We start from the raw sequence: 72089 nt of genomic DNA, 5'->3' as shown, positions 1-72089 counted from the left end.
GTTTAGAAGGACCTGGCTTCCTACCAACTTTCTTCCCCTGGTATAGAAAAAAGCATAAAAAACAAACATTTAAAAACCACAAAAAAATTAATGAGAAGAGGAAGTTCACACCAACATGAACACAGAAGTTCACACTACACTAACCTTGGCAGGAGCTTCAAAGTCTGATTCATCGCAACCAATTCTGTACGACTCTTCTTAGCATTGCACTACATAAAATGAGATGCATAAAAAGGGAAGAGTTCAGATTCAATAAACAAAGAAGTTCACAGTGGAAGAATTATGTAAAAATGAACAAACAAAATAACCTTGCCAGCAGCAACACCATCTTCAGTGGAATCTGGGACATATGTCTCATCGACATCAATCTTACGTTTACGGTGACCCAGACGTGATTTCCCAGGAGATGAAACTCGTTTCGAAGCAACGGTGGACCGGACAATAGCAAGAACACGAGGGCTGCGCCGCACAGGATTTGTAGCCTGGATGTAGCGAGATTTAAAAAAAATAACAAAAGAGAAGTTCACAAATGGTACAAAATATGTAAAAGTGGACAAAAAAGGTATTTAACAGAATAAACAAATAAGAACATAAAAGAAAATAACCTTGTCAGCAGCAGCATCATCTTGAGTGGCAGCCGGGGGGTATGTCTGCTGCACAGGATTTCTGGCCTGGGAAGCAGCAGCAGCAGCTTTCGCCAAAGGTGATTTCTCTTTAACCTTCCTGCAAACAACCCTTTCTTTCCTCACTTTAGGAGGAGTAATTTCAGCAGCACATTCATCACGTGTGCTTTCAGCAGCCTCGCCGTCACGTGGAACATCATTGACAACGGCATTACCCTTAGCGTACTTTGCTTTCGCGAGGTATTTCCGGTAATATGTAGTCAATTTCTCCCGGTGCTGAGCTAATTTAGCAGACTTGTCTCTCCTTTTCCTTCGCAAGTCTGTTCTTCAACCATATAATCCTGAGTAACTACTTGAGTTCCAACAACAGATTGAGATTGGGTTTCTTCCATCACAGGTGTAGCTTCAACTGTTTCAGATTCAAGAACTTGCTGCAGAGGAGTATAATCAAAGACAGGGCTGCCCATGTTACCCTTCTCCACGGCAGGAGTCCTATCAAATACAGGGATATCTAAGAACCGCGGTACACTGACAGAAGAATATGCAGCAAAATCCTGGTTCAGCAAATCCAGAGATTCTCTTATAGTCTGGTCAGCTGCATAACACAAAACAAAAACACAAAAAAGGACATGTAAACAAAAAGATTGTATGGATAGAAGAAAAAGGAAGTTCACTAGAAAATGTTTGTGAGGTTCACATATGTATGTTGCTAACCTGAATCATCAGCATCATCCGTCACATTAGAAGGTAGATTCCCCAACCCGAAAAACACAAGCATCACCACAATCATCAACATGATCAAAAACCTTGCCTGAAGAAATACAAAAAACAAAAAAGTTCATTATAAACACATAAAAAAACACATGTTCAGACTTGTACTTCCTATGTGCAGCAAAAATGTTAATTTCATGATTCACTTGAGAAAACAGCCTCTACATAAAAAAGAAAGATTATAAATACGGAGAATGAACATAATTAATATAGTGAGTTCATTTAAATGACAAGTAATTCATAACATGTGCTATATAGAAAACACATAAATAGATAGAACAATAAATAGTGACCACATGGAATTATAACACAGAAAAAAAGCCTACAGAAGCAAACCCTAGAACAAAAATAACTGGTCCAATCATAGGACAGAACAAACAAACATTAAAAATAACATGTTTGTTTCATTGTTGACAACGCAAAAAAGCATGAATTTACAAAACCGAAAACAAACCTCCACCACCAGTCGGAGAATCCTTATCCATCACCTAGAAAAATAGAAAGAGGAACGGACTCCCAACCCAAAAATTGAAGACGAGCAGCCCGTCTGGGACGAAGTAGAACCACCGCGAGAAGAATCAGAGAAGCGGCCGGAGTTCCAACCGCCGGCCGAACGGGGAAATATCGCCAGCAAACACCGAAGATGGCGAGGACGAGGAAACTGCAGCGGACCTAGGGTTTAGAACAAAGGGGAAATGGTGGATTTCGAGTAGAAAAAAGGAATAAGAACACGGGACGGGGGAGAGGAAACCATGGGGGGGCAGCAGTTACCTAGAGCGCCGCCGCCATTGCGGAGAAGATGGAGCAGTTTAGGATGGTCCGTCTGCGAGTGGGAAGTGGGGAGAAAGAAGACGAAGGCACAGACAAGCGGAGTAAAAAGAGGAGTTGGGAAATAACTGCAAGAAAAATTATAATAAAAAAAAAGAGGCAACAATAAAAAAACACACTAAACGTTACCTCTGTCAGTCAGATAGAAACGACAGGAAGTTCACATGAAACTGCGACTGCGATTCACTTTATGTAAAAAAAAGGAAAACATATATGGTGGGGCGGGTCAAACCCGCACCGACCCCACAACCATTACGAAGTGCACTTGAAAAACGATCGAGAGTTCACTCAACTTGAAAAAAAGTATTTGACTATGTTTTAAAACCATTTATTGATTTCCTAATATGGCGGATGGGAGTTCCCCAACACATTACGAAGTGCACTTCTCAAAACGCAAGAAGTTCACTCATTTAAAAAAGGTATTTTATTCAGTTTTAAACATTTGTTAAAAACCTTTTATTCATTTCCTAGTATGGGGGGGGTCCCCCCCCAACCCCCCCCCCTAACATAAAACACTATACTTTAAAAAGTATGTACAAGCATAAAAAATAATTAAAAACTGGTTAATTCATACGTTGAGTTAACAAAAATAAAAAATACCAGAAGTAAACTGACAGTAGTTCACTTAATAAAGTAACAGCATTTCATTTTCAGATAAAAAATGATAAAAACATACGTAGGAATGAAAAAACAAAAATAAAACAAATTGGTTTGTACATTAATGAGAAGTTCACGACTTACTAACGAGAAATACATACATGCTCAATGTAGATTTACATGAAAAACAGAGGCCCCAACTTATCCGTATCATGAAAAATCAAACGAGCAACCGAGAAATTTCATGCATCTCAGTAGTTCACATCATAAAAGTAAAGAAGTTCATTAGTTATAACAACAAAAACATTCACTGGTGGGTATGAAAAAACAAATCAGATGCCAAAAATTATCTGGATTATGTTGCTACATCAAGTGTAAGCATGAAGGCCACCCGCGTCATCACTGCATCAAGTCAGAAAAACATAACTACAGGAGCATGAGCAAAAAACGAACTAAGCAGTAACATAGATCTGTGAAGAAATCGTATATAAGGATCAAGCGTAACCTATCAATCAACAAAACTATGGAGGAGACATACCCAAAAACCATTACCGTAGAGAACAACACACGAGAGGAGTAAGGGCGGAGCCATGAACGTCGAAAATTTAACGAAGAAGGACGCCGGACTCGTGTGACAGCCATCGGAAAACAAATCTGCAGACTCGAGATAAAAAGAAGATAAGAGCAGTGTACGTCTAGCATGGAATAACTGTGCCGCAGAATATCGACAATCTGCGGTACAGCCGTGGAGAAAAAGTTCGTCGGTGAAGCGTCGGAGGAGAACACAGAGATGAGGAGCCGCCGTCGACGAAGTTCTCAGATACGAATCGAGCGAGGGAGGAGATCGGCAGCGAGCAGGGAGGAGCTTGGGAGCGAGCAGGGAGATGGTGGAGAGCGAGTAGGTAGGGGATGGGTAGCGAGCGGGAGGTGGGACGCGAAACGATTTGTTGACTCGTAGGAAGTTCACATGCGAGCGGGAGCGGGACGCGAAAAACATGTGTGCTGCGGGCGTGCGAGTCAATTTGTTGACTCGTCGGAAGTTCAGACGCGACGATTTGGGAAGTTCAGAAAGGGTTCGAGAATAGCAGACCTATATATATATATATATATATATATATATATATATATATATATATATATATGGAAAATAGTGGGCTACCATGGGTGGTAGCTATGCACCCCCATCCCACCACTCATCATCCCTATAGAGCATTTTAGACCGTAGATAGATTTAACGGCGTTAGCCTCTCCTTTATCTCTCCCTTTTCCCACCTTGCTCGCACCCGCACAACCACTCTGCCCACCGCATGAGAAAAATCCACACAGGTCCAGAGAAATTTGGTCTCCACGGTCCTCCACCACCACCAAATCTGGCCGCCGGTGACATCCCACGCGCCCCTGCGCCCGCAAGACACCGGCGGGGAGCACATGCGGCTTGCGCCCTCCCCGGCGGCTCCTCCTCCACTTGCTCCCGCAGCCCCACCTCCCCAACTGCCACAGATCCCCAAGCCTCACCTACGCCGGATCCCGCAGTCCATGGCGTCGCCCAGCCTGCACCGTCCACGGCTCGGGGCCCTGCCCCGCTCATCCACGGCGCGGAGCCCCTTTTCCTCCACGGGAACGCTCCCAGTATCGATTTTCCATTGTTGACTCCCGTGACCACCGGCGTTTTTGCTCGTACAAAGGAAGACCGTGCGCCGGTGTGCCCCATGCACCGTCTCCAACCTCGAGCCGCGCTGTCGCGCGGCGGATCTCCCTGCTCTGGCTTCGCCCTCTCCGGGCGGTAGTCCTCATCTGCTCTAATCGGGAGGGGCACCAGGCGGGATTAAAGGCAGGCTCGAGCGACTCCAGGCGGCTCCTCGCGCCGGCCGATTTTCCCCGTTCGTCCCGGCCATCGACTTCCACCATGAATTCCTCTGCGCTTGTTCCGCAGGACGATGGAGATTGAGGGCAGCGTCGCGCGCGCCGTGGAGGAGGAGCAAGGCTGGCGGCCGGTCCCTCAGCCAGACGAGTTCTGGGCCGCCGGGGCCACCACACGCAGTGCCTGGGCGCGAGGATGGTTGTGTTGGTGTTCGACGGTACGGGAGCACGCCATTGAGGGGCCACGGCTGGAGGATGCCATCGAGGAATGATGCGAGAAGAGGACGCGGCCGTCCCCAATGACGAGCGTCTAGGGAGATTCAGCAGGAGGGCCGGGGAAGTAGAATTTTGGGCGGAGGCATGCATGAGGTCGTCCGTGTTTTCTTGATCTAGATTTGCTTTACCCTTTTCTTGCTGATCTCAATTTCATTTTCCTCTGTTCCCGGTCCAGATTCCATGTTTATATTTTTGAACATGCTGTTTCCCGATCCAGATCCCATAGTCATTCAAACAAATGGTAGAAATTTTGATCAGGATTTCCATCACCGCGCGATGTTGATTTTGGTTGTTTGATCTAAAAGGTCTAGTTCCATTTCCTCTGGGATTTTCCAAATTCTACTTTTTTAACTCCCCAATTTTTAATTGTGTTGGCTTATTTTTGTGCCCAGATTCTTCTAGTTCCGTTGTCATTCTCCAAATCCAGCTTGATAATTTCATATGTTCATTCGGATTGCGTGATTTGGATCAAATTCAATGGATCGTCTGCCTCTAGGATCATCTGCACCACATCGACCTCGCCGCCCCGCCTCCATGGAGGCATGGACACCAGTCTTCTCCACTACGCCAACCCACACACACGACTTTCTTCTCCACCTCGCCAACTACCGCGTCTGCAACGCCCAACCACCTCGACTTGACTTAGCCGCCGGTAGCGCACCGCTGCAGTGTGCTTTCCCCAGCTGCCCCGTGCCGCCGTACTTCACCGCGGCACAGCACGCATCCGTCATGCGCCTCAGCATTTTACTCCGTCGGCAACTTTTTTTTTGCTGAAATGATGTGGTCAACTATTGCTTTTTAATCCGTCTTCATTTGCGGATTTTTTTGTACGCATTATTTTATTTGAAATTATGCGGCCACGTTTCCTTCATTGGTAACATAATATAGGAACCGGGCATGGGTAGCTTTTTTTCTGGCACGAACTGCACTGCTAACAGATTTTTTTTTTTACCGATAGGAACAATTGAAAAGTGACCGTTCGCCATCGACTTTTGTTGAATTGAACAGGCACCACCGTCCGCGAAAGAATCCTTTCACTTTTTTTCGTTAAAGTGCACGGGACACGGTGGTTCTGAAAACTAGGCACGGCTAATACGAACGGGTCAGGGCAGTAACGGAAATGGATGGAAGGAAACGCCAACACGAATCACTGAACCAAATCGAAGGGTTTTAAGCCCGTGCGTAGCTACCACCCTAGGTAGAAAATCCGCGTCGATATATATATATATATATATAGGATAAATACTACCAAAGTTTTCGTATGTAACCAAACTGCAGCGCATGCTATCATTGTCGTCCACTGCCAAGATCCGTGCTAGAAATAGGCAGTTCTGTTTCCAAATAGATAGAATCTTATTTAGTACTTCGATGCATGCCTGCTAGATTGACTCGCTGTTGGTCTGCAGTGCGTGCCCTCTGCAGAGTGTAGACAGTGGGCTCGTCCGTTTCTGATGGAGCCGTTGGGCTTGTTTTCTACCGCTTGCATGTAGCGCTGGCAGCATCTTCCTGGCAGGCTGACGTTTTGGTCTGCGCTGGCCTCCCCCGCCTCCTGCGCCTACTTCCCCTCATTCTCCATCCCGGTAGCCGCCCCATAGTTTCCTGCATCGCGCAGATCCCTCTCAGGCCAGACCATCCTCCGGCGAATCGCCGGCGAGCCCGGAAAATCCCTACTTCTCCCCACCTTCTTCATCTGAAGGCCTCCTGCCCGCCTCATTCCTCGCCGGCGTCCACTCCATATCGCGTGCACGCTGCCGAGGTCCTCTTCTCAGCAGGCGCTAGCCCCGATCCTGATTCCCCGGCTCCCCGCCACCGGTGTCCCACTCCCACCTCCTACCTCGCGTCCTCGCGCGCGGCAGGCCCTGCTCTTCCTAGCGCCCCTTCTCCAACCTTCTGCTCGCCACGGGCGGACCTACGCGCCCTTCCACGACCTCATGTGCGCCGTCGACGAGCCACCGCTCCCTTCCCCCACCTCCCGTGCGCCACCCCACTTTCCCCTCGCTACCCACGGGTCCGGCCGCGGCCGCTCCCATCCCGAGCTCATGCACGCCGGCGGCGGTCCCCGCTCATCCCCATCAACGCGAGGGCACCGGCGCGACCCGGTCCTCCCCATCTACTCGAGGGCGCAACGCCGTCGCCCCCAGCTCCTCCCCCTCCGGCGCAAGGAGATAAGCATCTCCGGCGGGCTGGTCCGGTAGAAGATGAAGTGCCTATGTTCCTCCGCAAGCGGATCAACACCAAGCCCTCGCACGGGCCCATCCACTACCGCGCCCCATCATGCATCTTCTGGCGCACGGTCCGTAGCATGATCCCGCACAAGGCCGCCCGCGGCGAGGCCGCCCTTGCCAGGCTCAAGGCGTTCGTCTCCCTGGGCTCCTGCCGTGCCACGCCTCCTCCACCTCCTGTCCGTCGTGCTTTTCCATCGTCTCCATGACCTGCTGCTCAATGCTTCGTTGCTTCCCACGATTGCTTAATTAATCTTGCATGGGTGGAGAATTCAGGCTTGTTGACGCACTAGATCCAATGTCTGGTTCTCCATTTTCCGTTTCTTTTTATCTCTTTCTTCAGTTTGTTGACCAACTATTTTTTACTGTCATTTGCAGACTTGTTGGCACTGATGTTCATTTTCTTGCTCGAATCGATAATCACTAATTGAATTGACATTGGTTTTTCAGTTTTCTGTAGGATGGCATTGTAAGAAAAATTAGTTGCATCAATTAATTTTAGCCCATGAGAAAGGTGTTGTTATGTGCCGCAGTCCACTTGGCTTCTTCACAGATTGTAATCCCATCTTCTCAGATTGTGATCCATCACGACTTCGAGGATTCGATTTGTAGTTTATGTTACAGTCTTTGAAATCTCATGGATGATCTTGATATCTCGTTTATTAATTTTGTTTCACATGTATGACTGAAAATATGTTACTGTACTTGGAAATTGGAATGCTTCTCTACTTGGAAATAAAACCAGTTTGTTGGTTTTTGTTGTCAGCATTCGTGTTGGTTTTTGTTGTCTGTAGCCTGTCAAAGTAGTTCATAATTCGTGAACCAGATGGTGTTTTACTGTGGTAATTACCTCTGTTCAGATAGTAGACTGGATGGGCAGCCTGTTCCTAGACTGCTGGTGGGTTGTGCTAGTTGAACGATGTGCTAGTGGAGTGGATGAGCTGGCTGTTCCTGGACTGCTGGTGGGTTTGTGCTAGTTGAACGATGTGTCTCCTGGAAACACTCTGATCTTCTCCTGCATCGGTGAAGAGCAAGAAGGCTTTTTTTTTGTTTCTTTGACTGGAATCATGTTCGTCTTGTGCTAGTGGTAGCTAGTAGTCAGTCAGTGCAAAAGAGAGAAGAGATACAGCTAGGGACTAATGATTTTTGTAAGGATTATTTTGCAATTGCAACAAGCCCCTCCATCCCGAAATGTAAAACGTGTAAGAGCATCTCCAGTCGCGTCCCCCAAACCGCGCCGGATGTCTTGTAGATCAATTTCAAACACCAAAATAGTGCATCTAGGTGCTGGATGTCCTGTCATCGGGGGGTACGACATTATCCTAGGGTAGGTGCTTGTAGACCATTCTCGGACAAAAGATATGGTGTCTAGGTACTGAATGATTTCTCAGCGGGATACATCACAAATTCAAGTAAGGTGTTGCTTTACGTGCAGTACTTTTTACCGGTAGATCCTATATCCGATAGGCATGGCAAATAGCGTTGAGATATATTCGAGTTACCCATAGCCTTACAAAGAAGGAGCAACCTGGGAGTAGGCGTTCGTACAACATTTCTGAAGACACAAAATACTAAGCACCGAATGCTTTGTCGGTGGGGTACGATATAATCCTAAGTTAGGTACCGGCATACGGTTGTTTGGTTCTTCGATAGATCCTATAATAGGTACCGATAGCCTTAAGTTTGTACCATGTGCCGCATTATAATAGGTACCGATAATCCTAAGATAGGTACCGGTGTACGACGGTCTATTTCACCGATAAAGCCTGGAGCCGGTGGGCCTGGCGAGGTGCGTTGGAAAAATTCCGAGGTACCAATATAATTATAATGAAGGTGCGGCTTCCATCGGTGTAGGTACTTGTAGATTAATTCAATCACCAAAATAGTGCGTCTAGGTGCCGAATGACCTATCAGTGGGGGGTACGACATTATCTTAGGGTAGGTGCTTATAGAGCAAATCTCGGACAAAAACGTATGGCGTCGAGGTACTGTATGATGTCCTAAGTACTGAAAGTTTTGTCGGTGGGGTACGACATAATCTTGAGGTAGGTGACTATAGAGTAACCCCCTGCCAGAACATATGGCATCTAGGTAATCTTGGATATTTATACAACATTACAGGAAAGGAGCAACATGGGAGTAGGTGATCATACAACATTTTTTAAGACACTGATTGCTAAGCACCGAATGTCTTTGTCTGCGGGGTAGGACATAATCTTTAGGTAGGTCCCAAAGTATGTCTGCTCGGTTTCATCGATAGATCCTATAATAGATACCGATAGCCTTAGTTTGAACCATGTGCCACATTATAATAGGTACCGATAATCCTAAGGTAGGTACCGGTGTACGGCAAGTCTGTTTCATCGATAGAGCCTAGAGCTGGTGGCACTGGCGAGGTGTGTTAGAAAACATCCGAGGTACCGATAGAATTATAATGAAAGTGCGGCTCCCATAGGTGTAGGTACTTGTAGATCAATTCAAACACCAAAATAGACATTGTCCGAGAGTAGGTGCTTAGAAATTTTGACAAAAGAGACCACCTGCCTCAAAGAATTGACAAAAAGGACCACCTATGAATTAAATTGACAAAAAAGACCACCTTCTCAGTGGCGGCAGCGCCCCCAGCTGACACGTGGAAACGTGCCGCCGGAGTAGATGGCGGCAGGGCTAGCCGTCAGCAGGTGTGGCGGCACGTTTGCCAGCCAGCGCCATCCGTCAGCCACCGTTAAATGGTGTGGGACCTGCCGCCCCCGGTCGTGGTGGCAAGGCCACGTGAAGCGTGCCGCCTCTAGCCTTGGCGGCAGGATCCTCCTCCACGTCGCGTCGCGTCTCTTGCTAGTTTCCTCTGGTCGCGTCCTGTGCATGTAGTGTGTGATACTGTGATGCCTAATTAAAGTTGGGAGCTAGCTGTTAGCATGCCTCACGATCTCACGTCGAGTGCACAAGCTTCACTGTGCATGGCAGTGTTTACATGGGTGGGCTCCACATTTGGTACCTGCTAGTACTACTCTTTGCATAGCTAGCTCCACACTTAATTATACGAATATAGCAATAGTATCTACTAGAATATCTAACAAAACAAGTGATTTAATAAAAAAATGGTATTTTACAACAAAAAACAACAGTTTTAGCACTAACATTCTTTTAGCGGTCCGATACAGTGTCCGGCGCCCCGAGACCGTCCCCGATACACAGGGGACGCTCTGGACACGCCAGACACAACGAAAAGCGAGGCGGGGAGTGGCAGGGCTGACGCGTCAGCGACACATTCAAGTTTGTACCTAACCGTCGCCTACCTCGCGGCGGAAGTTACTCGCGCGCAGTGACACACGACCGAAGCATCGCAGCTTTGTCTTAATAGCGATGGAGGGGCAGGCGAGACGTCTCGTCGGTGCTGCGCAACCTCCACGCGTCGCCGGCGTTCGCACGCCTCTCCGCGTTCCCGCGCTTTCTTCCCGCCGCTTCTCGCCTCTTTCCGCGCTTTCTTCCCGACGCCGGCGTCTTTAAAAGCTCCCGGCTCAATGGTAGCCACCACAGCCACCGGCACCCCTTTCTCCGCCACAAGCCCTCGTCGCTCCACTGCTGTCTCCTCCACCACCACTGCGCAATGATGAACCGCCCCGGTGATGGCCAGCTCCCTCCACCGCCATCTCCTCCACCACCACCTCCACCACCGGATTCGCAGTTCGACGTCTCCGCCGCCGTCCAGGAAGAGCGGCGGCGGCGCGGGGATTTGGTTTGGCGTGAAGGGCGGCGGCGGCACGGCGGGGAGGACTCGAGCAGCCGGGCCCGTCGGCAGCATGAGGCGGCGGTGGCGGCGGCGGCAGCGGAGACCCCGCAGCCGACGAGAACGCGGCGTGGGAGGAGGAGGCGCTGGCGGACACCATTGCGACGTTCGACGCCGCCACGGCAGAAGAGGCTTGGCGGCGCCGGACGGAGGAGATTGGCCAGCGGTGGGCTGATGAGCGCTGGCGCCAGCGCGAGGAGCGGGATGCGCAATACCGTGAACGGCGGGAGGCGATCGAGCGCTGGCGGCGGGAGGCGATGGAGCACCAGCAGCAGCTGGCGGCGGAGGAGCGTCAGCAGCGGGAGGCGGCGCTGGCGGCAATGGAGGCGGCCTGGAGGAGGCGGGCGGATGCGTTGGCGGCGCGCCTGGAGGCGCGAATGGAGTAGGAGGAGGAGACGGAGGCCGAGGCAGAGGAGGAGGAGACGGAGCAGGAGGACGACGAGTTCGAGTGGTCCGACGATGGCGGGCCGCACCCGGACGAGACGGCCGATCAGCAACGCGCGCTCGTTGAGTCCTTCGAGTCGGAGAAGAAGCTCCAGGATGCCGCCCGTGCCCGCGAAGAGGCGCAGATTCACCGCGCCGTCGAGCTTTCCCTCCAGATGACGCAGCAGGGGAGGGTAGGCGACGACGTGCTGCTGGTGCAGCGGCGTCTGGCCAGCGCCCTACGCATGGAGAGGTGACGCGCGCAGCAGGAGCTGCGGCGGAGGGGAGGCGACGATGGGGCAGGACCGTCGAACGCACCCGGGCGGTCAGTAGGCTAGGGTTTAGATGAAATCTAGCCGTTTTCATTCAAACTTTGTAATATATAATCAAATTTGAACGAAACCCTTTATTTTCGTGCACTAAACATTCATTTGGGGACGGCGTTTGGGGATGCGACTGTGAAGTGACGTCCCCCAAACGCAGCACGAACAAAACCCGTCCCCCAAACACTTAATTCTGCGTCATTTGGAAAATTCGATTTGAGGTAGGCGACTAGAGATGCTCTCATACTCACATATCTTTTTCAGCCTATAGGCTAGCACACAGCAAGTAGAAAGTACTACAAGATCAAAAAAAAAAAAAAAGCAGCAGGCTAGCAGCAGTGGTAGAAGCCACGTGAAGCTGGGGCGTGAAAAAAAGGAAAACGCTTCTATTCGGTCGACCGATCGCGCGCGGGCGATCGGTCGTACCGTTCTCGCACGCGCTTTTCCCCTTTCCCCGCCTGGTTGCTAGCTTTCCCGCGATGGAGTGAGTGATAGAGCCTGCAGCCTTTGGCGGTTTTCTAGTAGGCATGCAGCAGCATGGAACAGCAGCGAGACAAGCCACAGTGCATCTGCATCGAGCAGCAGCGAGACAAGACCACTGCACGCAAGAAAATAAGGCAGGGATGATAGCTATACATGCAAGTATCACCTGCAACGTGATTATTTGCTATGTGCACACACCGACTTCTAAGTTAGTATATTTTTTAGGTATTTTATTTTGATACTAGCTAGCTATCGACAATTTTTTTATTGCGGTGCTAGAAAATGTTAAGGATTAATTCGATTTTTAGTGTTAATATTTAATTAGTTTTTCGATGTTATATAAGTATATTATTTTTCACAAACGGGTGCATAGACTATCTTCCACTGCAAACACACGAGCGACCAAGAGTAATGGGCCCAAGGTCGCCGGATCTAGTGTCGCCAACCCTCCGGTGAGCCAAATTCGTGGTCTTCATGTAGAACCGGTGAGTACATGGTTGCGATGGACGGCATTTTTTCACGATTTTTTTAAACAACTTACGAATCTATTTGCAAAATGACATCGGAAGGGAATTTTCGCTAATGTTGGATTAGCTAATTGAGTTAGTTAAGATAGTTATGGAATATTGTTGTAAATCACTATCTGATTTGTTGTGAATTATTTTAGCACGAGAAATTGTTAATGTAGTTGACTATTGTTGTAAACACCCAATTATTTATGTTGTTGTTTGCTGTTAATTATTGTTGTAAATATGTTGGTGATTTGTTGTAAAGATATATTTGGCATGCGAATATCGTTGCATGTTACAGTTGTAAACACCCCAAAAAATGTTGGTTTTGTTTTTAACTATTGTTGTAAATATACTGGTGATTTGTTGTAAAGATATTCTTGGCATGGGAATTTTGGAGTGTTGTGAATTTACTTTTTTTTGTAGAGAATGTTGACTACTATTCAAAACATTGATTTTCTTTGTTAGTTTTGTTGTTAATAATTGTTGTAAATATATTGGTGATTTGTTGTAAAGAATTTTTGGCTTGGGATTTTCTTTATATTGGAATATTATATTGTTAAAGTCGTTGTCGAGTATTGTTGTAAACACCCATTTGTTTTGTTGGTTTTGTTCTTAATTATTTTTTAAATATACTAGTGATTTGTTGTAAAAATATTTTTGGCGCACTAATTATTTATGCTGAAATTGTTGCTTTTTGTTAAAATTATTGTTGAGTATTGTTGTAAACATTCAACAGATGGTAGGCTAAAGCAAGTATACCCACGCAGAGCAGCAACGAGAAATACGTGCATGCAGGATAGCTGAGGAGAAGGACGTGTGCCTGACACACAGCCTGGCAGCAGAAAAATGAGTCAGACCACGTGCGGTGAGAGGGAATGATTACGGAACACATGATTTTAATTGAACGGCCGGGGCAACAACCGATTTTTTTGACCCGCATCGGCCGACTGACGGCTAGCATGCGCCTGAAAAAAAGACAGCTCCGTGAGCTAGCTTGGTCGGGACCAGAGGATCGGTCCTGCCGCCAAGGCTAGGGGCGGCACGCTACAGGTGGCCTTGCCGCCACGCCCGGGGGTGCCAAATCCCACACCGTTTAACGTGGTCTGACGGCTGGCACTGCCGGGCAAACGTGCCGCCACGCCTGGCGACGGCAAGCCATGCCGCCATCTACTCTGGTGGCACGTTTCCACGTGTCAGCTGGGGGCGCTGCCGCCACTGAGAAGGTGGTCTTTTTTGTCAATTTAATTCGCAGGTGGTCTTTTTTGCCAATTCATTGAGCCAGATGGTCTCTTTTGCCAAAATTTCTAGGTGCTTATAGACCAATTCTCGGACAAAAGACCTTGTTCTGTTATGGTCTTCTCAACACTCGTACCGGACACCATGGCTTCTACTGGCTGAATATTGTAAGAAATAGCTGTGCTTGAAGCCGATGCATCAGTCTTAGCAAAAATGTGACAGCCCTTTGCATCCACAGGAAAGTAATACACTCTCTTGGTGTCGGCCTCGTGACAGTATGCTAGCTACATCGTTTTTATTTGAACCGGCTGTGACAAAAACGGAACATTTTCATGATTATCTTCGGGAATCGGGATGAGGTGTCATATGTACACCTGCATAATTTCAGAGATAATAGGCATTAAATTGCAGCGTTGTAGAATTTCTTTTGCAGAACTATCCTAAGGGGAAAATATAGTACGGATCACAGAGGCGCCATGAGCAACAACAGCAATGGATGCAACTGCGATGGGTGACAGAGACTTTGGGGGAATTGCAGCGGTGATTAATGCAATGGAAGAACTATACTAAATAGCAGGATTATGCCAGAAGATGCATGAATGGGATTAGATCCGGGGACTGACCTTCGGTCGCGGAAAACGGGGCGCCGTCGGCGGCACTATGGAGCTGAGCTTGGTCTCCCATGGTTACCACGCTAGAGCCGCCCACCATCGGAGAGAGATCTTGTAACCCTAAAATCGCTGAGATCGCACGGTACGACCTGAGCAGGAACGGGCCGTACCTGGGCTTGTGGTACCTAGCACAGCCACTACGGTACCAGACCTTGATGTGTTACCTGCATGTCCACTACAGTACCGGCCTGAGGCAAGTCGTCCGTGAGACCGTGACAAGAACAAACCCAAACCCAGACATGTTTGAAAGTAAAACTACCGAAACGGGAAACGACACAGGCTGCTAAGCCCAGAGATCCGCCCGTGGTCTGCCACGCTTTAATTTGAATTTTCTGGGCCCAACTTCTGCACACCATGAACAAAAGTAGGTCAATTTTGAAATCAATACGAATCCTCTTGTCACATTGGTCACCAAAATAGCAATAGATTCAAAAAATTCTGCACAGCACGGGTCCACGTGACAGGTAGAAGGAGAGAGAAATCCCTTTTACTCCTTTTCTATGAGCCACACAAGGAACTAATAGGAGAAAAGAGTACCAATCTCAAAGCAAATGGTCGGTGATGATAGCATGCGCTGGGGTAAGGTTACGTACCAAAACCTCGTCCTATATATATATATATATATATATTGATCTTTTTTTTAAATATAGATGATACGCCTGCGGGACACTCTCATAACGGAGGATCGCATACGAGCAATTCAAGAGAAAATCGCGGGATTCTTTCTTACCGAGGTCATTGCCCCAACTGGAGAGCACTATGCGAAGGTCATAGATATTGAGCAACTTCGTAAAGGCAAATAGATTTAGTAAAGAGATCCGACTAGCTTTATATTGTAAATATGCATGCATTACGTGTACTGTTGACGATGTCTATATATTCACGACGATATTTTGTGGTTTCTTGAATGATATATGCATTGCTGAAACTCTGCCGCGGCAGAGAAACGCCCAGTTTCTCTGCGGCGGCAGAGAAACCCTGCTCGACCCTAAACCTGTGCCGCGGCAGAGAACCTTCAGGCCCGGTTCGTACCACGAACCGGGACCAAAGGCCCTCCACCGCGAGCGCCCTGGCCGCACCACGTGGCGACGCCTTTGGACCCGGTGCAACTTTGAACCGGGACTAAAGGGGGACCCTTCAGTCCCGCCTTGTTGGTCCCGGTTTGCAAACCGGGACTGAAGGCCCAAACAAATCGGGCCTGTTGCCCCGTTTTCCACTAGTGTCAGCGAGCGGTGGTTAGAACTTGATCTGAGGGAATTAGTTTCAGAAGTTTGGATCGTGTTGTGGGTGGCTCTCATCGCGGCGACGTCCTCGATGTAACATAATTATCTCCGGTGTTCCAGGAATCCACGAGCGAGTATAACTAATAGCAATGCAGTAGATTAGAGGTGAGAAATCTTCCATGTGCATGCAACCAATCGATGAGTATTTGTCCAAGACATAAATTTTGGGCAACCAGAGGGTTCCGTTTCTCCCTCGAAGCCGAAAAATGAATCGGTGGTAACCAACTTCACTTAGTTTATCTATTTATCTTCTTGGTATAAGCCTAAAGTTCGTGTAGGCATTTGAATTTATATTAAACCTAAAATATGTCTAAATACATCTATATTAGCATTAAGTAATATAAATTAGAGGGAGTACTATCATTAATTTGCTTATGTAGGTGCTTGGCAGTGTGTTTATGCTCCGATGTGGGCATGTTTTGCGTGAGGATGGACGCTGGATCATAGGTGCAAAACACGGCCGTACATGTTCCTTTTCCGTAAAGACGTGCGTGCTACACTTTTTTGCCTTGTAGCGGCAAGATTTAGCTAGGGAGCTAAAATTGTTTAGTTTAGGCATTTAGCTTAGCTTAAAAAAGATATGTAACATGATGTACTTATACATGCAGCCACTCCATCTTCTAGACTGGGGTCATAATTGAACCCACAACAAACCTCAGATGATGTGACTTCTCCACCCTCTAGGCAATTCAAAACTGGTCCCATTAGCTCGAATTTACTAATGTTAGAAAGGAAGACGAAGGTGCCAAAACAAAGCATTTGTTTCAAGCGCTGTCGTGTCCTTGAGCTTCAAAGTCTCCAAAAGAGCCCTCTTGATCGAGAAGAGTAAGCATTGCCTGGTGAGGAAGAGCGGAAGCATAGGTTTTTGGATCCTCGACCACACCACAACATTGCTCCAAAAATGTGGGCACATGAGACGATATTGGATCATGGGTGCAAGAATGTTTCGTTAACACATAATGGATTGATGGTGCCCCGTACATAGGTACGCCTACTTTCATGTTTCTTTTAATTGACTCAAATTTAGTACTTCCTCGGATTCATATTCTTTGATGCCAATGTAGATGTATCTAGACATATTTTAATTATATATCTATTTTAACATCAAATAATATGCATCAGAAAAAGTATAAAGTTGTACTAAATCTGAATTAATTAAAAAATACTTTATGAGTCCACACTCTCCGCCCTCGTTTTGTCGCGGCATGCGACAATTTGTGCGCAGTGCTATGGATAGGTGTAGGCCGGCCTCCTTTTCCATGGAACTCCCGTACGTGGATGATAGGATCGACGAGCTTGACTCCATCGATCCGGGCAATGAGCAACGTCCTTCTCACTACTCTCGCTGTCGCGGCCACTCCCATCTTTCTGAAACACTGTGCACCGGTGACGCGCGTCACGTACCCTCTCGCTCTCCTACCTAAGCAACGTCGACCATGCCAGATCCAAGGACGACGACGACGCAACCAATGGAGCCAACGGGGGGCAGCACGACACGTTCGCCGGCCGTGCGTACGGCGGCTCAACAAATAGCCTAATTAAGCCGCACAAGAACCAGCAGTTAAGCTGCAGGTACACGCGGGCACACCGGCGGCGAGCGATCACGGCACTGCAACAGTGCTGCGCGCGGATTCACCAACCGCGGAATAGCGTGTGGCTTGATCGCACCCGCGACGCTGTTGCTAACTGAAGCTTGGTGCTGGAAATTATATCCATGGTACCACGAGCTGGCAAGCAAGCAACATACCAGTTTCTATCCATGGAGGTTTGGGCGGTGGAGAGTTTTAACTGCTGCTTTTGCCTCGGGCTGGTCGCTCGCGACGCGCCGCCGGAGACGATCCAGAGTATATGCATGCGTCGCATTCTGCCGCCGCACCGGGCTTGCCGCAATAACAGTGCGGCAGACGCCGGAGTCCAGACGGTGACGTTTTAGTTTTACTGGCAGGAAATTCCAGAGCGATTTTGAGAAGAAATTTCCCAGAGCAATTTCAGTCGAGTGCCGTGCTGTTATTGCTGGATAGAAATCTCGATACCTTCCGGGCTCCAGGGTGATCGAGCTTCTCCATCTTCCGATGGTACGACTCTTTCGAACCGGAGCTGAGTGAGCAGGGGTCCCTATTCAGAATTGGAGACACATATTGTTCATCGACAACTTGGTGCACTGCAATGGTAGACGGCGGCATGCTCTCTTTAGCGGTGATCTTCGATATCTGGGCTTGGCATTTGCTTCACTGTCGGTTAGCGTTCCTTGTGGCTTACTTGGTCTTGGAGCATCTTCAAGCAGAGTGTATTGCTTGGTTTTGTATTTGTTTGTTGTTCCTTTGCTTTGTAACATGATTTCCTCATCATCTTGTACTCTCACCGGCTGTATGGCTTTATTAATTTAAAGCCGAGCGTTTACACCTTCAGTTCAAGAAAAAATCACCCCAGCCTGTTACGAGTTGGAAAAAGAAGCAGAAGAAAACTCTATAACCAGCTATATTTGTACAAACCGAGAGGGGGAGAGGTTTTGGGGGGAAGCCTCGCGTGGTTTAGGCCACGGGGTTCATGTTGTATATATAGGCTCACAGGCCGGTTAGGGTTAGGGTTACAAGGTACGTAATACGTACAAAATACATACGCAACACCTATACAGATATATACAATCTAACACCCCCGCAGTCACAGCGGGAGGTTCTCGGACGCAGAGACTGGACCGAAAGTCGAAGAACAGTTGACTCGGCAATCCCTTCGTCATCACATCAGCAAACTGAAGGGTGGAGGGCACATGTAATACACGAACCTCTCCAAGAGAAACCCTCTCGCGTACAAAGTGTATGTCGATCTCGATGTGCTTTGTACGGCGATGCTGAACTGGGTTTGAAGACATGTAGATGGCAGACACATTGTCACAGTAGACAAGTGTGGCAGAATGAAGAGGGCGATGGAGCTCCTGGAGTAACTGGCGGATCCAACAGCATTTAGCGACAGCATGTGCAACAGCTCGGTACTCAGCTTCAACACTAGAGCGAGAAACAGTAGTCTGACGCTTAGAGGACCATGAGATGAGACTTTCGCCATAGTAAACGCAGTAGCCAGACGTAGAGCGCCGAGAGTCAGGGCAGCCGGCCCAATCAGCATCAGAGTAAGCTGTGAGAGCAGTCGAGGAAGACGCATGCAAGTGTAGACCAAAATCCAGTGTACCCCGTATGTACCGAAGAACTCGCTTGACAAGAGAAAGATGAGGCATCCTAGGGGCATGCATATGAAGACAGACTTGCTGAACAGCATAGGAGATATCTGGACGCGTCAGAGTAAGATACTGAAGAGCTCCAGCCAAGCTTCTATACTCAGTAGCATCAGGAACAGGATCACCCTCGGTGGCTGAGAGTTTAGACTGAGTATCAACTGGTGTAGAAGCAGGATGACAGTCTGACATCCCAGAGCGCTGAAGAAGATCCGCAGCATACTGACGCTGTGAGAGAAAAAGTCCATCCGAGGAGCGACTGACGGCAATACCGAGAAAGAAGTGAAGATCGCCAAGATCAGTCATGGCGAATTCGCTGTGCAGCCTGTCCAGAAGATGCTGAAGGAAGGTGGTCGATGAAGCCGTAATGATGATGTCGTCGACGTATAACAAGAGGTATGCCATATCAACTCCACTCTTCAGAACGAAAATAGAAGTATCCGTCACAGAAGCAGCAAAACCCAAGGGAGGATAGGTAAGTCGCAAACCGCTGGTACCAGGCACGAGAAGCCTGCTTCAATCCGTAGAGAGACTTATGCAGGCGACAGACATGATCTGGATGACGCTCATCAACAAAGCCAGGGGGCTGCTGACAATAGACCTCCTCATCAAGAGTACCATTAAGGAAGGCATTCTTGACGTCGAGCTGACGGATCGGCCAGGAGTGAGAGACAACAATAGTGAGGACAATCCGTATAGTGGCGGGCTTGACGACTGGACTGACCGTCTCATCATAATCAACACCTGGACGCTGAGAGTAGCCACGAGCAACCCAGCGAGCCTTGTGACGAGCGAGACGACCATCAGAGTGGAACTTATGACGGTAAATCCACTTCCCAGTGACAACGTTGGCATGAGGCGGACGGGGAACAAGGGACCAAGTCTTGCTGTCAACGAGAGCTTGGTGCTCAGCAGCCATGGCCTCACGCCATAAGGGATCCTGCATCGCTTGCCGAAACGTAGTAGGAGCGGGAGGCACGTTAGAGACCACGGCCGAGAGGTTCAGCCGAGGTGGTGGGCGAATGACATGCCCTGTCCTGGTCGTGCGTGGCGGAGGCACCGTGGCCGAGGTCGGTGGAGAGGCACGGTCGACCGGCGTGTGCGGCGGAGGCGCCGTGGCCGTGGTCGCTGCAGCTGGTGGAGGCAGGGGACTGCTCAGGTTTCCTGCCGCGGCAGGCGGCTAGCAGGGGCAGCACGGGGCTGCCTGGACTCCAGAGCGTCGGTGAAGAGGAAGTCCAGGCGGCGCGAGGAGTGCAATGTAGTTGCAGCCGGTGGTGTAGCCATCTGAAAGGGAAAAACAGTCTCGTCGAAAATAACATGTCGCGAGATGAGAACTTTTCCAGAGGATGGATCATAACAGCGGTACCCACGATGGTTGGAAGGATAGCCAAGGAACACACACGGAATAGACCGGGGACTGAGTTTGTGTTGTGCGGTGGAGGTGACATTAGGGTAGCACAAGCAACCGAAGACACGAAGAGCATCATACGATGGAGGATGACCATGGAGACGCGTATAGGGAACGGAGGACCCTATAGCTTTACATGGGCGGCGGTTTAGGAGGAAGGTTGCGACCGCAAGAGCTTCTGCCCAGAAGGATGCTGGGAGATGCGCATGAAATAACAACGTGCGCATGGTGTCATTGATAGTGCGGATTGCGCGCTCGGCTTTTCCGTTTTGCTGAGAAGTATAAGGGCAGGAAAGGCGTAGTGAGGTGCCGTGGGTGGATAGAAGATTCTGGACAGTGGAGTTTATGAATTCGGTGCCATTATTAGTTTGAAGAGAGCGTATGGAGATGCCAAATTGTGTGCGTGCATAGGAGAAGAAATTCTCTAGAGTACGAGGAGCACAAGACTTCTGCTTAAGTGGAAACGACCAATAGTAGTGTGAAAAATCATCAACTATGACAAGATAGTAACGAAAGCCAGAATTGCTTATAATTGGTGAGGTCCACAAATCGCAGTGTATCAAATCAAATATGGCACTAGAAGCTGAAGTAGATGAACTAAATGGCAACCGAACATGTTTGCCAAGTTGGCACGCATGACAAATCGAGATACTACGAGGTCTATTACACTTTATTAAAGATAGACGCTGGAGAGCCGACATGGCATCTTGACCAGGATGACCTAGACGCTGGTGCCACAGGTCGGCGGCTATGGTGGCGAGCATGGCGGTGGGTGGCACCCGGCGAGTGGAGGAGCCGGGAAAGGTGTAGAGATCCCCATCACTATTGCAGCGAAGGATCACGCGACGGGTCTTCAGATCCTTCACAGAGAAACCAAAGGCGTCAAACTCAACCGAACAATAATTATCACGGGTGAACTGGCGGATAGAAAGCAAATTTCTGATTAAGTGAGGAACTAGGAGAACATGGTTGAGTGTAAAGATTCGACCAGAGGAAGAGCGAAACAGTGTATGACCAGAAGAGGAGATGGGGACGGCGGAGCCGTTACCCACGGTGACAAAGTGTGGAGTGGAAAGAGGGGTAGTAGTCATGAGGTTACCATCGCTGTTTGTCATGTGAGAGGTGGCGCCGGTATCCATCACCCACGACCCTTGCTGGAGACCGAGGTTGTTGAGAGCGGCGATGAGGCCGGCGTTGTCCCAAGATGGCGCGGTGGAGGTGGGTGCAGCCGACTGGTACATGGGCGCGGAGACGGTGTTGTAGGCCTGGGGGCGTGGGCCGAGGATGCCAGGCGCGTTCGGCATGGCGTAGGGAGCACGCCACTGGCCCTGAGGCGGCGAAAAGCAGACCCACGGGCCCGTCGGTGCTGGAGCGCGAGGTGGTGCAGCAGGGGCGCCGCGGCCACCAGTCTTGGGCTGCTTCGGCTTCCAGGTTTGCTTGGGCTTGGCGGAGCCTTGGCAGCCGGCTCCGGTGCAGGTCGTTGGTGGTGGCGCGGGCGGGCGAGCCTGGGCGACGAAGGCGGTGGACGCCGCGTTGGAGGCGGCGTTGGCCTGCTGCATCTACTCCATCAGGAGCATGCTGCGGACGCGGAGGAACGAGGGCAGGGGCTCCGTCATGGAGATGATGGTGGCGGCAGAGGCGAACCGCGGTCTGAGGCCGCGCAGGGTGTTGAGGACGAGGGCGCGCGCAGAGACAGGTGAGTCGTTGTCCGCGAGGGCGTCGGCGACGAACTTTTGGCGACGATAGTACTCGGTGATGGAGAGGGCGCCCTGCACAAGCTGACGAAACTCGTTATCGAGATAGATGGCCTTGTTCGCTTTGTTGGTGGAGAAGAGCTCGAGGATCGCGAGCCATAGCTGGCGGGCGGTCTGATCGCGAGCGAGGACCATGTCGGCGATGTCCTCGTGGATGTCGGAGTGAAGGATGTTGAGCACGGAGTAGTCGTCCGCGGCCCAAGCGGCGTCGGTGGGGTTGGCGGCGACGGTGCCATCGACATGGCCGATCAGACCTGCACGACCCAGGGCGGCGCGCATGTAGATGGACCACTTGGAGTGGTTGCCGGAGGAGAAGCTGAGGACGAGCGGGGCGACGGAGCGGGGCGCGGGACCCGATGGAGCAGCGCCAGAGGCGGAGACGGGCGCGCCGCTCGTGGCGTTGAGGGAGGCGGCCGGGGTCGTCATGGATGCAGCGGAAGAGAGCCGGCGGCGGCTAGGGTTTAGGTGGGGGGCGGCTAGGGTTTTAGGATCGAAGAAAATCTGATACCATGTAGAAACCGAGAGGGAGAGAGGTTTTGGGGGAAGCCTCGCGTGGTTTAGGCCACGGGGTTCCTGTTGTATATATAGGCTCATAGGCCGGTTAGGGTTAGGGTTACAAGGTACGTAATACGTACAAAATACATACGCAACACCTATACAGATATATACAATCTAACAATATTACTTCGTTTTGCTAATCAATCTAGCCATTTTCAGCCGGTGGGCTGGTAGGCATTTTCAAGGAGGCTGATCGAACCTCGGCTACTGCGTGTGCTCTGAAAATGTTGGGCATCATTGGTGGTGCACTGGTCGACACCGGATCATAGCCGCAAACAGGCAGCCAAACACGGCGTGCCTAAGGGCCGTACGTGCTTCGTTTTCGCAAAGACGTGCGAGCTATGCACTCTCGCCGCGTTCGTTTTGTTGCGGCCGGCAAGATTTGCAAGGCATGGACGATTTGTCCCGGCAGAAGCCAGACCAGCCAGAGGGCTCACTAGGCATTGCCGTGGATAGGATTAAGGCTTAGATAGGATCGACGAGTTTGACTACATCGACCCCGGCTATGAGCAACGTCCTTCTCACTATATGTGGCTGTCGATCTCATCGACACTCCCATCGTTTGGGTGACAGTGTGTGGGTGACGCACGTATGTAACCTCTCACTCTGGTACCTAAGCAACATCGACAATGCAAGATCTAAGGACGACGACCACGCAACCAATGGAGCGAATGGGCAGCGAGACAAGTTGGCCGGCTCGCATCCCCGAGGCGTAATTATTTTGACACGGAAACCCTACCCTCCCCCGCCGCCCCCCTCCCGGGCGGCAGCGGAGGCCCCCTGCCTTCAGCCCCCAGCGGACCTCCTTTCCCCGCCCCTCAGGCCGCCGCTGCTGCCGACTTCGGTGGAGGTGGCAGCGCCCCTTCCGTCGAACGGCGATGGGGAGGAGAGGGCTTCCGCGGCGGCGCATCATGGGAGGCGATGAGGCGCAGGTTGAGGACGCTGGGCGGCACGGATGCTTGGCCGTGCCCTGATGCACTTCGCCGATAGCCATGGAGGAGTGGGTGGAGCGGTGGACCGGAAACCGCAGGACCCCTAAAAGTCCAAAACCTTTTTCTTTTTCGTTTAAATAGAAAATTCTTCCAAACTTCGATTGACATGAAACCAATTTTGTTGGAAAGATAACAACAAATAGAACCCCAACAAAAACGCTATTGAGACCCCTCACAGAATATTTTTAGATGATTTTAAAGAGGGGGTCTCCCACCGTCAAAAAACGGTAAAGACGTCCAAACTCAAAAATGCAATAGAAGATGCATGCGGATTCCGTTTTCGATGAACTTGGGCTTGTTAAAAAGCTAGCAACAAGCTCAAGAACCTCACACTGAGAAATACCAAGAAGCAATAGGGATATGCAAAATATGGAAAGGATTGAGCTCCCTAAGACGGTGTGATCAAGTTAACCAACCGAAAGCCCCTCTTGATAGTGTGGCCATCTATCCTATAACCTGGTCTCCCAACAACCACTTTGAGACCGGTAAAAGAAAAACCTAGCAAGGCTATACCTTTGCCTTGCGCAACCCGCTTGATCTCGATGACAACGCTTCAAGTTCCATCAAGCCGGAGTGCATCACTTGATCATTGTTGTTTCCTGAAGACTCATGGTTTGGTCCCCCATACGTCATTATGGGACAACTTTCTTAAGCACATTTTCACATGTCCATTATCACTAAATGAACGGCAAGCTTCAAGCATGTGATCCTCTTGAGCTGCTCAACTTGAACTTGCCCAACTCAATCTTGATGACGATCACCACTTGATGTCATCCTCTCATGGGCTATATGAGATCTCACTTTTGATGCATTCCCATGGAAACATACCTAACCCACATATACAACACAAAGGCACACATATGATGGGTTAGTTCATAAAGCATAATTGACAAAGCTTACCATACCACATGACTTCATGTGGCACATTCTGTATGCTTCATGTGTTAATCAAACTTGAATCTTTTCTTCACTCTTTGTATTAGTCAACCTTGTATCTTCTCGTGCTCTATCATACTATCTTGAGGCGTATAATGAAATCTTCATTTATTTTCATGCTCTAAATTTTAGTCAATCCTAGCTCAACTTATGAGTCTATCTTGACACCGACTTCCATATCTTGAATTCTTCACTTGGAATCAAGCACTCAAGATCTTGATCATTCATTTCTTAACACATAAGCTAGAACATGGCTAATATTGAGCTTCACATAAGAACTCCATCTTCATTTCTTCTTTTTGATCTTATCACAATAGTATCTTAAAATTGATGATCTTGATGCCAATACTCAAGGTATATCTTTTATCTTCATGGCATCCATACTTGAATTCAACACATGGACTACAAGTATTACCTATGAAATATTCCTTCATATAAACTCAATGAAAACATTAGTCCATAGGGGTTGTCATTAATTACCAAAACCACACATAGGAGCAATGTATTCTTACAATCATGCATAACTTGATCATCAAGAGTGATTGGGAAGAACCAATGGTTGACGATCATCCATTTTATCATTAGGGAACTCAACTTGATCAGGTGTCGTCTGATCGAGATACTGCTTTCCTCGTCATGCATCAAGAAATCCGAGATGTACCAACTTCAAAATGATCTAGTGGGTCATTTATGGTAGAGGAGAAGAAACACCGCCTGAGAACAAGTCAAACTTGCAATTTATTGAATTATTTAATTTGTATGTTTAGATTATTGTCTGAATCCATTTATATGTTTGAACTATGTAGTGTTGATTGAATTATTGTTCAAAACTACGCAAAATCTTATAAATTGTCGAAAAAGAAAATCGTGTTTATGAAGGACAATTGTATTGGAAGCATTGGATTTAACAGCCCATCCTAAATAAAGAAAATGAATTTTGATGTTTCCAATAAAAACACTAAGATGCTACAGGCAGCAAAAAATTTACTATACCGCGAAGTGTTTACGAACTTTGTGGGCTATCGAATGAAATGATCAAGCCCTTGCTGGCGGCTTACAAGAATGTATATATAGACGACCATGAAGATAGATGGTTTTTGTGATTCGCTTCGGTCCGAACATACCGACAAGGTCTCGCTAGCTTTTTTTTAGACTACTCATAGTAGGAGTAACTAAGATAGTAACATAGACTAATCTTATCGAAAAACTCCCAACTGAGTAATCTTAACGATTTGTATCATAATATAATAGATGGTCTAGTTAAGCAGCGCAATTCTCTCTAAAAAAAAGTTAAAAAGCGCAAGATCCAGCCGGCAGGCAGGGTCCAGCAGTTAAGCTGCAGGTTGTCAGGTACACGCGTGGCACACCGCCGACGGCTGCCGGCCTTGTTAGCCAGCTACGCGGCGATGGATCACGGCACTGTAACAGTGCTACGCGCATCGCCAATTCACCAACCGCATCCGTGACACTGTTGCTTGGAATCGCTATGGTTCCACGATTTGGCACGCAACGGACTTGTTTTTGTTTGCATCCAAGGAAGGTTAATCTGGGCCGGTGTATTGCCTCGATCTACATGATGCAGGGAGTAGTACGCGTCGCACTCGCATTCTTGCCGCCGGATCGATCGGGCTTGCAGCAATAACTTTGCGGCAGACAACGGACGGTGATGTGTAGGGGGACGCTGGCTGCTGGTGGGTAAGCTATGCGTGGTGCAGGTTCCCAGAGCATCGTAATAGTTCTGCAAAGGAATTTCCAGCGCAATTTTGGCAACAGTTTTCAGAGAAATTTCTTTCAGTCGAGTGCCACAGATTTACCAGGCCTTAGCTGCGCAGCCTCGACATCTGCTAGCTGCCTTTTATCTAAAAAAAAGTTATTCCGAAAGAATCGTGGCGCCTGAGACTTCCATTACCTATCTATCTGACACCAAAATGCTTGATTTTCTCACTGACAGAACTAATAATGTTTGACACACTGCAGATTGTGTTGCTCATTTTTTCGGTCAAAGTTCGTCTTAAAATACGAGTGCGCCTTGTCGAAGCGGAGGTAGTATACATCATCTCTATCTTCATCTCACCTCTTAGACGAACTCCGGCCAACCTCTTCTCTTTTCATAATTGGGAGATCAGTCGCGATCGCTTAAAGTGGCAATATGAATGAGCCATCCAAACAACAACATAAACAGACTATATGCATGTTATAACAGTTTAGAATGAAGCAAGCCACCTTGACTGAATATAACACGTATAACCGTCATCGGCCACTTGCTCCGAGTATCTATAGGTAACCTCAACTCTACAGGAAGAAGGTAAAACCGCATATATGTATCCAAGAACAAGCCCCATGAATATCCTGCAAAAAACTTGAAGTTGCGACCTTGCTAAAAATTACTCATAATTGAAAATTGGCCAAACTAAATGGTAAACTCCCGCACGATTCGAGCTTTCGTTTTTATTGTCAATCCCATTTAGCCAATTCCTAACCATATTTGTCACATTAGCTAGAGGGAAAATGTTGTAGGTAAAATTAACTACTCTCCAAACTAGACAAGAGAAGGGACACACAAAGATACATTCTGTATAACCGTTCCAAAGATTTTTAACAAAGTTATAATTCGTAAGAAACACCTTCTTCTAAATAAATCACCACATGTGTTTTTTTTAAAGAATCTTGTATGTAAATAATACAATCAACTTACATTGATTTAACCAAAAACAACTATCTGAGTTAAGCGTGGTTGGTTTTTTTTAAGTTACCCTCATTAATCTATGGACCAAAACTAGTCTTCCCCACAAGAGTATTCCTCCCATCTCCCACACCAAGAGACCCTCTATCAAAGTAGTCGTTTTTGACACCCAAGATGCCCTCCAAGAAAGGAGAATTCGTGGGTTTGACTTGTACTTGCGACTTTGTCACAAAGCAACTTAAATATAAGTAAACATTTATTATTTAGATCAAGTACCTTGATATCTAGACCCCCTTGATCATTTGGTACGCATACAAGTTTCCACTTAGTTAGTTGATACCGGAAGGAGCATGACCTATAGAAGTCTCATCTTTTCCATACCCCTTTTGGAATGTAAAAAAAGACAGAATGAACATTGGTATACTAGTAAGAGAAGAATTATTTATCATAAGATGATCTTCATATTAGAGCTTTTTGCCTAGCCATGACACAAGGTTTCGTTCAAAGCGGTCCTTAACTGTCTTCCTTTCTTTATTAAGCAATTTTCAATAATGAATATGTATGTGCCTAAATATTTAATAGGTAATTTGCCTACTTCACACACAAAAATGCTTCTATAGTCACCCTCTGCCTCCTTAGCCTACCAAAGCAAAAAAAAAAATCTCACTCTTGTGAAAGTTTATTTTTAAATCGAACAATTTTTCAAAGAAACCTAAAATTAACTTCATATTTGTGACTTTCGCTAAGTCATGTTTCATTCACATACTAAAATGTGGGGAACTAAACCTCTAATTTGTCCATCTTTCTTTGCCCTAGCAATGAGGATGGATAACATATGTGAGCCTTTCAACATCTGAATAATAGTGTTCAATATCATTGTTGACTCTAATACCTACACTCCGGCCCTAAACAAGCCTTGAGACCCATTCACACCACTGAGTTGTGACCCTTTCTAGTGCAAAGTTTGCTGAAGAAAAGACAACTTAACTTTATCATACGCCCCTTTTAAAGCCAATTTTAAAAAGAATCCCGTCCATTTTTTCTTCCTATAAATTTCATGAATGGTCTCATAGAGAACAATAACCTCTTCCAGAATATCCCCCTATATGAGAGTTGATTGAGTAGGCCACACTACTTTATGTGCAATTGCAGTCGCATGATTAATCCATGCTTTAGTGAAGATTTGGTAGCTAACATTTAGCAAAAAAATAAGCCTATATTGCTCAATTCTACTTCCATCTTGTTTCTTAGGCAAGAGAGTAATGACACCAACATTAAATTTATAAATTGGCATATCCCTATTCTATAATTGGGTGAAAAGTTACATGCAATATGTTTTAAGGACATTCTGAAACTTATGATACAACTCGGCAGGAACCCATCTGGTCTCGGAGTTTTACTATCCTCCATTTCGGAGAAGGCTTCAAACACTTCTTCTTACATAAAAGGATATATGAGAATAATGTTTTCATCCTCCGACAACTTAGGTATATCACGAGTGACTTCTTCTCTTATGCTGGAATCATTTGGTTCTGGTGCTTTTTTTTTGTATTACTCAGAGCTAAACATTTTTAAGTTTTCTTGATCAACTATAGTCCCCTCATCTTTTTTCAAGATGAAAGATAAGTTTATTTTTACGTTACCAACTTACCATTAGCAATTAGGTGGATTTCATCCTTCTTGAGTGTTTTTAACTTTGCCGCATTGAGCCCATTTGGGCTCTTCATCACACCGCAATTTAGTTATGCTAACATAAGCCTGTCCTTTTTATGTCCTTTCGGCTACATAAGAGATGATGTTTTAGCTTTTAAATCAAGTTCACCAGTTAAAAAGATATGCTTCTCTTTCTCCTTTTCATAGATTACACTAAAAGAAAATCCCACCCTTGTAAAACTGTTTTAGATGTCCAATCTTATGTTGTGATCTTTGGGCATGTGATTTTCAAGTTTGAATAACTTTCCATTCATTCTTTATCATATCATAGAAGCCATCTTGGTGCATCCAAGATAGCTCAAAAATGAAGTGGTTCATATTACAAGGTGAGCATATCACTTGAATCGATAAGTAATTGGGTATGTTCTCACCCCTTCGAGTCAAAGCACATACAAATTTATGTTTCCAGTCTATGTTATCTAAACACGATCTAACTTCTGGTAGGTAGGAACCTCTCATATGCTAGCCCAAGTAAATTGTCGACCGAAAAGAGCAATCTCTCTTAGATCAAAACTCTCAATAATCACATTAAAAAAGAAAGGAGCATCGTGCACTAAAGCTAGCATTATTGTCTTCTTTTTATCTTCTAATGATATTGAAGTCTCCTAACAACATAGTACTAACAAAAAAGCAAGTTGTTAAGGTTTAGTATGTACTTTCCGAATCGAAAATTCTAACTAGCTCAGCTACATAGTCTGGTGTGAGCGCATTTTGGGCCGCCCCATAGATGCCTACTAGATTCCACTCACAACCTTAACAAAAAAGCTTAACACGATGAATGTCCAGTCTCCACTCTACGGATTGACATAGTTTTCATGTTAATACCTACCAAAATCCCGTTCGAGCGCCCAATTGAGGGCTTGACAATACCACATGTAGTCTAACCCTCCTAATAAATCAATGAGAAAGGGTGAACAAAAATTAGATCGACCCATCTCTAATAAGATCAGAAAATCTAATTTGTTCTCCTATAGTGTCTAATGAATTGTACAGTGTTTTGTAGAGTTCACTAACCATCACTGTTCCACCGCATTCCTCTCATCTTTTACGTCAGTTTATTGTCTTAATCCTAGCTATGCAATGAACACTAAATCTATCGACATAAATTTTTACAAATGTGTGTTCTTCACACCTTTTGGCATGAGATCCTCATGATCATCGTCTCCCCACTCTTCTTCATCTTATTTTTTTTGCGAAACCCCTCTCTTCTTCATGTAGAAAATGCTCTGGTAGATTAGATTATTTTTAAAGAACTAGACCCCTTGTCTTACCATGAATAATGGCTCAGAGTTAGCCAAGGCTTGTTTCTCGAGCCATGTCATGAACACACACTAGATGAAAGAGTTTTACGAGCGGCATTGCCTTTGACGTTGCTCGATCGAGCTTCTGCCCATTGTCAAAGGTTCCCCATTGCTACAACAGTGGGAGTTCAGGGCCAAGCACTCTTCAACCATGCCCCCCCTCTCAAGCTCCATAAGTGCCGCTCCTCCGACCCCTCATGAACTTGGCCACCCTTCTAAACTCCTCAACCGCCGCCTGCCGAGCTCCGCCGACCCCTCATGAGCTCCCTCCCGCCTTCCGGGCAACGTGGCCCAATTGCATAATTCTGCCAAATTACCTCTAAATAACCATGTAAAAGAAAGTCATCGAAACGAAACAAACCCAACAGCTGTAGCTATGACATGTGGGACCACGACTGGCCGTTGCAAGCTCTCGGCCTGCAAGTGGGACCCACTTGCCGCTGAGTTAAAACGAATTTAAAAGAGTAAGAATTAAAAACTACGCCTACATGGACAATATATACATACAGATTTCCAGGAAGGAAGCAACAAACACACCGCGCTCCCGGCCGTCTAAATCTTCTTCGCTATAAAAACGCGGGACGGCCCACGAAGTCCGGGACCGCCTAAAACGCCAAGAAAAAGTAAAAAGACAACAAAACTAGCCAGGCAACGAGGAGAAGAGAGGAGAGAAGAGAGGAGAGGGCGATGGAGATGGGCGGCGAGGAGATGATGATGACGTCGGGCGCCACGAGCCGGATCGTGCCGGTCTTCCGCTCCGTGCTGTCCCGCCGCGCGCTGCTCCGCCTCGCCGTCGCGCTCCACTCGCTCTTCCTCTGGCTCCTCCTCCTCGTCAGCCGCCGCCGCCGCAGCCCCGACGCGGCCGAGCCCCGCCTCGGCAAGGCCAGGACCCGCCGCAGGGCCGCCGAGGAGGAGGACGTGCGCCGACGCCGGGCCCTCGCGGAGGAGGTGCCCATGGTCGAGGACGACGACGCGGAAGGGAGGAGGTCCGGCACCTTCGTCATCTCCGGCGCCCGGAGGAACGCGCTCTTCTGCCGCGTCTGGAAGCCGGCCGCCGCCGCCGAGATGAGGTGAGAGAGGCCCTGACGTTTTTTTTCTCCTTCTTCCGCGATCAAAATTGGCTTAATTCCGTGGACCGTGGCCGTTTCGGTCGCTGCTGGGGAAATTGGTGGTTTCTTTTTGGTGGTTTGTGTGGATTTCGCTGTCGTGATCGTAATCGCTGGGGGAACGAGGAAACTGATTTTTCCGAGAAAGGGCGCCTTTTTGCGTGATCTGTTCTTCCGTTGAATCAGTCAATCACGTTGTATTTTCGCAATTTTGGATTTTGTTCATTTGGTACTGATCCATTGGAAACTTCGCTTATTTGTCGATTTCCGGCTTTTGCGTGTTGAATGGTTCTCTTGCAGTTTTTTGGGGGTCTTTCACTGATGCCAAAGGGTATTGATTTTCAGTTAAAGTTCCAATTTTGTGCGCCTGCTCAGACGATTCGGTGAGCATTTTAGACATTATAATCCATACTAGCTGCGGTTTCGATCACGCGCCAAGAGTTTGCCTTTACTGGATACCTGATGTTTTACAGACTCTGCTCAGTACACATAAAGAGACTTGCCGTGCGATGCACGTTGGGTACATTTAAGTTTTTTCACAGCTCCATTGTTCTCTGCATTCGGTAGTCATTACCTCTGTCTAGGATGCAATAAAGTTATAAGCTAGTCCTTATCTCCCAACTGTTGTTCCATTCTTATCCCTCGGCTGTCAATGAATAACCTTAACGTACTGGCTCAATGTGACTTAGGAAACCTTAGCTGTCAAGAAAGGGGCCAAGGGATTTTTTTTATTCTTGAATGACTGATCCTAGTTGTTCAACCGAGGTGTCAGATTATTCTTCACATGGCCCAGTATGTAGTTGCTCGAGCGGAATTAGTTGCTTGAGCTGACTATGAACTCTATTCTCAATTCGGATGACACTATAGTCAAACAACCACAGCTAGTTTAGGTAATCTGCCACCCCTAATTCCGCTGACAAATTTGATTTGATTACTCTACGCGCGTGAAACCTTCTGAAGAGTATGGTTCTCTTTCAATCTCTTCTGTAAGAAATGAGGAGTCCCGAGCATCGAATTGAACCCTTCTTTACTTGCTGTGGCGCAATTATCCGGTTCCTTACCTGTTAATTTTGTATTGATTATTTTCTTCTTTCACTGTAGGGGCATTTTGCTAATCGTACATGGGCTCAATGAGCACAGGTAAGGAAATCCTGTTGGGTCATCCCCCTCCCACCTAAACATGGTGATGTATATAAATTTCTATATTCTCCACTTCCTCGTAATTAAGTACATCTTAATATTGTCTCAGTGGAAGATATTTGCATTTTGCCGAGCAGCTGACAGCATGTGGGTTTGGAGTATATGCAATGGATTGGATAGGTAAGGAGCCCTACTTTTGGTTTTCTCAACATGTCTACTTCTGCTATGTTAAAGGAAATAATAAATATGGTTGGTTTGGTGGAAGTTTAGTGCTATATTTAGAAACAAAGTCAGAATGCACTGATCAATTTATAGGATTGTTGGTAGATCTGACATAATTATTTCTTGAAACACTAAAATCAAACAAAGTGGTAATCATTAATTGTTTGGTGTTTGCTAGAAGACTTGGAAACTATTGAGAATAATTTGTTCAGTGGATTATGTGTACATCAAAGTAACAAAGCGTTAGCTGTCTGGTAGCAGTAGTGGTATAACAATATTTGGAATCAAATATTTTCTTTTCAATAATGACATACGGAGGTAAAATATAACCCGACATACAGAGGTAAAATATAACACATGCTGCTAAGGCTACTTATGATATTCATCCTCAGAGTTGTGGATTCTTACCTTGCAAATTTTACTGATGGATCAAACAACACTAAATATCCACAGTTCTCAATCTCAGTTATCCTGTGAGCATGCCATTAGATTTTGCATTGGTTTTTTAGCAGGCTAACTTAAGCCTATGGATACAGGCCATGGTGGCAGCGATGGTCTGCACGGTTATGTGCCTTCACTAGATTATGTTATAGAAGACATGGTAAGTCTCTGTCTCTGCCTACTACTAAATGCTGTTACTGATTTTATTTTTTGATAGGAGCAATGTAATAATATGATTTCCTCTGAGCAGGAAGTACTTCTCGAAAAAATTATGCTGGAGGCTCCAGGGGTCCCTTGTTTTCTGCTTGGTCACTCCACTGGTGGAGCTGTTGTGTTAAAGGTACGGCTCGTCAAATTAAACCCTTTTTCTCTTCAATATTTAGGCCAGATTTAGACACTGACCCTACTCCTCTGGGCCCTGTGAACAATGGATACCCTGCCGGGCGGAGAATGGTGCAAAGCATTAACAAAATAGCCTGGTTGGAATGGTTTGGCTGACGATGCTCATTTAAAACGCTTAATTTTCCTCTTTCCCGTAAGCTCATCACTAGCTGTCGCTTTTCAGGCATCGCTGTATGCTCATATTAGAGCCAGACTGGAAGGGATCATCCTGACTTCACCAGCTGTGCGTGTAAAACCAGCGCATCCAATAGTTGGGGTAATATACCTATTCTTGTCCAAGTATATCTGTTGTATGAGCATTCTAAGAATCAACATGCTGCTCATTTCTTGAATCATGAAGCGTGGATGGATGACATGCATATACTTTTAAAAATTGATTGATGAAAATCTCCATATGTTGCTTTCCTATTTCATCAGAACTTATTTGGAAATACTCCCATCAGATTTTCTAGTTGAATGATTGATCTGACACTTCTGATTTCTGAAGCTATTGTAGAATCCCTGCTTTTGATTTCATCTTCAGATTGAAAACTTCAAATTTTGGCTCTATTTATTTGCATAACTTCTGAGACCTTTCTGAATTGACACGATGCAGGCTGTGGCACCAATATTCTCTCTGATAGCACCGAAGTTCCAATTCAAGGGAGCCAACAAGCGGGGCATCCCTGTCTCTCGCGACCCTGCTGCACTGCTAGCGAAATACTCCGACCCACTGGTGTACACTGGGCCGATCAGGGTCCGGACAGGCCATGAGATACTGCGCATTTCCTCCTTCCTGCTGCACAACCTGAAGAAAGTCACGGTCCCGTTCATGGTCCTGCACGGGACTGCGGACCGCGTGACAGATCCCTTGGCGTCGCAGGACCTCTACAACGAGGCCGCGTCCAGGCACAAGGACATGAGGCTGTACGAGGGGTTCCTCCACGACCTGCTCTTCGAGCCCGAGCGTGATGAGATCGCGGCGGACATCATCGAGTGGATGGACCGAACGCTCGCGCTGCAATCTGTGTAAAGATTAGTTTTCTGAAGATGAGGGTGGAGATAAAATCATGTGGTGATTACTCAGATCACGGCCATGGGATTGCAGTCGTGGGCTCATGGCATGATGGCTTTGGTCTCATTCTTGATGCATGATGGTATTTTCTGAGATTGATCTGCTGTTGGATGTTGTGATCCTCATCTCACATGCTGCCCTTGCAGGCCAATGAAATGGAAAAGTTAGTGAATTATGCTTTTGTATAAAACTCTATCTATGATGATAAATAAAGGGGCAACAAAAGAAGAACGCGTACTGCTGGCCTGCAAACCTGGATTCTGCTAAGCTTTACTCACCAATTATCCTGACAGCTGCAAACCTTTAAAACGAAAACAAGCAGCTGCCCGTATCCTGGCAGGTAGTTGTCTCGGACCAGCATGTGCCAAGTGGTGGTAGGGACCGTTAGGCAGCTTTTGAGAGTCAACAATGGCGAGCCGTGGATTATGCATGATTGGACATGTTCATATGATTATTCTATGAACCAAGGTGCAGATATTATAACCACCCCTGTCCGCATCCTCTAAAATAGAAGCCAGGTCCTGGCCGGTACTGGTAGCTGTCCTAGAAGGTTTGTCGTCAGCAGCCAAGTGGAAGCTGGGGACGTTGTACAGTTCCAAGTCAACTTTGAGTGTTGGAGGAGGTCCGTAAGATAATCTCATCTAACCGAGTCAAAGGATTTCCTTATATGAAGCTTGAGTAAAAGGCACGGTGTTTTGGATTGGTGAAACTTCCTCGCAAGATTTTGAAAATACATGGGAGGGAGTTCATATGGGAAGCAAGTCTAGATGCCATGATTTTGGCAATGATAGTAGAAATAGCATGAATGAGCCTAATTGGCCAAAAATCGTGCATCTTTCCCGGCACCATCATTCTTCGGATTCAAAGCAATGTTGGAGGAGTTGAGCCAATTAAAGTTGCCACTTAGAAGAGAGTGAAAGTTTCGGAAAACTGTTGAAATATTGGGCCCACTTTTTAGTGGCCCAAATTAGATTTCAGTTTTCCCTATAAATCTCAAAGCCCACATAGTGGTAGCCTTGTGAGTTTGAGCCCAAGTTGGTGGCAGCTCACTAGGGAGTGGCAAGAGGTGGGAAGTTTAGTCCCACATGGAAAGTTGGAAGGAAGTTAGACCACCTTATAAGGTGGGTTGTTCCACCACTAGTAAGTGAGTGAGAATAGGAGTGCTACACGCGCGCGCTCCTCCTCCTCGCTCGCTCGTCTCGACTCGACTCGACTCGACTCGACACGACGCGACGCGCTCGTGGTGAGTGGATTGAGCCTCGAGCCGAGACTTTCAGAGTCCTAGACGGACGCGTCGCAGTTAGTCGGTTCGGGTCGCTCCCGGATCGTGGGCTATCTGTAACCGACTCGAAACGTTCGTGCGACGTGGGCGTGGCCCACGTTGCCTAGGGTTTCCCGAGCCTATATAATCTCTTGCCCGGCTACCGCAGAAATACACTGAATACACGAGTTAGGGTTTCCACCTCTCTCTGCTTGCGCCGCCATCATAGCCTACTCCATCCCGCGCGCCGACGTGCATCGGCGAACGGGAGAGTACGTCTCGCGAATTAGGTTTTTGGGAAGCGCTCTGCGCGACTGCTCAAGCTCTTCATCACGGGTCGCCTTCCGTCCAAGTCGGGCGGTGCTGCCTACCATCGTCTTCAACGCCATCTACTTCGACCCGTCGTCCCCGTCGTCAACAACGTTATCATCAACAACGTTACTGCCGCCACATCATCTGCTACACCTCCACCGCCACCTCCACCAGATCGGTACGTGCGACATATCTCGATCTGTTTAGCGATGGATGTTGTACTGTTTGCTATGCTACTGTTCATGTTGATCACTACATCTAGTATGTTCGAGTTTCACATGTTAGTAGTTACCGTCGTCATGCTTAATATTCTGGAATTAATCATGGAAATTGTGCCTAATTATCCAACAATCCAAAAACCTAATTGTCGGCAATTTCCGAGTTAACAATGGCTGGTTTTTCCGATGCACCGAGGCCGGATAAGTTTACCGGTGTGCACTTTAAGAGGTGGCGATATAAGGTCATGCTCGGCTTACTCATCCGAAAGTGTTCGAAGTTACCGATGGTTTACTCGAAGGAACTATATCTGACCAAGATCGAACAAGTTCAAGGAAAACAATACTCTCTTCGTCGGATGCGTTCGAGTATTCTTGTTGATCGTCCGTGTGATGTGTACATGCACATAACGGATGGTAAAGAGCTCCGGGAGGCACCGAATGCTAAGTTCGGTGCAACCGATGCAGCGATGAACTCGTACATCATGGAGAACTTCCATGACATCGGGATGGTTAACAACCGTTCCGTAGTCGAACAAGCTCATGAGATACGGTGCATTGCGAAAGAGCTTGAACTCCTTAAGTGTGCCTTACCTGACAAGTTTGTGGCTGGATGCATCATCGCTAAGTTGCCCCCTTCATGGAGGAACTTTGCCACAACTCTCAAACACAAGAGACAGGAGATATCAGTTGAAAATTTGATAGCATCTCTTGATGTTGAGGAGAAAGCTCGGGCTAAGGATAATACTGAGAAAGGAGAGGGTCAGTCTAGCGCCAACATGGTGCAGAAGAAATCCTACAGCAAGAACAAAGGGAATAACAAGCCCTCCTTCAATAAGCCTATGAAGACTACAACCTTCAAGAAGAAGAAGATGATAAACAAAGCGGATCCGAGCTGCTTTACATGTGGAGAGACCGGCCACTTTTCTAAGGACTAGTCCGGAGAGGGCAGACCGCAAGAAAAAGGCGAGGCAAGTCAACACGGTGACCGCTAGCAATGCTGATGGGTACGGTAATCTCTTTACTTGTTCTTTCGGTATTTCAATCTCCATGTTGGTGGATTGATACAGGTGCTAATGTTCATGTGTGTGCTGACATATCCATGTTCACTTCTTACCAGGTCGCCCGGGATTCTTCCGTCTTGATGGGGAATGGGTCACATGCTTCGTTCGTGGTGTTGGCACGGTAGATCCGAAGTTCACTTCGGGGAAGATCGTGCAGCTGAGGAACGTGCAGCATGTCCCTACTATGAACAAGAATCTCGTTAGCGGCTCCCTTCTATGCAGAGATGGGTTTAAGGTTGTTTTAGAGTCGAATAAAGTAGTTGTTTCCAAGTTTGGACAATTTATTGGTAAAGGCTATGAGTGCGGACAATTTATTGGTAAAGGCTATGAGTGCGGACAATTTATTGTTCCGCTTTTCGCTTTCTGATTTCAGTAATAAGTCTGTGAACCATATCTGTGGCAATGTTAGTGATGATACCAGTGTTTGGCATTCTCGTTTATGTCACATTAATTTTGGTTTAATGTCTCGGTTATCCAGTTTAAGTTTAATTCCGAATTTCACCATTGCCAAAGGTTCTAAGTGCCATAGTTGTGTGCAATCGAAGCAACCACGGAAGCCTCACAAGGCGGCCGAGGAGAGAAACTTGGCACCTCTAGAACTCATACATTCTGATCTATGCGAGATGAATGGTGTGTTGACAAAAGGTGGAAAGAGATATTTCATGACATTGATTGATGATGCGACTAGATTTTGCTATGTTTATTTGTTGCGAACTAAAGATGAAGCTTTAGACTACTTTAAAATTTATAAGGCCGAAGTTGAAAATCAACTAGAGAGAAAGATCAAGCGTCTCGAGTCGGATCGTGGTGGCGAATACTTTCCTAAAATCTTTGATGAATTCTCGTGAGGAACATGGTATTATTCATGAGAGGACGCCTCCCTATTCACCCCAATCAAACGGGGTTGCTTGAGAGGAAAAACCGCACGCCGACCGACTTGGTGAATTCCATGTTAGCCACTGCTGGTTTATCAAAGGCATGGTGGGGGGAGGCTTTGTTGGCTTCATGTCATGTCCTGAATAGAGTTCCTAACAAGAATAAAGATAAAACCCCTTACGAGGAGTGTGCTGGGAGAAAACCATCACTTTCGTATTTGCGCACATGGGGATGTTTGGCGAAAGTCAATATTCCAATTACTAAGAAGCGCAAACTTGGACCAAAGACAGTGGATTGTATCTTTCTAGGTTATGCTCCTCGGAGTGTAGGATATAAATTTTTAGTAGTTCAATCCGAGGTACCTGATATGCATGTTGATACTATTATGGAATCTCGTGATGCAACATTTTTTGAGAATATGTTTCCTATGAAAGATATGCATAGCATTGCTAGAATTTCTACCGAGATAATTCCCGAGTCTAGTACATCTAATGAGTATTTTGAACAATCACATGAGAATGTTACCGAGAAGGATGACAATGAAGCTCCTAAACGGAGCAAGAGACGAAGGATTGAAAAATCCTTTGGTGATGATTTCATTGTGTACCTTGTGGATGATACTCCCACGTCCATTGCAGAGGCATATGCATCTCCGGATGCGGATGATCGGAAAGAAGTCGTCCATAACGAGATGGACTCGATTCTTTCTAATGGAACTTGGGAGCTATCAGAACAACCCCATGGATGCAAGCCTGTGGGCTGCAAATGGGTGTTCAAGAAGAAGCTAAGACCTGATGGTACTATTGAAAAATACAAGGCGCGGCTTGTAGCGAAAGGCTACACACAGAGAGAAGGCGAAGATTACTTCGACACCTATTCACCTGTCGCTAGACTTACCACCATTCGAGTACTACTATCCATGGCTGCCTCCTATGGTCTTATCGTTCATCAAATGGACGTAAAGATAGCTTTCCTTAATGGAGAGTTGGAAGAGGAAATCTATATGGATCAGCCTGATGGGTTTGTAGTAAAAGGTGAAGAAAGAAAGGTGTGCAAGTTGCTGAAATCTTTATATGGCCTGAAACAAGCACCTAAGCAATGGCATGAGAAGTTTGACAGAACTTTAACTTCTGTAGGCTTTGTTGTCAATGAGGCTGACAAGTGCGTTTACTATCGCCATGGTGGGGGCGAAGGTGTTATACTATGTTTGTATGTGGATGATATTCTGATCTTTGGTACAAACATGAGAGTAATACACGAGGTGAAGTCTTTCTTGTCAAAGAGCTTTGATATGAAAGATCTGGGAGAAGCTGATGTGATTCTGAACATCAAGCTGATTAAGAACGAGAGTGGGATTACTCTAACGCAATCCCATTATGTTGAGAAGATTTTGAGCCGGTTCGGCTATATTGATAGCAAGTCTTCTCCAACACCTTATGATCCCGAGTGTGACACTACGCAAGAACCGGAGGATTGCCATAGATCAATTGAGATATTCTCGGATCGTTGGCTCACTCATGTACTTAGCGAGCGCGACCGGACCCGATATCTCTTTTGCTGTTAGCAAGTTGAGTAGGTTCATGTCAAACCCGGTGCATCGATCATTGGCATGCACTTGATAGGGTCATGCGCTACCTATGTGGTACAATGAGTTATGGGATTCACTATTCGGGCACCCACTGTGCTTGAAGGATATAGTGATTCGAATTGGATCTCGGATGTAGCTGATCTATACGCCACAAGTGGGTATGTATTTACCTTTGGAGGTGGCGCGAGTATCATGGAGATCTTGCAAGCAAACCATATTGACGAGGTCAACTATGGAAGCGGAACTTATCGCTTTAGACACAACCACCGTTGAATCGGAATGGTTGCGTGAGCTCTTGATGGACTTGCCTCGTGGTTGAAAAACCTGTTCGGCAATCCTTTTGAATTGTGACAATCAAACCGTAATTGTCAAAGTGAACAATTCTAAGGATAACGCGAAGTCATCAAGACACGTCAAGAGACGTTTGAAGTCCGTCGAGAAATTGCGAAACTCCGGAGTAATAACCGTTACATATATTCAAACAGACAAAAACTGCGCAGATCCCTTTACAAAGGGACTATCACGTAATGTGATAGAAAGTGCATCGAGGAAGATGGGTTTGAGACCCGTTGATGTTATACCATAGTGGTAACCCAACCTTTGTGATCGGAGATCCCGTGAATTAGGACCTGGGAAGAACAAACTAGTGGTTTAATTGAGGAGAGTATTATGTAACCCTCTCTATGTGAAGATGCACAACTCTCATTTGCTGTAAGGCAGGTTGGCAACAAGCCTTAATGTGTTTATGTTGGCTATATTAGCAAAGATGCCGTCCTACGAGCATTCTTGAAATAACACACCTATATGAGTCCGATTGTTAAACGTCGCAATCTATGAGATTTGGGTGATCTCTACTAAACTCATGAAGAGACCACGAAGTATGACGCATATGCTTCACCCGCGGGGTAGGCTACCGGCAGCCATGTACTCGGTCATGACTTTGATTGAAACCCTGTTCACGCAAAACTTGCAATTCAAGGCTTAGTCCATTGTTCAAGTGTGAATGGATGTAGCTTAAGGTTCTAGGCGGAAGTTCAACTTAACAGTCTCCGCTGAAACACCGGTATATAAACAAGCAAGTGAGTATTGGTAAATCTCTAAATGGGGATTTGAGATCTGGTGGGGGATTGTTGAAATATTGGGCCCACTTTTTAGTGGCCCAAATTAGATTTCAGTTTTCCCTATAAATCTCAAAGCCCACATAGTGGTAGCCTTGTGAGTTTGAGCCCAAGTTGGTGGCAGCTCACTAGGGAGTGGCAAGAGGTGGGAAGTTTAGTCCCACATGGAAAGTTGGGAGGAAGTTAGACCACCTTATAAGGTGGGTTGTTCCACCACTAGTAAGTGAGTGAGAATAGGAGTGCTACACGCGCGCGCTCCTCCTCCTCCTCGACTCGACTCGACTCGACTCGACTCGACACGTCACGACGCGCGCGCCGCGCTCGTGGTGAGTGGATTGAGCCTCGAGCCGAGACTTTCCTTACTTTTTGCAGCTCAGGAAAACGAACAGAGTCCTAGACGGACGCGTCGCAGTTAGTCGGTTCGGGTCGCTCCGGATCGTGGGCTATCTGTAACCGACTCGAAACGTTCGTGCTACGTGGGCGTGGCCCACGTTGCCTAGGGTTTCCCGAGCCTATATAATCTCTTGCCCGGCTACCGCAGAAATACACTGAATACACGAGTTAGGGTTTCCACCTCTCTCTGCTTGCGCCGCCATCATAGCCTACTCCATCCCGCGCGCCGACGTGCATCCGCGAACGGGAGAGTAGGTCTCCGGAACCGCTCGTCCTTGCGATCCTGTACGGGAGAGGGCGAATTAGGTTTTTGGGAAGCGCTCGCGCGCGACTCGCTCAAGCTCTTCATCACGGGTCGCCTTCCGTCCAAGTCGGGCGGTGCTGCCTACCGTCGTCTTCAACGCCATCTACTTCGACCCGTCATCCCCGTCGTCAACAACGTTCTCATCAACAACGTTACTGCCGCCACATCATCTGCTACACCTCCACCGCCACCTCCACCAGATCGGTACGTGCGACATATCTCGATCTGTTTAGCGATGGATGTTGTACTATTTGCTATGCTACTGTTCATGTCGATCACTACATCTAGTATGTTCGAGTTTCACATGTTAGTAGTTACTGTCGTCATGCTTAATATTCTGGAATTAATCATGGAAATTGTGCCTAATTATCCAACAAAAACATTCATAATCTCCGGCTTAATGATCTCCCAACATGACTTGTAGAAAGCCTTGGCGAAGCCATCAGGGACGCGTGCTTTGTCATTAGGGGCACGTTTGGTAGCGTCGGGTGATTTGGGGCTCAATGAGGATAGGCTCTAGGTCCTTAGTGAAAGAACATCTCTCCATAATTATGTTTTGTGTGTTTGATGACAACATATGTGGTAATCTAATGTGGCGTAGTGTGCAGATATGATCTACATTATAGTTTGAAGTGAGAAGTATTAAAAATGGAAAAGCCATGGATGAAAAGGAAGAAGAAAGGAAGAAGTCTGGAATTTCCAGGCCAGAAATTCCGGGCCGGAAATTCTGAGAATTTTCGGCCCCCAAATTTTTGCTAAGGACTTAAGGTCCAGAGCCACTGGATGACCCCCGGATATTTGCCTGGACATTTTTGTCGCAGGGGCAAAATATCCGGTGGGCTTGAAATTCCGGCCCGGACATTTTGAGAATTTTCGGCCCCCAAAATTTCGCTAAGGACATGAGGGTCTAGGATCTCAGTATACCCCCCGGAAATTTGCCCGGACATTTGTATCGAGGGGGCAGAAATTCCAGGGGGGAGGGGACGGAAATTCCGGCCCCAACTAACACCGGAATTTCCGGCCCTAAAGTCTGCAACGGCTACAATTGGTGGGGGTATAAATACCCCCTTCTTCTTCCAGCTCAAGTTGCTCATTCTTGCTCAAGTTCATCCACCATTAGAGCCACTTCAAGAAACACAAGAATCACTAGATCTCCTCATCCAACCATCCAAAGCTCTTGATCTTTGGAGAATCGAAGGAGAAGACCCCGATCTACATCTTCACCGAGGAGAAACACAAGAATCACTAGATCTCCTCATCCAACCATCCAAAGCTCTTGATCCCCCTCATATGCTTGAGTGCCCCTTTGCTAGTGTTCCTCTTTGGAAACTCTTGTTGTTGTTGTTGTTGTTGTTATTGTTGTTGTTGTTGTTGTTGTTGTTGTTGTTGTTGTTGTTGTTGTTGTTGTTGTTGTTGTTGTTGTTGTTGTTGTTGTTGTTGTTGTTGTTGTTGTTGTTGTGTTGTTACACATATTGGGAGCCTCCAATTCGATTGTGGATGTGTGCCCCAAGAACCTTGTAAAGGCCTGATTTCCTCCTCGAGGAAATCCCTTAGTGGAAGTGGGCTAGGCCTTTGTGGCGTTGCTCACAGGAGACCTGAGCGAGGTCTTTCTGGCGTTGGTATGGCCTTCATGGCGACTACACTCCTCCAAACGTAGACGTACTTCCCCTCAAAAGGAAGGAACTACGGGAATCATCTATGTGTTTCCGTGTGCTCCACTCTCGGTTACCTCTATCCTTATTAGCTCTACTATATGTTGTCTAGCTATATCTTGATTAGTAGTTAATCTTGTCATATAGGTAAATTCACATAGTTGCATATCTAGAGAATTTACCTTTGTGTCAAGCCTAAATTGAAAAAGAACTAAAAAATGGTTAGCACCTATTCACCCCCCTCTAGGTGCGGCATACGATCCTTTCACTTAGGCCATTCGAAATGAGTCACGAGCCACAATTGACATGTTGTTTGGTTGCTCATGATCATCGATTGGGCCGAAAAGCTCATAGTGTTTGGTTGGATGTAGCCAAGCCCAAATCAAGTTGGAGATGCGATGTCACATGTTTGGTACCATCATGGCAAATGTTGTGGTCACCTCTTCTCTAGACTGGTTACCTTACCATACTATCACCACCATCACACATAAAGAAGCTACCAATTCGTCAGTTCATCCTAATAGTACATAAGAAGAGTCCCTAGGTACTACGAATGACAGTTCATAAGCAAAGTTCCTAGCTACTATGACTGATAGTTCATAAACACAATCCTAGCTACTTAGAATGGGGGTTTAACATTGCACTACGACGGTAATCATAGGGTAGTTCATCAGAGGGTCATCAACAGGGGAGTTCACAAAGGGGTATCAAGGGGGAGTTTCTTCTTCATCTTCCTTTTTCTTCTCACATGGTGGTGTGCCCTCTAGCCTCCCACATTGCGTTTTCCACTCGAGCCTCTTGTTCTTCCAGGCTTCATTGTCGTCTGCCTCCACGCCATGGTCGGTCTCAACTTCATCAAGCACAACAGGTACTTGGAAGTACTTATCCTCGCCCCAACCTAAGATCTAGTTGTGAATAATGTAGCAAGTAAGAACCAGCTTGACTTGAGCGTAGTAAGTTGGAAAGGTTTCTTGTCAAGGATCTTAAACCTATTCTTTAAAGAAGCAAAAGTCCTCTCAATGGTGACTCTAAGGCTTCAGTGTCTTAGATTTAATAACTCTTCCGCATTATTTGGTCTGTTGCCTGCACTGAACTCGTTGAGGTGATACCTCTCCTGAAGGGTGATAGAATCCAGCATCTCCAAGCTAGAACTTACCATCAGGTATTTGCAACCCATGAGGCCTGGACAAGCTGTCCATCAGCATATTGCATCATAAGGGCATCTCCAACCGCGCGACCCAAACCGCGCCCGCGCGTCCGTTTGGGTCGAGCCGGACAAAAACGCGGCCCAGCGCGCGGACCTATCCCTAAAACGGATGGCCGCGGCGTCCGGGACGACCCAAACCCGGCCCAAATCTGGGTCGAGTTTGCGTGGCCGCGGACGCCGGATGCTGGTCGCTCGCGTCCTCCCCTTGTCCGCCCCTGGCCCGCCTGTCTGTCTCCCAAAACACAAACTCCTCGCACACATCTCCCGGCGCTCCGCCGCCAGCCAAGGACCGGCAATTTGGGAGAGGCGTCGACGCCGGCCACCGTCGTCGACACGCCGGCAAGCGGGGCGGAAGCATAGGTCGCGGCCCCGCGCTGCTTTCGCCGCGTCGTAGCATAGTCGGCGGACGCCGTCGCCGTCGCCACTGTCCTCCCACTGTCGCGAGACCTCCCGCCGTTCGCAGCTGCGCCGTTGCCGCCGGAGGTGAGCTCTCGTGCACCGTGTTTGGTCGGCCGAGACGGCCATGGCCTGCAGGTCCCTACGGACGCACCGGATGGCCTCCGCGTGCGACGTGTTCGATGAAATGGGCATACTAAAATTTGTCCCTTTTCATCTGTAGATCATGGTGGACAGCGACGACGACTACTTCTTCAAGAACTTCATCGACACGTCGTCCAGGGAGAGTTGGTTACTCCTCAACGTGGCCCGGCATCATTCCAGGAAGTTCTTCATGCACACCATGAAATTCGAGATCTAGCTGTACACAACCAGCTGCAGGCAGATTTGATCGAGCACGTCAGGCAGCATGTAGGCAACAATGCTGCAAACAACGATGATGAAGGAAATCCGGAAGCCTAGATCATTTGTATCTTTTTTTCATTTTTTTTAATAATACTTTATCCTTCATTACGTGGACAATGTAATGTGTAATAAATTTTGAGCATTTAAACTATTTTATATATTTTCTACAATTTATTTTGTGTTTTTATAGTGGATTTACAAGAAAAAGTACTGTACGGGGCCGCGACCCAAACCTGCCGCGTTGGGCGCAGGGCGCGATCCAAACGGACGCGCGGACGCGGGGCTCCGTCCGCGCGTCCGCTCGGCCACCCAAACGGCCCAAAACGGACGGCCCAGCGCGTCCGTTTGGGTTACGCGGTTGGAGATGCCCTAAGCTCACCCCAACCAGCAAGCAAGCACATATGTGAACTCATATCGAAATCCACATCAGCTAGGGCATTCTGACTATTGTAGTGCTTTCTTCCTCTAAATGTGGAAGACAATGCTTTGGGCATCCTTGCTAACACATGAGTACCATCGGTAGCCCCAATACAATCCCGTGAAGTAATAAATAAACAGTCATGTTTGTGACCATCTAAGAGCATCTCTAACGGAGCCCTAAACACGTGAACTGAAAAGCGCAAGTTCAGTCTCCCGAGAAACTAGTTTCGAGCGAATTCGGAGGTGGCGCAGAGCAGAACCCGTAAATCAGAACCGAAAAACTTGAAATTAAAATTTATCAGGATAATTGTTCATCGCAGTACAACTTCGGCGATGAAATTCATAGTCATACATACATAATTTACATATGGATCGCAAAATAAAGATCATATATATGTAGTTCCTCCGCTGCGTGACCAAACGATGAACAAAATTCGGCCCCAAGATACTTATCGGGGCCTCTACGCGCGACGGAGGATGGGGAGGCGGACGACGGCGAGGCGGAGGACGATAGAGGGGGCGCGACCCTGCTCGGCGTCGATGTCCACGATCTCATGCTTGACGCGGCGGACGGCAGCCTCCCTCTGCGCAGCCTCGTACATGCACATATGCCGGACGGCGTCCGCCTCCTCGCGGAGGAACCGCGCGCGTACCTCTGCCTCCGATATGATGGCAACCTGCTGGATCGCCGACGCGTCGTCGTCGTTGAGGACATAGTGGCCGGAATTGAACATTTTGCAACACGGCGCCTCCTCCTCCTCCTCGCTGCTGTCATCGACAGGCGGCGCAAATGTCCGGCACGATCCTCCGGAGGAAGAGCCCTCGCTGCTATTGGCATAGCAGGCGAGCTTCCCCGGAGGCGTGAGCCCCAGTTGGTCCACCGCCGCGCGCTCCGCTTCCGAGCGCCCTCGGAGCGGTTCCACCTCTTCCGCTCCACCTCCGAGCGGAAGACCGGGGGGCGCGGCGGCGAGTTGCTGCCGCCAATCCGACCGCCTCCCATCCCGCAGCTGCCAGCGCCAACCATGTGGTGGAGGTGGAGGTCGCGGATGTGCGATTGCGGCGGCGGCTAAGCTCAAATTTCTCGTTGGAGTCGCGGGCGGAAGAGGGCGGAGCGGCGGAGGGGAGTAGGGTTTTGGAACTGAGAATTTCTCGGGCCGCGCGTGGACTTTCTCATGCCCATGAGAATTTTTTTCGGGCCGAGCCGGGAGTTCAAGACTCTATTCTGCGCGGCTTTTGGCTCGAACCCGTAAATCCGCCAGAAAAATTCAGTTCCGGCAGCAATTACGGGCTCTGTTAATGAATTGAAGGAACATAAATTATCCTCAGCCTGAAATATGGAACCACCTGTTCTTGATCGTGGGTGGTGAGCTACAAATAACACTTGCTCGAAGTTGCGAGAAACAGTCTTGGGAAATGTGCTATAGATCACTAAACCTCTGATTACGACTCATAACACGAAGAAACATGGCGGGCTTTGGATGCACACGCTCCTGTCGATCTCGGCCCCACACTCTTTTTACTTTCCTTCATTCAACGAATCGTGTACTCTACTTCCCGCCATGTGCCGCACTGAACCGAGAGAAGCAAACACGTTGGGCGCTACTACGTCGTGTCGGTCCGAAGGTCAGAGCACGAGCATGTCTGCATGTGCCAAATGACTTGCAGGACAAATGACTCGGGACTCGGAACCAATTAGAAACATAACTAAAATAACGAGTCCAGACATGACAAGTCAAAGTTTTTCAGCTAATCTATATTACGGAAATATTAAGTACGGAGTAGGTAGGTAGATCATCGATCCTGCACGAGTGCACGGACGAGCAGAAACCTCGATCGCCATCGGCAACGTCAGGCGTCGACGACGGCGGCTACCGGCCGTGCGACCAGCCGCTGCACCCGCTCGGCCATGCCCCGGACGCTGGCGCCGAGGCGCGCCACGAGCGCCGCCTCGCTCCACCCCTCGCCCCGCACGGCGTCGCACTCGAACGCCCACGAGATCCTGCACCCGCCGCCGAGGTCGCCGTCGTCCAGGACGCGGAGCGTGGCGACGTAGCGGCTGAACCCCATGTTGCTGGCGACGACGGCGTAGCGGAGGCGCCGCGCCGCCTGGTCCACCTCCAGCAGCTGCTCGCGCGCCCACAGGCCGGTGGCGCGCGAGGCCACGTGCCGGACGCAGCCGGGGATGATCAGCTGGTGGCCGTCGCCGTCGTCGTCGTCGCTGCCGGCGCCGTCGGCCACGCGCTCGCACACGTCGATGCCGGGCAGGTAGCGGTGGGCGGAGAAGAAGCTGGCGACGTGCGCCCACGCGGCGCCCGCCGGCGTGCCCGGCAGCGCGGCCTCCACGGCGCCTCGCCACTGCTCTTGCGGCGCAACCCCCCGTCCCCGTGGCACGGCCTCCACGGCTCCTCGACACTGCTCGGGCGCCGCGGTGGCGACCCACCCTTGCCGCGCCTCGCCACTGATCTCCATTCCTCCGTTGTCGCGCCCCCTGGAACGATAGCTTTCAGTACGTACGTACGTACGTGTTTGGCCTGATGGACTGATACAACTGCTGGTTAGGTAGGTAGGTTGGTTGTTTTATATAGGAGTGGTAGTTGTGTGCAGCAAACGACATGCTATAGAGTAACACGTGTGAATGTGTGACTTCGAAGAACACGTACGTGCACTACCCATGACAATTGCAAGATAGTGAATACTGATGAGTGTGCTCAGGAGCAAATGATACTTTCCAGCGGCTTCGAACCCAGATTTCGTGCTCCCGAGCTCCAGTGCTCCTGGTTAGTTCAAAAAATTCAAAACCATATCTGTGAGTCTTAAAAAAAATGAAAAAAAATATTCGGATGTAGTTCATGAATTATCCCACAAATGTGTAAAATATCAATTCCAAATACTTTGTATTCCGAGCTGTAAAAAAATAACAAAAATGTAGATCTGTAGAAGTATGTTTCAAATCCCCAAATTTCATCAGATTTGTCATTTTTGTGTAGCCCACAGTACAAAGAATTTCAAGTCACGATTTTACATGCTTGTGGGATACAACACTAACTATGTGCAGAATTATTTTCAGATTTTTTTAAAACTTGTAAACCATAATTTTAAATTTATTTGAACGACGAGAGCACTGGTGCTCAAGAGCAAATGATACTTTCCGGCTTCTGAGTCATTTTCTTCCTTCCTTATATTGCTGTATACTCCTGGGATCATGATTGGTTCAACTATGTTTGGGTGATTGCTTCACTGATTGCCAGTCAGAGAAGAGATGGAAATTTGTGGCCGGTTATCATGGTTCAACTATGTTTGGGTGATTGCTTCACTGATTGCCAGTCAGAGAAGAGATGGAAATTTGTGGCCGGTTGTTTAGCTACCTTAATCTAACTTGTTATGCCACAGCTGTCGGATTACGAGTCAGCGGAGGGCAGAGCTGTCCATCTGGCTAGCGTCTGTAGTCACTCAACACTAAAATTTGCTTATGGGAGTTCATCACCAATTCGAAGTAGAATCCTTGCTCTACCAATTTAAAGCAGAGGTCTGCAACTTGAGGAGAAGGATGAGGAGGCGATGACCTGATCCTTATACAACGGATCATGATCATGTACAACAACCTGAACAAATTATACCTCTGTCTTATCTCTACCTGATATCGCTAATACTTTTTTTTGAGGCTCAATCAGTGGGTTCCCCCACTGATATTTTTTTATTAATTTTCAAGCCACATCTATCTACAGGCTCCAAGCCTAAAATAAAATAAAAGAGAAAGGGCAGATGTTACCGAAATCTCTCAACCCAATTTCTGAAGTCACTATAGGATTTTTTGGTGGCTTTATGCAAAAGAAGAGTCAAGTCATCCCCCTTAAACTTCTTCCTGCATCTGTAGAGGCTTGGAGGAATACATTTGAAGATGAAATCATTACGCATAGTCCAAATCGACCAAGCAGTCAATATAATGATCTCCATAAAAAAAGGCTCCTTAAGAGAAGTCTTTAGACTATATGAAGCTCTGAATATCAGCTTGCTGTAGTGGAAAAAAAAAAACAGATATGTGCAAAAGGGCTTGTTTCCACGCAACTATCGCTAATACTTGCTCGTTACTGAAATAAAATAATGCGTTCAGTTTAGCAAAATACAGCTAAACCAAATAGCAGCCAGAGCAATTTTCACAAGACGCGCACGTGCTGGTACTCGTCGTTAGCGGTCCAGTGGTTAATGCAGTTCCAGTTGTGCTCGGTTCTCAATCATCTCCAGCTGCGTCTGGTACCATTGGCGCGACGCAAAGTGATCGGGCCGGGCCGTCTGCAGACGCAAATCTGGCTCAAATATGCGTCTTGGATGCGTCTCTGCGGACGCTGCGCGGACGCGCAAAGTGTCCGCTCGCGTCTGACGGACGTTTCGTCTGGCTCGCCTGGAAGTGACCTAGCGTCGATGCGTCTTCTCCGCCAATACTGGCGCCGAGGCGTCACTTCGGCAGTATGCGACCGCGTAAATGGCGATGTCTCGCGTGACAGCGCGGCCGTCGCCTACCTCTGCACACGAAGTAATGGCGATGCCACGTGTGCTGCGGCTATCGTCCTGCCTCCGATCTATATAAACCTCCGATCTATATAAACAGGGGCGCGAGCATCTCATCTCCTCCCCACTAAACCCTAGCCGCCGCACAACCTCCACCGTAGCGCCGCTGCCGCTCAGACTCCGCCGGAGCCACCATGAGCAGCGCCGGCCATAGCGGCCGCACGAAAGGCGGCGGAGAAGCAGGCGAAGAAGCGACACAACAACAGAGCCAGCCCGTCAGGCACCAAGTAGTTTAGATTTTACTTTCTATAGTTTCTATGCTATCAAATGTACTACTATATTTACTTTCAAATATGTTGCAAATCTAAAATTGGGTCATCCCAGGGGACGCACACCCAGACGCAAATGAACGCGCGGACAAAATATATCCGCGCGGCGACGCAAACGGACGCTCGCGACCACTTTTGAGCGTCCGAAATGTGTCGCCCCGCTAGAGATGCCCTCTTGTTTGTCTGAGGCAAACCCAGCTCAACTATGCTAGAACTGCTCCCACACGACAACGGCACTTTTCAGTCGCCAGAAACTGATCCCACACGTATCGGAATACATTAATAATCTTGGCATCTAAGGTGTATAAAATGTAACCATGCACTTCAAGATGGAAGAGAATAAGCTACCCAGTGGCTTTTGTTTGAGCAGCTGAGCAAACTTCTCTGCAATGGCAGTAATACATATGCAGTAAGGAATGGTCAGTCATCTTTTAGTGGCACATAACTAGTACACACTGTAGATTAGAGTGGGTCCCTCTACAACTGTATTGCCACGCAAATTTACTTTACGGTCTAGGAAATGAAACCTGGCGATAGAAAAGAAAAAAAGGCGACCAAACTGGCGATCTACTTGATTCACTTGCAGATGAAAATGAACACAGCTCATTGGCAATAATCACATTACCTCGGCATGAACAAATGTGAGGCTTAAGCATTTCTTACATGTATGTAGCATGACCATGAACCAATTCCATGGAGCACTCATTAAAACGGTTTGCAGCTGAAGTGAAATGATGAGATATTTCCAAACAAAGCAACAGAAAGGCATGACAGCACACAGAGGACCTTCCACTCAACAGATCAACCAATATTACAAGAAGATCGTTGTTGGCTTGATAGTAAGAAAAGCTTTGTTTCCTAGCTTGAAAAAATATAACTGCTTGCAAGGAAACAAATATAACTACTAGAGTGGAGTCTTGCTTAGTCGTGAGCTTAGTCTCCATAACTAACCAGATGCAATTCTTTCACCCAAAAAAAAACTAACCAGATGCAACTGATTCATGGAGAAAAACAGAATATGATGCAAGTAGCATTCCGAGCAGTAAATCAGGTATAACTTGCAATTCAACTTTCATCAATAGCAAGAATAAAACAAAGAAATAGGAAACACATGTAGATTGCTAAACATTGATCATTAACAATGACACTACATAATTTCTCAAAAAAAAAAACATGAAAAGTTCAAGAAATAGAGGCAATAAGGCACGTAGATTGCTAACTAAAAGGTCTTATACTAGTGAACGGAGGGAGTAGTAAAATATAGAGAAGACCCCCAGAGGCCTAGATAGAAAAAACAAAAAAGTCAATTCGCCAGTTCAAGAAAACAGAGACATGGAACAGATATTAGCACATTTTTCAAACAGAACAAAAATGACGAAATGCGCTTTGCCAATTCTATTTATGCGAGATGACACGAAGTCTCAAATGGCATGCGTTTAGTTTCCCCACAAAGTTTTTTTCTGAAAAACTATACACCTACAGTGAATGAGATGTATTTCTAATAACTCAATGACCACATCATCAATATTAGAAATTCAAGCTATTAATTTGCACTCTTTTTGACCGGGAGGAAATCTGAAAAGCTGGTAAGCATTCAACACCTTCTCAGAGCGAACTAATTTACAATCACGAATGAACTTTCTTAGGAAAGTAACAATTCAACACAAAAAGGAGTGTGCTCAATTATCATTTTTGAAAACTGAAACATACAACAAGTTTGTCAATCTACTCAGGTTTTCTAGCAGCTTTTTTTTTTTTTTTTGAATTAGGGAGATAATTCTTACCATGGAGACTAGATAACTTTTATCTAGTTGGAGCTTGTAAATCTACGTTTATTTGCATACTATCTAGCAAGGATGAGATTAAGTAGATTGGGAGTGAGAAGAATATAAGTAAGCACAAGCTAACATTGCTCCCAGTTGAGGAAGCTGCAGAAGTACATCCATAGTGCAAAGTCTGTTGGCAACAAGTTCTAAAAAAAAAAGCATCCCCAAAGTCTGTTAGCAAAGCAACAAATGTTCGATGTGCACACACACACACACGCAAACAAAGGAGGAGGATGTGTCAAACCTTTACTGGAGACAGCAGGCTACATGTGAAACTCTAAATTAATTTATAAGTGGATGAGCATGAAAAGTGTAAAATTTCTGAATTTTTCAGTTCTGTGAGGAAGGGGAGGTACATGATGATGGTATCAGTGAGAGTTGGAACAGAGGAGAAAACCAAAGAACATGGCAAAAGATCACCATTCTAACAAGTTTCTAACAAGGTTTACCATCAGGATCACCAATTCTATCAAGCACAGGATCGTTTGTCAAAAATCACATCCACTCCCAAGCTCATAACCTAGCACAAAGGTGCAGTCTGAGAAGGCAATGCAAGCAGCACCAAAAACACAACTCCTGGAGATGAAGGGCCCAATTGATGGTAAAAGGAAGAGTGCGAGAGTGAGGATGATAATATTCCTATTCAAAAATCAGTTATAACAGAAAATTTCGATAATAAGTTGACTATGATGCAACCACTTGACCAAATGCAGCTTGCGAGTCAACAAAGAAGAAAATCGGACTCTTTTCATCCTGTGCTACAACAAAGGATAGAAAATTGGGACACCGTAAAATATTCACTATAGGTTTCATGCAACCACATAATATTCAGAGCCCCTAAATATAAACATGAACACAAAAAGATGAAGACGGTAGGTTCAAAATTCATCCAATTTATATATTGCAGCCCAAAAGGATACCAGCTAGGCCGTCAAGAAGTAGGACTCACTCAACATGTCAGATGAATGGTGAAGCATTCACAGCATAACCTTCTAGAGCCGGGAAGAAGGCATGCTGAACAAGACTTTGCTTGAGCCGGCATCCATGCATACAGAGGCCATCGCGGCCACGATAGAAGCTGCTAACCAATTTTCCATCACTAACAACGTGAAACAGCCACTCAGAAACCGTGACCAGAAGGAGCACGCCACCATCCACCGAGATAACGTCCGAATCCCTGTAGTTATAGTTATCATCAGAGTCTTCAACCCACCTCTTGATTTCTGCAACCGGCAGCTTGATTCGGTACTTCAAGTCCCAAACCTCGCTGTCGTAGTCCTGCAGCACCCGTATATCAACAACTTGAGCGGAATGGTCACGGGTGTAGATGCCGAGGGTGTCACCCATGTCAAAGATGTATGAGTAGTGGGAAACCACTGGTTGGTGCATCTCCCGGAAAGACTCGGCTATGGTGTCGAACACCATGAATTTGATTCCACGCGCAGGGTCATACGGGTTGCTGTCGCTCTCGGGATAATACACCGGGTACCAATGAAGGCAATCGTGTGTCCAGACAGGTACATTGAAGATCCACGACGCCGTCTCCGGCCACCCAATGTACCTCGGTGGCTGGTGGGAGCCCAGTGTGAAGACGTAGCAGCCAGTTTGATTTTTATTAGGTGCCGGATCTGCTACAACGCACCTCTCCCGCTGCAGCAACAGCCGGTATTCGCCGGTGGGGCGGTGCGGGTACATCCCCATGGTGCTGAAGCTCCACGGTGGCCCGGGGAGGGGAGCATGCTGACGCGTGGCTGGGTTGCAGATGGAGAGGCGGGATCTGGAGCCGATGGAGCCCAACTTGTGGAGAAGGAGCAGGCCGTCGCAGGAGGCCTTCGGGTAGAAGACGTCGTCGAGCTGTGCGACGGCGTGGAGCCGGTCGCCGTCGGTGGCGGCCCGCGGGTCGAAGGCGAGGATATTGTGGCGCTGGACACCGCGGATCCACGGGTTGTGGCCGGAGAAAATGGGAAGGCTGGGCTGGTGGTCGTGGTGGGCGAGGAGGAAATCGCGGGCGGAGGTGATGCGGCGCCAGGCGCGGCAGACGGCGCGGCAGCGGAGGAGGGGTTTTGGGGGGAGGCGGACGAGGATCTCCCAGACGACGATCTCTTCCAGGAGGCTGCCCCGGCGAGTCGCTGTTGCTCTTGCGGCCTTGGGCTTGGTCGCCTGTTGGGATTCCATCCCAGGAACGGAGCAGACGCGCTCTGATGACGACGTGCGGTGCGGCTTGATTCTAGCTCTCTGTCTTGGCTAAAACACCTTCTATGTACAATAAAATTAAGCTGAATTTAGTGCAAGGTGCGTACAAACGGATCCAGATAGTCATGCAATATGTTTTTCCATCAAAAAAAAAATCAAAAGTTCTTCGAAAGGAATTATTTATACATAATTTTTTTTGGCATATATGAACAATTACATTTCATATTTATGAACATTTTTTCATTAACAGTTGGCCAGTTAACCATTTTTATTTTACAAACTGTACATAAAATTTATACAATAGTGTTCCGGAGCACGGCGCTATACCGGCGCGAGAGCACTAAGACATATGGCAATCTTGTAACCAAAGATCGTGATGTGCTCCTTCGTTATTAAAAAGGACGTACCCAGTGCTGAGAGCTCCCGCACTGTGCGGGGTCTGGGGAAGGTATTAGTGGCAAGCCTTACCCTCACGAAATGCAATGTGAGGAGACCGCGACTCGAACCTGGGACCTCTCGGTCACAGGCGGTGAGGCTCTACCGCTGCACCAGGCCCGCCCTTCATGCTCCTTCGTTATTGAAATACAAAAATGTTCAGTCTAAAAAAGACACCTAAACTAAGTAAACAAGTAGAATCTGAGCATTTATAGAATTCAGGTGCAACTAGCAAGTCAACTTTGATCAATAGCAAGAGCAAAACAAATATACAGGAAACACAAGTAGAATGCCAAATGTTGGTTATTAAGAAGGCCACTAGATAATCTCTCAGAAAAAAGATGACCAAAATGAAACGGTAAACTCAATTCTTCACTACAAGGAATAGAGACATAATGCAGGTAGATTGCTATCTGGTAAGTACAGAGAAGATCCCAAGAGGCCTAGATTTTTTTATATAAAAAAAGTCAATTCCCCAGTTCAAGAAAGCAGAGACATGGAAAGTGGCGGAGCTACAAAGAAATTCATGGGCGGGCCAAGCTAGAAAAATGCACACACAAAATCAGCCTCTATGTTGACTAACAGATTATTGGCATGATAATCGTCCTTCATCTTATTACAGTCAAACCCATGGCTGCTAATATTTGTAAAATCAAAAACAATTTCAGTGAACAATCCGATCCATGCTATCAAATTGACAAAATGCTAACTAGGGATTTGGAGTGGGGATGTAGGAAAGAAAGGAAATTACTCCTCTTGACGAGTATGTCCCCAATCGGTTGCTGGTCGGCGGTCGATGGACCTCCGGGCCGCACCGCCGACAGGTGCCCCGTGCCCGTGTAACCGTGCCTGCGGGCTGCGGCGGCGGCGCTGCTGTGCCTTCCCGCTCGCCTCCCCCGCTGCCCTTAATTTCTAACCCTAGCGACTAGCGAGCAGAGGCGCTTGGCAGCCATGGGACTATGGGATGGGAGGCACCATAACGAGCAGGCTAGAAGCCTAGAACGTTCTGCTGGGCTGAGCCTGTGATGCGTAGAAGTTTATTCTTTTTTCTGCCAAAAACCTGGGCGGGCTGTGGGCTGTGGGCTGTGGCCCAGTTCGGCCCTACATAGCTACGCCAGTGTAGACAGCTGTCCTTCGTTCTGAAAGAGAATTGACACAAGCGGCAGATTTCACTAGGAAAATGATTGCAATCCTCGGGGGCACGCGCGAGTTGCAACCTCCGGCTTCTACGTGCGACGCGCGTCCCACGCGACGATGAAAGGGGGCGTTTCTCATCCACTCATTCTCGTCTCTATTGCGAGCTCGCCGCCCTCGATCATTCTATGTCGCTGTTGCCCCGCCGGCTCCGCCAATTGACCTGCTCCTCTGCCGACGCAGGCCGCCCCTGACCTTCCTCCTCAACCGGCGACATGGCATATTGTCGCGCTTCTAAGAGCTATAGGCGCCGCCGCCCGTGTCGCCAAGGTGCCCCGCCGCAGCCGCCGTCGTCCGTGTCGCCGAGGCGCTCCGCCGCGCAGCCCCCGCCGAGGCGTCCCCTCCACGCAGCCGCCATCGTCCATCTCGCCGAGGCGCTCTGCCTCGTAGCTCCCGCCGCCTGTCTCGCCGAGGCGCTCTACCACGTAGCCACGACAAGGAGAGAGGCAGCCACCATGCTGCTGGAAGAGGGCGGCCTTCTCGTGGTCCATATCCTCCGTAGTCCTTCTGTCCGTGATGGACGGTGGTTTTTGTTTTTGCTACGAGCCCGGAATTTAGGTTGCTACAAGCGGCAACCTCCGGTGGTACAAAGGAATAGCGGCGATGCTGCAAATACTGACAAGTTTTGCTACTGACGGGGGTCGAGTCTGCTGCCGATGGCATTGGGTGTTGCTACTCGCCCAGGCTGGAGATGCTATATTTGTTGTTGTTTTTGCTACAACAGTTCTGCAATGTTGCTAAAGCATTATAAATGTTTTGCTACAAGTTACATTTATTTGCATATCAGCCGAGGATGAGACTAAAAGGAGCGGAAGTGGGAAAAATGCTGGAAAGCACAAGGAAATATTGCCCACTGTTACGAGTGAGGAAACTACAGAAGTACATATACAGTGCCAAGTCTGCAAATAATATGTTCCAGTAAAAAAAACGCATCTTGAAAAACTGCTGAGCAAAAAGTAGATGAAAAAGCAACAACGTTTGATATGCCACAATAAATAAAAGGATGTGTTAACGTGTACTGGAGGCAATGGCCTACAGCATGTGTTAAACCAGTACTCCAGGCAAGGTTAAACTCCAGTAATAAAGTTCAGACGGAGGAGAAAGCCAAATAGGATGGCATCAACACAAAGATCTATTACAACAAGCACAAGTTTTTAAAAAAATAACTACCATAAGGATCACAAATTCTACCAAGCACATGATGTGTTGTCAAAAATCACATCCACACTCTCCCAAGCACATAACCTAGTACAAACTACAAAGGTGCAGACTGCATTCTGAAGAGGTAATGCAAGCAGTACCAAAAACACAACTCCTAGCGAGGTGAAGGCCATGTCCAGAGTAAAAGGAGGAGTGCCAGAATTCAGGACAATTGTATCCCTTTCAAAAATCAATTATAAAATAATATTTCAATAATAAGTTGGCTAGTCAAAACTCTACTTTCCAGCTCCTCTGGCCCGGCCAGCAAGACAAGAGGAAGCTAAAGATGATGCAACCATTTAACATATGCAGCTTGGAAATCAACAAAGAATGCCTCTTTTCAACGTCAGCTATAACAAAGGGTGGACAGGGCCGGCTCTAGGATTTCAAAGGCCCCAGGACGAACTCGATTAATGGGCCCAATGGAAAAAAAATCGATTGCATACATGTATGGGTAATTTTTGTGAATTAATTAACACCGATATTTTTTCGATAGCTACAAAAATCTGATACATTTTCTCATCTTCGTCCGAGACCATGTATCATAGAAGCTACAACGAATAAAAATGAGAAATGGCGTGCGAATAGACCTTCAAGCCTAAGTAATCATGAGAAACGAGAATTTGGTGCATTTTTTGACGCAACAAGTCTGTCTCCTCCACAAAAACGTAAAAACTAAACTGAGGCAGCTGCAGCCTGCCATTGTTGTAAAAAGAAACTAAGAACAAACGTTCACAGATTTATTATAATTTGTATGAGCACGAAAAGCTAGAGTAGGCCAGCATGGCCTTGGTGAGTTTACCTTCGAGATCTTGATCTCTTCCCAATTCCGTACTGTGGCGTCTCCATCCCAGACTAATTGTGACTATGTGATTAGCGAAATAGAGATTAGAGATTTTCAGGGATGAGGCGAGGGAGGCGAGGCAGCAAACGAGGACCTCCGTGCGTGATTGGATCGAGGAAAAGGAAACGTCAATAACTGCGATCAAGGGGAAGCTATTTTCACCTGGGCCTAGCTGTGCGCGTCAAGAAAATGGGCCTTTTTTTTCCTTCTAGTATTCCCTGTACATAGTACGTAGCAGCTATGGGCCCCTATAGTGCCTGGGCCCCGGGCCGTCGCACCTCTTGCCCTGGGCCAGAGCCGGCCCTGAGGGTGGAAAAAAGAAACACCATGAGATATTGATTATTAAGAATTCAGCTAGAAATAAATAGTGAAGTCCATTCTTGTTCAAGGAATTGGGACATGGGGCATAAAATGAATAACAATTGAGTACTAAGAAAACCACTAGATAATAGAGACATGACACTGATTAGTAGGCAAATGTTTCAAAACCAAGGCAAAATGACTAATTTGGTTTTAGCACCAACATAGACACCAGTAACTTCAGCCCAAAAGGTAACGACAGAACCATAGATTTCATGCAACCACATAACATTCGGAGCCTCTGATCATACCAGAACTACTACATCATATTCAGAGTTTGTGATCATAACTTTATATAGACCAACAGAAAAGGATGAAGAAGACAGCAGGTTCATAATTCATGCGGGCAATATATATTGCAGCTCACCACTCACTCCACAACAGGTCCGATGAAAGGTGAAGCGTTCACAGCATAACCTTCTAGCGCTGGAAAGAAGGTATGCTGAACAAGACTTTGCTTGAGGTGACGACCAGTCATAGAGAGGCATCGTTGGCCCTTGTAGATGCTGTTAACCATTTTGCCATTACTATCAACGTGAAGCAGCACCTGCGGAAGCTTGACCAGCAAGAGCACGCCACCATCCACCGAAAGAACGTCCAAATCCCAGTTCCCATAGTCGCCACAGTCTTGAAACACCCTCCTGATTTTGGCAACTGGCAATTTGATCTGGTACTTAAAGTCCCAAACCTCGGTTTCATAGCTCTGCAACACCCGTATCTCAACAGCTTTAGTGGAAAGGTTACGGGTGTAGATGCCGAGCGTGCCATCCATGTCAAAGATGTATGAGCAGCCGTTAACCATTAGCTCATGCATCTGCAGGAATGACTCGGCTATGGTGTCAAATACTAGCAGCTGGCTTTCATACAGCGACAATTTGTTTCTTCTGGTCAGAAAATACACCGGGTACCAATGCAGGCGATCACGCACCCGGACAGGTGCGCTGAAGTTCCCAGACACCATCTCCGGCCCCCCGATGTACCTCGGCGGATGGCCGGAGCCCAACGAGAAGACGTAGCAGCCAACTTGGTCTTTATGTACCACATCTGCTTCCTGGCACCTCTTCCGCAGCAGCAACAGACGGTACTCGGCGGTAGGGCGGTGTAGGTACATCCCCATGACACGGAAGTCCGAGGGTAGCCCGAGGAGAGCGTGCTGACGCGTGGCTGGGTTGCAGATGGAGAGGCAGGAGCCGGAGCCAAGCATGGACAGCTTGGAGAGGACGAGCAGGCCGTCGCAGGCGGCCACCGGATGGAAGGCCTCGTCGAGCCGGGCGACGGAGTGGAGCTGGTCATCCGCGGTGGCGGCCCGGTGGTCGAAGGCGAGGATGTTGTGGTAGCGGACGCCGAGGATCCGCTCGTCGTCGCCGGAGAAGATGGGGAGGCTGGGCTGGCATCCGTGGTGGGCTAGGAGGAAGTCGCGGGCGGAGGTGACGGCGCGCCAGGCGCGGCGGACGGCGCGGCAGCGGAGGAGGTACTTGGGGGGAAGGCGGACAAGGATCTCCCAGACGACGACCGCATCGGGAAGGCCAGGGAGGAGAGGTTCCGCTTCTGCTGCTACCGCCTCCGCCATGGTCGCCGGCTGGTCCTCGATCCGTCCCAAGAACGAGACGAGCTGTAGAGTTGTGCTGGTGGCGGCGGCGGCGGCGGCGGCGGCGGCGGCGGCGGCGGCGGCGGCCGGAGGGGAGTTGAGCTCGGCTTTGGTTTGCTGAGGCGTCGAAGTCTGGAATGGATTGGAATGGGTAGCTCTCAAACGGGTTGGGCTTGGCCCATAGGGGAACACCTTTGTTTTACATGCATTTTCTCTAAAAATGATCACTGTTATAACTTGAAATAGTTCTTCTCTAAAAATATTAATGACAACCATTTTCTTTTGGCACAATAATACCGAAATCGTTAAAAAAGGCCGACCTTCGCGAAGGGAGACAACTCGCTCCGCATGCGACAAGTGGCGCGTTGTGGTGCCAGAAAACCCCTGAAAGTAGTCTCTCTGCTTGCCACGTGTCGCAAGGGGAAACAAGGACAGAGACGAATTTTTTTGGGATGGATACGAGCTCTGGGTCGTTGCCTAAAAAGAAGCTGAATTTCTTCTAGGGCAATTTTCTACAACAAGTGCGTACAAATGGATCCAGAGAGTCACCCAATGATTTTTTTCTATCAAAAACATTTTTCAAAAGCTCCTTGAAAAGAATTACTTTATATTTATACACAACTTCTTTTTGGCACATATGAAAAATTACGTTTCACAATTATGAACATTATTTTTTCGAGGTTGATGGGAAAAATCCCCACCGCTTGTTATATTCCACGGAAGTAGTCTAGCAGGCCCATATTCTTACAACGGATTTGGAAAGATACATGGGGATACAGGGAAAAAGAAGACAATAAAAATACAGAAAAAAGCAACCTAGAAAAGAGAACACAAAGGGAAGGGAAATGTTAGCAACCGAAGCTAACCGAACCCCCCGGGAGGTCAGCTCCACAAAGAACAGCCATTGCGACTTGGCATGGCGAGCGAAGGACGGCGGCGAAGACCAGAACCAAGATCAAGCACAGTCGAAGGGCGTCGGATAGCTGAGACTGGGGCGACGACACCGGTGTGCCGACCCTGTGGTCGAAGGGCGATGCAGAGACGAGTCACGCCACAAGCACAAGCCAGACAAAGCCAAAACCTGACGTCACCTTGAGAACCTCACGCCGACCGCAAGGCGAGCAACTCCGGAGAGAAACCACACCACAAGCAGACCGAGGGAGCAGGTAGTGGAATTCGTTGAACCCATCAGAAGCATCTCGGCACGGACGAAGGGCGTCGGATAGCCGATTCCGTGCAGCCACACCGGTGTGCCGCCGGCGATGCCGAAGGCAGTGTGCCGCCAAGACCAACACACTCGAAAGGCATCGGATAGCCGAGACTAGGCGACGACACCAGGGTTGACTAGCTCATCATTTTTATCTTACAAACTGTACATAAAATTTATACAGTGGTGATCCAGCACACGGCGCCCGAAACTGAGGGCTCCTTTGATTCAAAGGATTTCTATAGGAATTGTGTAGGATTTGGTTTCTATGAAAAAATTTCCTATACATGTTGTTTGATTCATAGGAACATATCCTATAGGAATCTTGTAGTGTAATTCCTATAGGAAAAAAGCATTAGCTCATACCTCATGGAAAAATTCCTTTACTACAATCGAACAAACTTCATCTTCCTATAGGATTCAAGTAAACATGTCATTCCAATCCTATACCTTTCCTATTCCTATGCTTTTCCTATCCTTTAAATCAAAGGAGCCCTAAAATACTGAATTTTGCAACCAACGATCGTGATATGCTTGCTCGTTATTGAAATACAAAAAAAAAATGTTCAGCCTAGAAAAGGACACCTAAACTAATTAAACAAGTATAATCTGATGCTAGCAGCGCTCTGAGCAGTTACAGGAATCAGGTGCAACTAGCAAGTCAACTTTCATCAACAGCAAGATCACAACAAATATACAGGAAACACGTGTAGATTGCTAAATTGGTTATTATATGAAGGCCACTATATAATCTCTCAGAAAAAGAAAACCAAAATTAAATGGTAAAATCCAATTCTTCACTTCAAGAAATAGAGACATAATGCAGGTAGACTTCTATCTGGTAAGTACAGAAGAGAAAACTCCAAGAGGCCTAGATCTAAATAAAATAAAAGTCAATTCCTCAGTACAAGAAAGCAGAGACATGGGACAGACAGATGTTAGCACATATTCAAACAGACTAAACTGATTTGGCATCGACACACACAATTATTCCTTCATTCTAAAAGAGAATTATACAAGCGTAGATTTCACTAACAACGCAAAATGAACACAACCTCACTGTTGAAAAGTTCAGACTACTAGTCTACACTCATTTCACCTAACGGAAATGTAGAAGGCCGGCTCACAGGTGATCAACAAATATATCATCTGGCACTGGACTTAGCAAAATTGAGTGTTCGCGTTATTTTTTAGCAACTCCAACTGAAACGTATGCTGAATGAAACCACCTCTTTTGCCAGCTGCATAACTACTCAGGTTTGGAAATCAAAGAACTGAAGGACATAATTCTTACCATGGAGACTATAATCCAGATAATTAGTTGGAGACTATAATCCAGATCAAAAGGACTGGAAGTGGGAATCACAAGGGAACATTGCCCACTGTTACTAGTGAAGAAACTACAGAAGTACATATATAGTGTCAAGTCTGCTAATAATAAGTTCTAGGAAAAAAACGCATCTTGAAAAATTGCTGAGAAAAAAGTATAGATGAAAACGCAACAATGTTTGATATGCCACAAAATAACAGAGGAGGATGTGTTAAACGTGTTGCGGAGGCAATAGGCTAACAGGTGAAACTTCACTAACAAAGTTATGAATCATGAGCTATGTGGGGAAGGGGAGGTAGATGTTGTGATGTTAGCAGTGAGAGTTCAGATGGAGGAAACCAAAGAGGATGGCATCAACAAAAAGATATATTACAACAAGCACAAGTTTCTAAAAAAGGACTACCATCAGGATCACCAATTCTACCAAGCACAATGTGTTGTCAAAACCCACATCCACTCTCTCAAGCACATAACCTAGTACAAACTACAAAAGTGCAGACTGTAGTCTGAAGAGGCAATGCAAGCAGTACCAAAAACACAACTCCTAGAGAGGCAAAGGCCCTGTTCAGGGTAAAAGGAGGAGTGCAAGAATTCAGAACAATCGTATCCCTGTCGAAAATCAATTATAACATAATATTTCAGTAATAAGTTGGCTAGTCAAAACTCTCCTCTCCAGCCCCTCTGCCCCAGCCAGCAAGTAAGCAGGAAGGTAAAGATGATGCAACCATTTACCATGATACAGCTTGCAAATCAACAAAAAATAAAATATGCCACTTTTCATCGTCAGCTATAACAAAGGGTAGAAAAAAGGAACACCATGAAATATTGACTATTAAGAAGACAGCTAGAAATAAATAGTAAAGTCCATTCTTGTTCAAGGAATTGGGACATGGGGCATAAGATGAATAACAATTGAGTACTAAGAAAACCACTAGATAATAGAGACATGACACTGATTAGTAGGCAAATGTTTCAAAACCAACGCAGAATGACTAATTGGTTTTAGCATCAAAAGGGACACCCGTAACTTCAGCCCAAAAGGTAACAACAGAAGCATAGATTTCATGCAACGACATAAGATTTAGAGCTTCTGATCATACCGAGACAAGTATAAATTTCAAGCAACTACTACATCATATTCAGAGTTTCTGATCATAACTTTATAAACATCAACAGAAAAGGAAGAAGAAGACAGCGGGTTCATAATTCATGCGACCAATATATATTGCAGCTCACCACTCACTCAACAGGTCCGACGAAAGGTGAAGCATTCATAACATAACCTTGTAGAGCTGGAAAGAAGGTATGCTGAACAAGACTTTGCTGGAGGTGACAACCAGACATAGAGAGGCGACGGCGACCCTTATAGAAACTGTTAACCATTTTGCCATTAATATCAACAAGAAGCAGCCACCGAGGAAACTGGACAAGCAAGAGCACGCCACCATCCACCGAAACAACGTCCAACTCCCAATCCCAATATTCACCAGAGTGTTGAAACTCCCTCCTGATTTTGGCAACCGGCAATTTGATCTGGTACTTCAAGTCCCAAACCTCGCTTTCGCAGGAAGTGTTACGGGTAAAGATGCCGAGCTTGCCATCCATGTCAAAGATATATGAGTCACCAGGACGAGTTGGCTCATGCATCTGCCGGAACGACTCGGCTATGGTGTCGAATACCACGAGTTTGGTTTCATACCGCGATGCATTTTTTTCAGTTTCATAATACACCGGGTACCAATGCAGGCTATCACGTACCCGGACAGGTACGGTGAAGGTCGGAGACGCCATCTCCGGCCACCCGATGTACCTCGGTGGCTGGCCGGAGCCCAACGAGAAGACGTAGCAGCCAAATTGGTCTTTCTGTACGAGATCTGCTGCCTGCCAGTGCCACCTCTTCCGCTGCAGCAACATACGGTGCTCGCCAGTAGGGCCGTGCAGGTACATCCCCATGACACGGAAGTCGAAGTGTAGCCCGAGGAGAGCATGCTCACGCGTGGCTGGGTTGCAGATGGAGAGGTAGGAGCCAGACGTGGACCGCTTCGAGAGAACTAGCAGGCCGTCGCAGGCGGCCACCGGATGGAAGGCCTCGTCGAGCCGGGCGACGGAGTGGAGCTGGTCATCCGAGTTGGCGGCCCGGTGGTCGAAGGCGAGGATGTCGTGGTAGCGGACGCCGAGGATCCGCGCGTCTTCGCCGGAGAAGATGGGGAGGCTGGGCTGGCGGGCGTGGTGGGCCAGGAGGAAGTCGCGGGCGGAGGTGACGGTGCGCCAGGAGCGGCGGACGGCGCGGCAGCGGAGGAGGCATTTGGGGGTCTGGCGGACAAGGATCTCCCAGAGGACGATCTCATCGGGTAGGCCGGGGAGGAGAGACGCCGCTTCTGCTGTTACCACCTCCGCCATGGTCGCCGGCTGGCAGCTCGTCCTGGTTCTCGATCCGTCCCGGGAAGGAGACGAGCTGTGGAGTTGTGCTGGTGGCGGCGGCGGAGGCCGGAGGGGAGTTTGGCTCGGCTTTAGCCAGGTTCGTTTGCTGCGGCGTACAACTCTGGAATTGTAGCTCTCTGAACGGGTTGGGCTTGGCGGAACACCTTTTTTAGAGCATCCCACTCGTTGGCGCTCCCCACGCCCAAATCCGGCGAAATTTTCGTCCGGATTGGAGGAAGATTTGGCGTGGGGAGCGCCGAAGTTCCAGCCGTCCCCCGGCAGGAAACCCCCAACCTCGACCATTTGACATATTTCAAACAAATTCAACATAAAATTTAACAAGTTCGGCAAACAAGAGGACGAAAATTGCTGAAACAAATTCGGCGATAACAGTACAATGTTTAACAAGTGCTCAAACAAATGAAGCACACAAATTTCACAATTTTTCAAACAAATTAAGACAGACTAGTTGGCGTCGGCGTTGGCGTTGCCTCGGAGCCTCCATATGTGCTCCACCGCATCATCTTGCAACGAGCTCGGTGCATTGTAGAGTCTCGAATCTCCCGGCGCATAGCAATGAAGGCGGCCCATGATGGAGGCACCGGTGATTAGGCCGTGCAAGAGGACCTCTCTCTCATATGGTGCTTCTTGCTCAGCCGGAGGAACCGATGCTTTCGCTCATCTTCAATAATCATGTTGTGTAGGCACACACAGCAGCTCATCACCTCCCACATCCGATCTTTGGACCAAGTCATAGCGGGGAACCGGACGACAAGAAATCTCTCGTCGTAGGACACCAAATGCTCGCTCGACGTCTTTTCGGCAAGCTTCTTGTTTCTTGACAAACTCGCAAAGTTTGGGGGTGCTAGGGTTGGAGATCGTCTTCACAAATGTTGCCCACTTTGGATAGATACCGTCCGCAAGGTAGTATCCTTTGTTGTAGTGCCGACCATTGATCACATAGTCCACCGGGGGAGCATGACCCTCAACAAGCTTGGAAAAGACCGGGGAGCAGCTTTAGGACGTTGATGTCATTGTTGGATCCAGGCATACCAAAGAAAGAGTGCCAAATCCAAAGATCATGGGTAGCCACCGCTTCAAGTATCACAAGGCAGCCTTTTTTGTGACCCTTGTACATTCCCCGCCACGCAAACGGACAGCTTCTTCCATTGCCAATGCATGCAGTCAATGCTTCCAAGCATCCCCGGAAAACCTCTAGCTTCATTTGTTGCAAGGATCCTCCGAGTGTCTTCGACAGTGGGTGATCTCAAGTAATAGTCCCCGAACACCGCTATGACGGCCCCGCGTAACCGGTAGAAACAATCAAGGGCGGTGGACTCCGCCATCCGAAGATAGTCATCTGCAGTATCACCGGGAGCTCCATACGCCAGACATCCTCATAGCCACCGTGCACTTCTGCAGTGGACGAAAATCCAACCAAACCAAGTGCAATCCGCCTTGCATCCGAAGTAGGGATCAAAGTGGCGGATGGCATACACAATTTGCGTAAATAGCTTTCGCTCATCCCGAAACGACGCCGGAAAACAGCTCTCACCGTGCAATGGATTGTCGGCGAAGTAGTCGGCGTACAACATGCAGTAGCCCTCCATTCGCCGTCTCGCGCTTGCACTTCCGGCGACCTCGTGCCGACCCACCACGCCGACGAGTTGCCGGTCCGGCGTACATGCTTGCCAAGCAACCAAGGATCATCATGTGCTCGTCGTCTTGGGCGGCCGCTGCCATCTCTTCTTGCATAAGCTCGACGAACATCTCGCTCCTCCTCTTCGTCCGAGTCCATGGCCGGCGAGGCAAATGGACGAACACCGACGGCGTGGTCGAGGCAACCCGAGCCGCGAGCGACGACGAGCAAGCAGGCCGGAAAACAGGCCGGCGAAGAGCAGCCGGATAGGCCGTCGTCCAAACACGGCGGAATATAGGCAGGTGGGGAAGGAGTGGCGGCGCAATCCGGGCAACAAGCCGGCGGGGTGGTGCCGGCGGCGAGAGAGATACGAGGGGTGGGGGAGATTTTGAGCGACGTGGCGGTGGGGTTCGTGCGTCGAGTCACCGACGCATCGGGCCCTTCCCCGCTTTTCACTCGTCCGGAGTCCCCGAGCGCTCCCCGGGGGCCGGGGGCGTGGGATCGCCGGATGAATTTAGGCCCAAATCCGGACGAAAACGAGGAACCGGGGGCGCGACTGGGCCGAATTACGCCGTCCGGATGGAAAAAACGCTCGCCGGGGGCCTCCTCGGGGGGACGAGTGGAGATGCTCTTACATTCATAGGGGATCGCTGTTTATAACTTGATTGATGAAATAGTTTTTCTCTAAAAAAAACTATAACAACCATTTTCTTTTCCTTTTTAGAACCTATCCACTCGCGTTCCCAAGCGGTCCCCTAAAGCGATCTGGACGCGCCGGACATAAAAACGTTTCCAGACGCGTTCACCAAAGGTGTTTTTTGTCCGGTGTGCCCCGATACGGTGTCCGATGTCTCGACCCCGTCTGCTCCATAGGGGACGCTCCGGGCACGCCGGACACAACGAAAAGCGAGGCGGGCTCCCACATGTCAGCGACTATTTGCATAAACCGTTGGTTCGCGCCCTTTTTCTCGTCGTTCCTTCCTTCTCGCGCCTCCCATCCCTCCGTAGCCGCTGGATTTGCCGGCCGTTTCGATGTCTGATCTCTTCTGAGAGTCGGCACCGTCGTCGCGGCTAGCACTCCCGCCGGTCGTTCCGCCGCCGCTTCGCCAGCGCGTCCCAGAACGTGGCGTCAAATCCGCCCCACCTCCGCGCACACAAGGTGTTCGACGACTTGCCAGGTAGGCGCGATTGGCCGCTGTTCGTTGCCTCCTCTGCCGCGGTGCAATTTTAACCATTGATTTTGCTTCAGACATGGATAGCGACGACGAGATGCTTGCCCTGCTGCTGGAGGACGAGCAAGCCTTCGACGACGACCTCCGGGAGCATTTGCTGATCATCGCGTCCCTCCAGGACATGCTTGACGCCGAGGCGGAGAAGAGGAAGAGGCCACGCCACGGAGGATCAAGGCCGGGGAGAAAGAAGTCCAAGCCCCGGCAGAGGATGGAGGGGCATACCATGCTGCACAACGACTACTTCGCAGATGATGCAACACATGCCGACAATTTTTGGCTCCGGTACAGGATGAGCAAGGGTCTGTTCACGGCGTTCGAGAGTTCGACCCCTACTTCAAGCTCAAGCACGACGTTGTAGGCGTTGTCTGGTTCTCGTCGATTCAGAAGGGCACCGCCATGATGTCTACGGGTGCTTCTATTCTTGTAGACAGTGTTGGGCCTCCAAGAGCAGAGGTTTGTAGAACAGCAGCAAGTTTCCCTTAAGTGGATCACCCAAGGTTTATCGATCTCAGGGAGGAATAGGTCAAAGATATCCCTCTCAATCAACCCTGCAACCACAAAGCAAGAAGTCTCTTGTGTCCCCAACACACCTAATAGGTGCACTAGTTCGGCGAAGAGATAGTGAAATACAGGTGGTATGAATAAATATGAGCAGTAGCAACGGCACCAGGAAAGTGCTTTGTCTGTCCGGGATCGGCGTGTGGTTGATGGTGGTAATATTGCGGACAGTACAGATGCAGTAGAACAGTAAACAAGCAGCGATAGCAGTATTTAGGAACAAGGCCTATGGATCATACTTTCACTAGTGGACACTCTCAACATTGTAATCATAAAGGAATATAAATATAAGCACTTCACTATGCTATTCTGAATTACTCTCTAGCAAGATAACGAACTCTAATTCATCATATAGGCACACCTTAAAGATGTATTCCCAAGTACTAATGAACACCCCACGCTGTCACTTTGAGCATTCACAGGAGGTACTAACACACCACAATTTCATAGAGACATCCAACTCAAATCATAACTTAGTGAAGAAGTATTCTGTGAAATATAGCCTAAGAGACCCACACGGTGCACACACTGTCACCTTTACACACGTGGGACAAGGAGTATCCGGAGATCACATAAGTAAAATTCACTTGACTAGCATAACGACATCTAGATTACAAGCATCATCATATGAATCTCAATCATGTAAGGCAGCTCATGAGATCATTGTATTGAAGTACATAGGAGAGAGATTAACCACATAGCTACCGGTACAGCCCTTAGCCTCGATGGAGAACTACTCCCTCCTCATGGGAGACAGGCAGCGTTGATGAAGATGGCGGTGGAGATGGCAGCGGTGTCGATGGAGAAGCCTTCCGGGGCACTTCCCCGTCCCGACGGCGTGCCGGAACAGAGACTCCTGTCCCCCAGATCTTGGCTTCGCGATGGCGGCGGCTCTGGATGGTTTCTCGTACCGTGGCTTTTCCGTATCGAAGATTTAGGTCAGGGACCTTTATATAGGCGAAGAGGCGGCGTCAGAAGGTCGACGAGGCGGTGACACACTAGGGGGGCGCGGCCAAGGCCTGGGCCACGCCACCCTGTCGTCTGGGGCCCACAGGGCCCTCCTCTGGCGGCTCTCGGGTGTTCTGGAAGCTTCGTGTGATTCTAAAATGCTGGGCGTTGATTTCGTCCAATTCCGAGAATATTTCCTTACTAGGATTTCTGAAACCAAAAACAGCAGAAAACAGCAACTGGCCTTTCGGCATCTCGTCAATAGGTTAGTTCCGGAAAATGCATAAATATGACATAAAGTATGCATAAAACATGTAGATATCATCAATAATGTGGCATGGAACATAAGAAATTATCGATACGTCGGAGACGTATCACGCCACCATGAGGATGCTTGCATACGGGTTCTCCGTGGCTGGCCGTCTATCCAGATCGGCATCAACCCAGATCATGGCCCGACGACCTAGCTCGCCGCCATGCACGCCGACGTGCTGGGGGCACACCGCCATCTCCTTACTTCAGCCCCACCGGAGGGCCTCAGGTCCCGGCCCAAACAGCCGCTCCCCCTGCACTTTCGCCGGCGTTCCCCAACTCCCGAGGAAAACTAGCAGCAGCACACCGCCATCCCTGTCGCCGTCTTCAACGTGGAGGGGGCCGCTACCACCACCAAAGGAGGCAATGGGGCGGCCAGGGAGTGGGGGTGGAGGCGCCGGCTAGGGTTTGGTGGTGGAGGGCACCGCCATAGACGCTCGGGAGGGAGCGCCTCGAGCGGTTCCGTATCTGTTCCCGTATCTGTTCGCCCTTCCTTCTGAAAGAGAATTGACACAAGCGTAGATTTCACTAGGAAAATGATTGCAATCATCTAGGGGCACGCGCGAGTTGCAACCTCCGGCTTCTACGTGCGACACGCGTCCCACGCGAGGGATGAAAGGGGTCCACCACGCTAGGCTTATCGTTTCACGGGCGTTCCTCATCCACTCATTCTCGTCTCTATTGCAAGCTCGCCGCCATCGATCATTCTCTGTCACCATTGCGCCACTGGCTCCTCCACAGATGCGCCTGCCCCAATTGACCTGCTCCTCTGCCGACGCCGGCCGCCCTGGCCTTCCTCCTCAACCGGCGACATGGCATATTGCCGCGCTTCTGGCCGCCCGTCTCGCCGAGGCGCCCCGCCGGTGCAACCCCCACCAACCGTCTCGCCGAGGCGCTCTACCGCGCAGCCACGACAAGGAGAGAAGCGGCCACCATGCTGCTCGAAGAGGGCGGCCTTCTCATTGTCCATATCCTCTGTAGTCATTCTCGTGATGGACGGTGGTTTTCGTTTTTGCTACGAGCCCGGAATTTAGGTTGCTACAAGCGGCAACCTCCGGTGGTACAAAGGAATGGCGGCGATGCTGCAAATACTGACTAGTTGCTACTGTCGGGGGTCGAGTCTGCTGCCGATGGCGTTGGGCGTTGCTACTCGCCCAGGCTAGAGATGCTATATTTGTTTTTTTCTTGCTACAACTGTTCTGCAATGTTGCTAAAGCATTATAAATGTTTTGCTACAAGCTTTCCATCGAGGTCTCCATCGACGTACCCGTTATGTGGATTTGCAACCTAGGATTACTATTTTTGCTACAATAATTTTGTTGTTTTGCTAAAATTACATAATATGTTTACTACGGGGTCTCCAGCGAGGTCTCCGGCGAGTTTCCCGTCGATGTCTCCAACGATATTCTTTTTGCTACAATAGCACATTTTTTTGCTACACGCTCTCCGGCAAGGTCTCCGGTGGTCTGTCCGGCGAGCTCAACCTATTTCTTTTATTTTGTGAGCGAACCATTTTTTGCTACATGCAGTTACTGCCGGGGGTGTTTATTTTGCTGCCAGAGTTGTTCTTTTGCTATATACAAATCTGATCGTACATGATGTCGATCTAACAGCTGCAGACCCGGGGCTGGGCCTGGGGAATCAGATCCCCGGGGACGCCCATCACTGTCCATTTCACTAACAACACAAAATGAACACAACCTCACCGTTGAAAAGTTCAGACTACTAGTGTACACACTTTTCACCAAATAGAAATATAAAAGGCTCACAGGTGATCAACAAAAATATCATCTGGCACCACCTTCTCACAGAGAACTAATTTACAGCCACGGATGGACTTCCTTAGAAAAACTGAAAGTGTTCTCATTTCTTTTAGCAAACTGCCAAGTGAAACATATGCTGAACTAAACCGTCTCTTTTGCCAG

General features: G+C 48.0%; 2 protein-coding genes across 2 annotated transcripts; one reads left to right on the top strand and one right to left on the bottom strand.

The window, feature by feature from the left end:
- Nucleotides 1-31119: 31119 nt before the first annotated feature.
- On the top strand, nt 31120-35051 carry LOC124660789 (monoacylglycerol lipase-like). The gene is made up of 7 exons (XM_047198624.1): nt 31120-31536; nt 32674-32712; nt 32822-32892; nt 33471-33535; nt 33626-33715; nt 33941-34033; nt 34373-35051. Exons 1-7 carry the CDS (start codon nt 31154-31156, stop codon nt 34787-34789), a joined length of 1158 nt encoding a protein of 385 aa, XP_047054580.1. The 5' UTR covers nt 31120-31153; the 3' UTR covers nt 34790-35051.
- Nucleotides 35052-47890: 12839 nt separating this feature from the next.
- On the bottom strand, nt 47891-48511 carry LOC124663978. Its single transcript, XM_047201599.1, has one exon. It carries the CDS (start codon nt 48509-48511, stop codon nt 47891-47893), a length of 621 nt encoding a protein of 206 aa, XP_047057555.1.
- Nucleotides 48512-72089: the final 23578 nt, after the last annotated feature.

The sequence above is a fragment of the Lolium rigidum genome, chromosome 6, assembly GCF_022539505.1.
Source record: "Lolium rigidum isolate FL_2022 chromosome 6, APGP_CSIRO_Lrig_0.1, whole genome shotgun sequence".
NCBI lineage: Eukaryota > Viridiplantae > Streptophyta > Magnoliopsida > Poales > Poaceae > Lolium > Lolium rigidum.
The sequence above is the reverse complement of the archived record's forward strand: the minus strand, read 5'-3'. Positions and strand labels throughout refer to the sequence as shown.

Excerpts from the sequence above, each read along its gene's own strand:
- LOC124660789 (XM_047198624.1), top strand. The coding sequence starts at position 31,154 with ATGGAGATGGGCGGCGAGGAGATGATGATGACGTCGGGCGCCACGAGC. Across the intron at positions 33,536-33,625 it reads ATTATGTTATAGAAGACATG|GAAGTACTTCTCGAAAAAAT; the intron begins GTAAGTCTCTGT and ends TCCTCTGAGCAG. Across the intron at positions 33,716-33,940 it reads GTGGAGCTGTTGTGTTAAAG|GCATCGCTGTATGCTCATAT; the intron begins GTACGGCTCGTC and ends GTCGCTTTTCAG.
- LOC124663978 (XM_047201599.1), bottom strand. The coding sequence starts at position 48,511 with ATGGAGATCAGTGGCGAGGCGCGGCAAGGGTGGGTCGCCACCGCGGCG.